Source organism: Pleurodeles waltl, chromosome 9 (assembly GCF_031143425.1).
Source record: "Pleurodeles waltl isolate 20211129_DDA chromosome 9, aPleWal1.hap1.20221129, whole genome shotgun sequence".
Classification (NCBI taxonomy): domain Eukaryota; kingdom Metazoa; phylum Chordata; class Amphibia; order Caudata; family Salamandridae; genus Pleurodeles; species Pleurodeles waltl.
The window spans coordinates 346,421,730-346,493,818 of NC_090448.1; the positions used below are offsets into that span (position 1 = coordinate 346,421,730).

The window sequence follows — 72,089 nt, forward strand, 5'->3', positions numbered from 1 at the left end:
TTATTTTCTCACTTTGCACTCATGTTTTGTTTTTCTAACTTCTAGTGCCCTGCAAACTGAAGGTGCATGACTGGCAAGAACGTGTCCAGCAGGACAGAAACAAATGAAAAGTTGCATTTTCTATTGTTTACTCCTATTTTGCCAAGACTTCTTTTCTCACTTTGCACTCATGTATTGTTTTTGCTTGTGGGCGCTGTTCTCAAAAGAAAACTAATATCTTGTTCTAAATATTGCAAAGCAACATTGTTTCTTTGTTATGTGTAATTTTCAAGATTATACGTTAACACATAATCCTGCAGTATGTCTCCAATTCTCCCCATTCCAATCCGCCATACTCCAATCCAAACCACTCACCCCAGTCCACTCAAGTCCACCACACTCCAATCCTCCCAAAACACCCCACTCCAAAACAATGTGCCTCACCCCAATCCAAAACAATCTGCCTCACTTCAACCTTCCTCACTCCAATCCAAAAAGCAATCAAACCCACTCAAATCTAAAACACTCTGCCCCTCCAATCTACCAAACTCCAATCCAAAACAATCACCCCCACTCCAACCCAAAACAATGTGCCTCATTCAGTCTGCCCACTTCAATAAAAACAATGTGCACCACTCCAATCCAAAACAATATTCTCCACTCCAAAACTATCTGCCTCACTCCAGTCTACTACACTCCAATACTACCAACCCACCCACCCACTCCAATCTGCTCCCTTCAATCCAAAACAATCTGCCTCACTTCAATAAAGCAATCCAAAACAATCTGTCCCACTCCAATACAAAAAAATCTCCTCCACTCCAGTCTACCCTACTACAATCCAAAAAATGTGCCCACTCCAATCCAAAACAACCTGCCCCACTCCAATCTACCCCACTCTACTCCAATCCAGTCCACCTCACCCCAATCTGCCCTACTTCAACCTGCCCCACTCTAATCTACCCCACTCCAGTCCAGAACAATGTACCCCACTCCAGTCTGCCCAACTCCAATACAAAACAATCTACCCTACTCCATTTCAAAACAGTTTGCCCCACTTCAATCCAAAACTATCTGCCCCACTCCAGTCTAAAACAATATGCCCCATATCCAGTCTGCCCCACTACAATCCAAAATATCTGCCCCACTGTTGGAAATGGGGTCTCTAGTTGGTAGTCGGTTTGCACCCTGTCCAAGTAGGGACCCTCACTCTAGTCAGGATAAAGGAGATACCCGCTCAGATAACCCCTGCTCACCACCTTGGTAACTTGGCACGAACAGTCAGGCTTATCTCAGAAGCAATGTGTAACGCATTTGCACATAACACACAGTAATAAGTGAAAACACTACAAAAGGACACCACATCAGTTTTAGAAAAATAGCCACTATTTATCTATATAAAACAAGACCGAATACGATAAAAATCCAACATACAGTAAGAAAAATGTGAATTCTGCAAGATTTACTCAAAACTACAGCTCCTTGAAGTCGATAGCTCCACCTGGGGCTATCACGCCGTCGTGATCAACAAAACCAACAGTTCAGGCCGGCCGCGGCATTGCGGACCAGCTTTGGGGTCAGGAAGACCTGCAAACAGTACCTTGGATTCGCAGGGCATCATGATCCTCGCGGTGAGCTCAGGAGAGGGGCGTCACTGACGTTGCGGTGTTGGTTCCGGAGTCGGTGTAGGAGTCTTCGGGCCCTTGAGGTCACAAGCGTTGCAGGTCGAACTCCAAGCTGATGAAGTCAGGTGCGCCAGCGTGGATGTCGTCGGGCTACGGTGCGAAGTGGGACGATGCGACGTGCGGTGCCCACAGGTCACGATGCAGACAGCGTCGTCGTCGTTGCTGAAGCGCTGTCGTCGGTAGGCCCAAGCCAGCGGTGTGGGATGGGACAGTGCTTCGTGTACCTCACGAGCGGTGTCCACAGGCAACGGTTCAGGCAGTGGCACCAGTGTCAGCAGGCGCAGTGTCGCCGGGGATGCCCAGGCTGCGGTGTGAGCAGGTGAGGCCAGAGTGCGGGGCCCACAGGTCGCGGTGCTAGCAGCGGCTCGGTTAAGTCGTCCAATGACAGCATCGGGGAGACCAGGGTCGCGGTGCGAAGCGGGGCAATGCGACTCCGTGTGGCTTTGGCAGGTCACGCTGCAGGCCAGCAGCGTCGTTGGCGGCATCGCTGTGGGTTCTCCTCTTGGACAGCACAAAACACACAGTTCCCAGTGCTGCAGGTCGAGGAAACTGAAGTCTTTGGTGTCCCTGAGACTTCCAACAGGAGACAAGCTCTACTCCAAGCCCTTGGAGAATTTTCTCAAGCAGGACACACAGCAAAGTTCACCCTTTGCACTCCTTTCAGGCAGAAGCAGCAACTGCAGGCCAGTCCAGCAAAGCAACACAGCCATGGGATAGTACTCCTCCTTCAGCTCCTCTCCTGGGCAGAAGTTCCTCTTGATTCCAGAAAGATTCTAAAAGTCTGGGGTTTTGGGTCTTCTTATACCCAGTTCTCCCTTTGAAGTTGGCTAACTTCAAAGCAAAGTCTCAATTGTATGCAAGATCCTTCCTTGTCCAGGCCAGACCCCAGACGCACACCAGGGGGTCTGAGACTGCATTGTGTGAGGGAAGGCACAGTCCTTTCAGGTGTGAACGACCACTCCTCCCTCCTCTCTAGCTCAGATGGCTCATCAGGATATGCAGGCTACATCCCCACCCCCTTTTGTGTCACTGTCTAGAGAGGTGCAAAACAGCCCAACTGTCTAACTGACTCAGACAATCCACAAACTGGCAGAGTGACAGAATGGTATAAGAAAATGCCTACTTTCTAAAAGTGTTTTTTTCAAACAGACAATTTAAAAACCAACTTCACTAAAAGACTTATTTTTAAATTGTGAGTTCAGAGACCCTAAACTCCATGTTTTTAACTACTCTCAAAGGGAATCTGTGCTTTAAGGATATTTAAAGGCAGCCCCCATGTTAACCTATGAGAGAGATAGGCCTTGCACAGTGAAAACCGAATTTGGCAGTATTTCTGTTAAGACATATAAAACACACTAGTATATGTTCTACCTTAAACATACACTGCACCCTGCCCATGCGGCTACCTAGGGCATAACTTGGGGACACCTTACATGTAGTAAAAGGGTAAAAAGGAAGGTTGAGACCTGGCAAGTGGGTACACTTGCCAAGTCAAATTGGCAGTTTAAAACTGCACACACAGACACTACAGTGGAAGGTCTGAGCCATGTTTACAGGGCTACTAATGTGGTTGGCACAACTAATGCTGCAGGCCCACTAGTAGCATTTGATTTATAGGCCCTGGGCACCTCTACTGCACTTTCCTAGGGTCTTACAAGTAAATCAAATATGCTAATCATGGATAAACCAATCAACAGTACAATTCCTATAGGGAGCACTTGCACTTTAGCACTGATTAGCAGTGGTAAAGTGCACAGAGACAATAAACCAGCAAAAACAGACCTAACAAAATAGGAGGAAGAAGGCAAAAGGTTTGGGGATAACCCTGCAAAAAGGGCCATTTCCAACACCCACTATAATCAAAAACAATCTGCACCACTCCAATCTATGGGTGATGGTGTTCTGTGGCTCAGATTGAGTGGGTGCTCCTGGCTTCTCTTAGCAATTTTTTTTTTTCCCTCATAAAGGGTTGTGGGTAATGTGGGTGTGTGTTTTATATTGGTGTGGTGTGTGTAGGGGCGTCAGGTGTATGTAGTTTGAATTGTCCAATGTGGTGGTGTCTTGCAAGTGTGTGTATTTTGAGCGCAGCGGTGTGTACCGCCAATGGCTTACCGCGGTTGAAAGACCGCTGCATTGATTTGTGGATTGGGATACTGTGGACAGATGTGTTGTTGTAACGGTTGGGGTTTTCCTATCTCCAGTTTATCACTGACCTTTGGTCTGGCAGACTTCTGAGGGTGCCTGTTTTGTGGCAGTATTCTATGTGGGGGTCATGATACCCGTGGCAGATTACTGCTGCGGTCACGGTATCTTAGCGGCCGTTAGCGCAGCAGTAGGCGGCGTTTACCGCCAGGGTTGCAATGAGGACCTATGTGCTTTTATTTTAGACCTCCAAGTTCTTAGAGTCTGGTATGGGCAAAGGCCACTCAATAAGAAAATTGAGCCCTATGATACACTAAAATGAAATCCTGCTTAAAAATCAGCAATTTCACAAAGTACACACACTTAGAACGTACTAGCAATATACTGAAATTACAGTGTTGCAAATGGTACCTTGAAACACCTCGTAGAATACCACCTTGTATTCAAATTTTGGTCAGCAATATACAATGCTATTCTTGATATCAGATACTCATTATCTTGTGATATTCAAGTCATTTGCCCTTAATACCGCTTTACCTTTTGGGAACAAGAACTTTGATTTTTATCCCATCAGCTATCAAATCCACGACACCTTATTGGGAAGATGCTACATTATCTGTTCACATATCGGACTATGATTACTTTGATTAGACAAGAAGATACATTTTCATTTTGCACTAATGTAATTAATATATTCTTTATTGTTAGGCCATTACATTTTTTTTCTATCAACATCACATAATTTACACGGGTTGTTGAAGTTCTAGTTAGTAACAAAACACTGAAGAAGAAAAAGTTAGCTATAATTTCTGCATAGGCCTACATTGATGAAGCAGTCCATTAGGGCCCGTGTGTGGATATAGGTATGCGCAAAGCGACTTTCAAGGTCATCCATGCTGGTTTGATATGGAGGGAAATTGCGGTACAGCGATTGGCCCTGGATCACAGTTTAAGCTCTAGTCCCGGTCTATAACTAATGAAATCCAAAGAATCCACTGCAGCACACATGCAAAAACCTACCTGGCTTCAAGTCCCCATGCCATGTGGATAAAGGAATGCTTGCGAGAGGGCTCAACTTTTTTGTTTAGTGTATGTTTTGTTTGGGGGGTGGTGGGGGGGGGGGGGGGGGGCTGAAACAGACAGTCATGTCAAGGGAGAACCCCGCCTCCGGGATCTTACAGCACTCGCTCTATCCGTGGGCATTTTCTTTTGTTTAGCATTGGCTGTAAACTAACTTGCTTCTGCCCGTTAATATAGTGAGAAGTCCTGTTATCTGGTTAATAACGGCCAGGCGCACAAAAGCTTAAGCTGATGCAACAGAGCGGATGAAAGGAATTTTTAAGAGCGCAAGTACATTCATAGCTGCTTTTGTGGACAAGAAAATTGTAATAATAGGGCCCGTTTATATTGACGTCTAGCGTTATGGGTGGGCAATTATTTGTGTAGGGGGGAATCACATTAGGCATAGAGAAAGATTAGTCAAAAACGAGGGTGCGTGATTGTGAACCTGTTGGGGGGCCTTTGCAAAACCTTGAAAGTCCCACCCCTCCCTATAGCTCACAATCAGGACTGCACATAAGTTTTAAACTGCTGTTCGTAGAGCAACACCAAGACTTCGCTTGCTGATCTCAGCTGGGAGGTGTTTGGCCAGCTCGAGCCAGTTTCTGCCTGTTCACTTAGTTCCAGCCCTTCACACAGATGGAGTCTGCGTCAGAATAAGTTGACGTGGTGGGGAATTCCCGGAGGAGCCTTGAATATGTGTTGAATGGCAGAGATTGAAAGGACCCTAGCAGACTCCTTCCATGATTTATCAAGCTTGAGAAACTACTTTCCCAGTATCACGCGCTTCTGTCGGCTCTTTCAGGAAGGAATGAACAGGTACCTTCTACGGTTCCGCTTTATCTTCTAATTCGATGTTATTTATGTTATGGGCCACGCAGTAAACCAGGGGAAAAGAAAATCGCAGTAGGCCGCACAACACCTTGAACTGAAGGCACTTTTTCACAGGAAGCCAGTGCATCGCCTTCGTCTGTTCACTGCTGGTTGTCTTTGTGAAAGACCTATGTGAGCCTGAAAACTGGGTTTTATAGCCTCTGCAGTACTGATAGGTGCGCGAGAAGTTCAAGGTACACAGTAACTCTGTAGCAAGTGAAACACCAGCTCCCTCAACAAAGCAGGAGCATATGGTGGATCAAAAAAGGAACAACTTTTAGAAGAAAAAAAAAAAAATGTGTGCTCTAGGAATCCTGCCAAATATACCCCCTGCACCTGGGCTTCAAAGAACAATTTATCAACGAGATCCTTCAGTTGTGCTTACTTTCAAAGTTTTTTTTTAAAGTCTGTCTTGAAGGAGATTCATTTGCATCTTGGTGTTGGTGTCTAATAAGGCCAAGTATTGTGAGCATTGCTAAACAGTTCTTGGAGAGGAATTCGTGAAGGGGGCGATCAGTTGGGGGTCAAAGTGTCCATGAGCAAGACAACAATGGCAGCTGGATAGTGGTTTTTAAAGACTTGTAGGGTTGGACCGTTGCATTCTCTTTTCCCGCTAGAATAACACGGTTAACATTATGGTTCTGTGGAAGGTTTGTATCCCAAAAATATCCCTAGCTGGTCAGCTGCCAGGATTACTCACTATGATGGGGGTATGATTGGTTCTACATTCCATCTATTATTTGTGTTTTTTTGCTTTCGTCGCCATGAGTGTGCGGGAATGCCCAGATGTGGGTCCCGGGCTCACTGGATTCAAGCTAGCCTGGCTGATTAAGGGTGATACCCTGAAACTGGTCCCAGGATGCTTGTTTCCTGTCCAGGGAGGACCTGGCCTGATAGTTCAGGCTGGACTGTTCCCATGGGGAACAGAGTCAAGGCTTATTTGCATATTGCTGGGTCCAAACTGGGGCGGCATGGTGAGCAAGAGACTTGTGACTGGGGTGAATGTTTGGTTTCGCATTTAGTCCATTCCTTACTGTGGCAGCATTACTTCCATTATCTTGCGTTGAAGCATTTTTTACATTGCAGTGGGCTTCTACCGAGGAGAGGTTCCCGAGAAAGGATACCCTCGCTAGAGTACAGGACGGCCACTGTGGGCAGAAACTGCAAGCTAGGAGTTCCTTACACAAGAACACAAATTGCCACCAGGCATTACATGAGCATCTGAGAAATAGTCTGGGTACCCAGCTTCTGGGTTTGGAAAAAATTGAGGTGGATATGCATTCCAAGTAGGATGAGAAAACACAGAAGAGTTTTACAGGCAAGCCTAATGGTTTAGAGCTTTCCCTAGTGTCACAGGTCCCTTTTAGTAAGAATGTGGTTTTGTGTCCGGTGGTGCAGCTGTGCGCAGTTCGTTTGATGATGTGGACTTGTGATTTTGCCAGGCAGTTTCTACTCAGTAAGACTTGCCTTTGAAACTAGTTTGTGTTTTGGTATTACGTTTCCTGTCTTGTAGGTGGGCACCTTAAGGCCAACTGTTTTTGCTGAGGGTTTAGGCAGTGGGTCAATAGTGATGTTGAGTGGTGGATTGGAAAGAAGACGCAGAAACTACAACGTGGAAAGATCAGTGGGGATAATGAGCTAGGGTGTTTGGAGGAAGTGCTAAGTTGACCAAGAAACGGATAATGTGGTGATTCAGTAGGTGGAAACTGTGGAGTCTAGGGATTGTCCCTTGAGGGGTGAGTCTTAGACTTAACAGGGTACACTTCCCACACTATCAAGCCTCAAAGGTCTTGAGTACACCACTGCGTGAGGTGGCAGCACGGTGTCTTACACAGAACCAAACCGCAGTAGGCTGGTGCTCTTACAGGTATTGTGTTATTGCGGCCAATGTTCTATATCAAGGAGCTCATTTGGTCCGGAAAGGCTCAACGAAACAATGTAGCAGTTAATACCTTGGGACCATTCTACCATTTCCTATGGGATGAGTCAGCAGCAGCACCTCCATTGGGGCAGAAGGGCCACCCCCCACCTTTTGACCCTCATGAAGAGGGCCTGTCAGGCTGAGCAAAGGTCAGCCTAAGACATTTTATCTTCAGGTCAGGCAGCCAGGAGCGAGACTTGAGTGATTTGCGCAGAGTCCTGGCTGCCTGAGCTGAACTTTGCTGGGCTCAAGAGGTGGCAACTCCTATGGGCGTGACCTCGTCAGCTTTAAGATGCCTCGAGGCCCTCCCCCCTCAGGGACGAGGAAAGCATCACCCACTGACTCAGACCTGGGTGCTTCAGGTTTAAGCCCTGAAGCGGCCAGCGCGAGTGTCGGTCTCATTGACCCCATCCCACTCTGACTTAGTTGGGACTGCTGCCTTCCCTCAATGGCTGAGGTAAGGTCCGCAGGTGAGGGAAAGACAGCCGTACCAACCCTGCTGGGACCTCTGAGGGAGAGCTGAAGGTAAGAGATTGCGTTTTTTTAAATGAATGTTTGGGGCATGCGTGCATGTTTGCAATATTTGATAATGAGTGCTGTGAATGGATGTGTGCGAGTGTGCATGTGTGTTCTGGCCCCCTCCTAAATTTACCAGCCACCACCGACCGATTAGCGATAGTCGTTGCAGTTAAATAAAGATCTCCTTGTGGATCTACATGTAGGACCCACAGGGGCAGTAAAGGGTTAGAATAGGGAAATAGATATTTCTATCTAGTCTCGAAGGTGGTCTTTCCTGTGGCCCTCCGATGATCCTGCTTTGGTCTGGTCTCAGTTCCCCCCAGCACCTCTTTGAATCAAACCGTCATGTAACGTCCCCTCCTGAGTCTAGACGTGTATAGCCTATAGCAGGCCCACTCCAGAAGAAGTTACAGTGCAGGCTACTTTGCTAGCCAACTCTACAGCTCAGGAGCACATGCTAAACTCAGTTTTAACATCTCCTGGCGGGTCGAATTTTTAGTCAGAAATTCGAAATAGTGGAATGAGCAAATATGTTCCAATTGAATCCAGGAGGCAGATGGTTTTCGCCATACACAAATGATCTTGGGACAATTGTCATTCAAATAAAGATTTTATTTCAACACAAAAACAATGCAGAAAACTGAATATATTAAGAAGGCACACCCCTCTATATGGAAAACACTGCAACATTCTTAAATAAAACAAAATAAAAACTTAAAATAAATTAAAACATGGCAAGTAAAAAAGAAAGCATTATTCATAACCAGCTATTTACTGGGAAATTATCAAAAGAACGAGTCAAAACTATTTTAACTAAAATATTTTACACCAAAACATCACTAATATTTTACATCACTACCTTTTTTGGTTCATTTACAAGAAAGGTCTTGCATAAAGAAGTATTTATATCCTGAGACAACACCTCGATAATAGAGGAAGTTCATTATTTGGGAGGAAAACATGGTTTAATTACAGGGAACGAGGAGTCAGTCTGACAATCCCATAATAAATTCATTTGGGTCACAAATTTATGGACAGAAGCAACGGTGGCAGGAGATTGTATAGCTGCACCCTCCCTGCCAATCTTCAGTCTAAATTGTGCAATGTAGGTTAAGAAGGAATAAAAAGTGGACCCCCAAACCAGAATAACTGATCTACTAGCAGGTACTATATTAAGCCTCATGAGATTCGTGCATAGCACAAAGAGGGACTGGAACCCCACCAGTCCTGCGTGGGTACAAAGGCCACATATAAACTAGTGCACATAACTCATGCCCTAGGTTAAAAAAAAAAAAAAAAAAAAGAGAAACTGTTAAGTGAATTGAGAAGCTCACACTCTGTAGCACTAAATCTACACAAGCTAGCTCAATGGCCCAGCAGATGTAGGTCATGGTGCCTACTTCCCCATTATGAGGTCTAACCTGGGTGCCCCCAAAAGATTTGCTTTTATGGTTCAGTGGCGAGGTTATCCATGGCACCAAGGACAGGGGCACACTACACTCTTGCCAAACACCGGCATAATAGATTGCAGCTTTTCCTTAGCCCCAGCCAATAAAGATTGAGCCGAGACTAAGCTGACGTACTTAAGGGCCAACCCGTGTACCAAACAAAGCAGACTTAATGAGTCATTCCAGGCACATGGGTACGATATTGAAGTTTTACAATCAGAGAACCGCAGCAAAAAGTCTGGCCTACTTTTGTGTTCAGCCATGGTTTGTCAAATATCTCCAGGCAACGGGGAGGGCAATAAATATACAAATAAATAATTATGCAAACAATTCAAGTGCCTGAGCGGAGATAACAGGAGGAAACTGGCTCTGAAGTTAAAGGAAAACCATGCTAAACTAGAATCATGTAAGTTATGCCACACTACTGATGCTGCCTTGTACTGTTCAAAACCAAAATAGTTTAGCGTGACAGACCAACCACCACAATAGGAAGTAGCATCAGTCATAGCAAAGGTGGTATTTTATTTTCGGTACCGTTAAGTTGGTAATTACCCACTGACTGCCAAGATCTACAGGTGCTGGTTAATTCAGCTCAACTACATAAGTGCAGTGCTACAACTGCTACGGGAGCTATACCTCCCCATGTACTATGAACTGTCCAACATAGTGAAGCTGTGGCCGTTCCAGAGTCCATGGGACTACATTCATTAATAGCTTACGACTAGAACAGTAGACAGACAAGACAGTATGTGGTGGATCATCCAGGAAAGAACTTGTAAAAAAAAAAAAAAAAAAAAAAAAAAAAAAAAGGGGAACACAAACTGCCAGCGGCCATCACTGAACTTCATCCCTGAACAGTAGTGATGGTAAAAACATTATGAAGCCACAAGTCTGAGCTCCACCTTGGATAGAATGTGGTGAAACATTGACCAACTGTGCACACAAGTTGCAACTGAAGACCTCTGTAACAGGAAGTACTTCTAGGGGTCGCTGAACTATATTACAACTATGGCCAAATGGCACTTTTGCATCTTAAACAATGCCAACATTGTTTGCTAAATCTAACAAATTGTAGCAAGTTTTGTTACTTCCATACTGAAGGCACCACCCCCGATGTTGACCATGAGTAAATACCTTCTTAGCTCGATTTGTTGGGACCCCACTGGTTGTCATTGTATGTGCAGGCATTCCTTACAGTGTCTTTTTGGCCCTTCCCATAATAATGTGCTCATGCTTTAAACATGTGTTAAAGGAATGGTCACTTTAGCTACCCCTGGTAAGATTATATTCATTGCAGAGTCGTGCTTGCATGGCAAATAAATGGACAAAAAAAAAGTTATAATACTCATTAAACAAGCACCTCATTAACACTTGGAAAACGTCAATGCATTAAGGCCATGGTGGATCAATGGGTGGGAAAGGGCGGTAAAGAGGGAAAATAGATAAGAGACATGACAAGACAGACATTATTCATCATCAAGCACCGTATGGCAAGTACATGTGAACCACCCCTAAAACTATGTTGGAGTGTGTAGTCCAGCCCAAGCCTATCATAACAAGGCTCTTTAAAAGTCTAAACCAACTTCACTTCCTTTCCAAGGGACGTTTCAGTTCAAGTGTGCAGAACCCCAGTTGATCAGTACAGACCCTAAAAACTTGTTGCTCTACCCCATTGCAAGAGTCTAGCACCTGGTCTTTACAGTGCAGGTTAGGCAAGTACAGGCAACAGGATTAGCTGGGTACAGTAACTTAATCCTTGTCAAGTCGAACTCAAGTCCAGGCCACTTTAGTCCTCTGGGAAGGAGATGCGACTGAAGATGGGGAGCCGGCGACCAGCCCCTTCACACCCTGGAGACTCTGAGCCACTGCTGCTGCTGCCCCCAGAGCTGCTGTACCCATCTTGCTCCTGGTCGGACAGCGAATCCCGGGATGGGGTTCGGCAGAGCTGCAGCGGGAGGCTGGGGAAGGAGAAGGCATTCCGGCCCTTGAGGGTTGCAAGGAGGCTTCCAGGAGCCACCACATCTGAACTCAGAGAGGTTGAGAAGAAGGATGAAGATGTGCCTCCATTGCTACAACCACCAGGCGTGCGGAGCTGGCAACCGATCTCCTTCCCAGAAAGGGCAGTAGAGGCATAGAATCGAGGTGGGCCACCAATGTGGGAGCCCAGGGGGTCTTCGCTGCTGGAGAAGCCACGTGGTTCTGGGAAGACTGGAGATTGCTGCTGGGGACTATGGGATGTAGACGGCGGAGGAGATGTGGAGTTAGCACGGGAGAAACTGAGGGGCTCTTTAAGGTCTAGCAGGTCTGAGAAGGCTGAGGCCGAAGGGCTTCCGGCAAAGCTCACACTCTGGCGCAAGAGAGGTGGACGGGCGCTGCTACTGAAGCGCTGCTCCTCAGCATTGTGAATAAAGTGACATCGGGCACCATAAGGGCAGAAGCCTATGGTGTGGAAGGTGCGGCACAGCTCAGTCTTGTACTTGGGGTGACGGCTGAGCCCACGAAGCTCCTCTGGACCATGAGCAAACTGGCACTTGGCACCATACTTGCAGGTAGCGTTCTCCCGGTAGGTGCGGCATTGCTCAGTCTTGTAACGAGACGAGAGGCCAGGTGTGGTGGTGGGCAGGCTCAGGCCAGGCGGGGGCATGCAAGGACTCTCGATCATGCTGACGGAGCGGTCCACACGGAATGGTATGCTGTGCAGCAGGCCTGTGCGGGGTAGTTCTGCCTCGCGGCTCCAGTGGTTTTGTAGTGGCCATAGAGAGGAGTCGCTCAGCCGGTCAATACTGCTGCTACTGCCACCAGTGCGTTCCATGCCAGAAAGGGCTGATGGGCAGGCGGAAAGCGCCCGCTGGAAAGTGCCAGGTGTGCCCCGAATGCTTCTGGCAAATGAGACTGGATCCTCCAGCATGCTTAACTTCAGGAAATCCTGCAGGGAGAAGACAAACTGATTAGATCAATGTATTAAGCCGAACTCAATATAAATTGGGAGATCTTAATGGCAGTCCTTAAAACATTCAGAAACACAATTAGCTGGCACATAGTTTTATAGCAAAAAAAAATTAAATATTTTAGAGTATTTGCTACTAGCTACTGTATGCAATAAACCCACTCTGTACTAACCACCAAGCCACGCCCAGCTCCCGCTGTGCACAACGAAAAATAAATTTAAACAAGCATTGACAAAGCCAATAGCCCTGGCAGTGGATGCTTTCATGGGCTTTGGCGATGCTTATTTGGATTATGAATGCACGGGAACAAGTGTTGTCGAAAGGCATAACATGTATATTTAAAGTAAAAGTAAACACTGCATTAATAACTGTTGGCATTGATGGGGGTGGATAGGCACATTGTGCAGAGAAATTCTGTCACTCACAGAGGCAAGCCTTTGGCTTAAGTGGACTGGCCCTTTGCCACATGCTGTGTGCGTGAATGACACTACACATCAGACAAATGGAAGAAGAGGGCTGCGAAAGCCCCTGCAAGCACATATGCATATAATAAATGTATTTAAAACAGAATGGTATTTGATCGAGGCTCTCATAACTAAGCTGGATAACTGAGAAGGACCCTTATAACTTGAGCTGGATGTAAAACAAACGTGAAAAGGTTTAGGACCCTGGGCCAGACATACTTTGGGGGCCCTGTTCGGAGCAGCTTTGGATTTATTATCCAATTTTACCTATTTAGTGCTCTTTTACTAGGTCACGGACGCTGCAAAGGGGGGGCCAGTATTAACCTCTCCATGTGTTTCTATGTAATACTTAGGGGTAGTCATGTGTGTTTTTAATATAACAGGTCCTATCCTCATCTAAAAGGAAATGTTTATGGACGTCGCATAGTGCAGAAAAGCAAACAGACCATTTCTCCGCAAAATGTCAGTCGAGGAAGTGACCTTTAAAATAATCTTGGTTATAAAATTTAAGGTCATCAGGGCAAGAATTGTGTGGGAAACAGAGCCGATCTATCGAGGCCCCGCTGAAAGGCTGGGGCCCTTGGCCAGAGCCCACTCTGCGCGTGCGGTACAATGTCTGTGGTTGAAGGAGACGATCTGACATTGCACTGAGCTACGCTGTAGGAAAAGTCCTCAACAACGCCTCACCTACAAGTACACACTGCACCCCAAGGGCTGGGGCAGAAGCTGTACGTTGGGCATCCTTTTATTACCCAAAATGTAAATTACTTATCCATTCTACGTCACTTCCGTTAAGCAGGTGCCAATTAAAACAACGTTTGGAAAGGCCGCGGGCAGTTATGTCATTGCCCTTATTTTATTCACACGCCTGCGCCTCTAAAAAAAGGGGGTACATCGGCCTCAGATTGCCATCACCAAGCAACACAACCGCCATCTCAAAACACATTCCTCCACTTCACACCATTGAGGCTTAACTTGCCTGCGCGACACCTGCGTGTTTCTATCTGTCGGGGGTGAAGGGGCGGTTAGCATTCACACTGCAGCTGCATGTGGTGTTTATCTGCTGCGTTTTGGACGTCTGAGCACTGCGCGCCTGGAGGAAGCCCGCTCGTGTTCTCTTCGATTCGAAGTTGGAGTGCCCACAGTTGCTTCCTGTGACGTTCCGGATGTGCTGCAGCTGGTGTGAAAGGGCTGCTTGCTCTTTGAAACTGTTGCCGTCTTCGGCGTGCAAGATTCGTGCTTCTACAGCTGCCGCCCTACGCTTGCTTTATTGGCCAAGGGTGCTTAAAAGCGGTCCTTTCAGGGGTATGCTGCTGGAAGCTTGTGCACGCCGGTAGGGGCGCAAGGAAGCTACGAAAGTTTGTTGACTACTATCACTGTGTAATAACAAGCATTGGCAAAGCTAATAGGATTCGCTTAAGGCTGAGGTGTGTTTTTTTTATTGTATTCAAGACGTGTTGAACTGCAGCGCGAACTACTGTGCAGCATAGCTTAAAGTTATCAAAAAAAAAATCTATGGCTAGCAAACCTTGGCTGCATCCTGGAGTTTTATGTCTTATTTAAGTTGTGCAGCACAGCAGTGCAACAGGTCTAAAAAACGTTAACAACGTTAAATTGCTCCCGTGAATGCTATTAGACGTTGTCAATGCTTTTTGTAGCAGACAGGAGGGTTAAGAGATTTCACAAGAGCTATGTGAAAGGCAAACCCAAAAAAAACGTAAAGCATAATTAATCCTCTGTCGACAGTCATTGCCTTTTAGACAACACTTTAAATACAAGTCCCATAATGCAGCATTGGGGTGGCCAGAACTGCCTGAAGGATTCACTTAAGACAATGGGAGTTACATGTATAAAGCGAATTGGAAAAAACAAGCTTTAGTTTGTGATTTTCTTTTTTCACACCTGGAACAATCAAATGTTATTCAGTGAAGGGGCGGAGATGGAGTTTCACATGTAGATGATGGTATCCATTGCCAACAAGTGATCTCCAGCAGGGCTCCTAAACAATACACCCTGCTAACACTTACTGCGCTCGAAAAGGAGAGCCCACATTGGGTGCTAGCCGTTGACATGGCAACATCTACAGTCTGAACCTTTTCTTTGATCACGCTGCCCAGAAGAAGAAATTAAAAGAACCCCTCACCGCTGCTGCCTGTTCCCACGCATAAAAGAGGCTTTACGGAGCTCTAGCCTCAGCGTCCTACAGAAGTTGACGAACTGCGCATTATGCGATTGCCTGCACAGGAAACTTTGTCCGGGACATTTTTTTTTTTACACTACTGGAAAACCCCGAATCTGCGGCTGGGGTGACTACGCGAGCAAGGGAACCCTGAAGCATGGCGTCACTTACAAGGGTCTGTATTAATGTACAGTATCTGCACCACTCCGTGCTAACCCACTGGACTGAGGTTTTGGAAAGGCCACAACAGGTGCCCAGCCACCATGCTCCTAACAAATGCGAGCCAAGGCCTTTAAGCACTAGATCCTGCCTTCGTCACCTTCCTGTTCATTGGTAGCTAAGTCCGATGCCCGACGCCTGCAAGGTAAACGCCCTAATAAATACTTCCCGCTTTTCCTGTTTTCTGCAGGCATGTCTTGTAGGGAGTTTTCTCCTGATCCTGTGCTGTACAGAGGCGCGTGACAGGGAGCGGGAGCGCTCCTAACCTGCTGTAAGACGGCAGGTCAAGACGCACATCTCTCCTGACTCTGCGCTGTGCCAGGCACTTATGGGGACACGTGTTCGTCGCCATGTCTGAACCTAGGGGTTAATGTTAAAATTCCCCTGAGGGAAGCAGTGACGTGCGGGAGGTAGATTAGCAACATAATAAATGCGGGTAGCCACCAGGAGATTAAATGAAAGGAGGATAACAAAAGTAAAATCACATACGACCGGTAAACATGCTTGCTCACAAAACAAGGTAGATAAAAAAATGCGTAAAAAAAAATAAAAAAGAGGAGTAATTGGGCCAAGCTCCACTGACGAGGAAAAAACACGAGGAACAGGAAATAGCAAGCGACAACCAAGCATAACGAAGAAAAAGTGGTAAACACAAACAAATGAAAAGTTAGGACAGGATGTAAGACCATTAAGAGTTATATCCATTACAAAAGTATTTCACAAGCGCCTGGCACTTGCAATTAACTCCGTTTTGACATCAGGGCCTCCTTTTGCTCCTAGAATTCTGCAATCAACTGAAGACCTGGCTTGAATTTATATGAGGCTGACTCACTCAATTTAGACTCATGGAAATACGCCGGCTCCGGGCTACCCTAGCCGGTGATAACTAGCGCTATACAAACGTATAACATATAGAAGACCTGACTTCCCACCTGGGCAAGTTCTCAAACGAAATTTGCTAACGTGTAACCGCGTGTACTAACAGGAAGGAAGTGGGCGTTTCAAGGGAGTGCCCTCCGTTGGTGCCGCAGCAGGTGCACTGTAACCCACCAGCAGGGCCCACTGACCCCTGGGTATTACTGTAAGTTTTATATAGAGGAACAACTACTTCAATACCATACTGTCCTGAAAAGGGCGCAGCGCTTCGCCGGATGTACAGACGGCCACGATCACACCCGGATAAGCAGAACGCCGGAGAATATTAATACTTCAAGACAACAGCCAGTAGTGCCTGGCCACGAGAGTCTTGGATCACCTATAAGAGGCACAAGATCGATTTCATGCGCCATCTCCCCCCCTCCCCCCTCTACACTTCAGTGGTGCGTACTGTTTAGGAGTTGGTTACATGGAAATCAGAGCGCCTCGCGAATCAGGAGGCTCCAAAAAACTGGTTTGGTACTAGATGGAAGCGCAGCGTGGCATGAGTCCAACAAAGAGAAAACACGAGGGCGGGAAATTCAAACCCCCTTTCAGGATAAGAGGTAGGGGAACCCTATTAAGCTGTGGGTCTGCTTCCTTTCGAGATAACAAGGGTGCGCCTCACTCATTGGTTACTAGTGCCGTGTGACGCTAATTGGATGACAACTTGAACTTGGTGCAACGGAAAGGAGAGTAGTCGCGATACTATAGCAAGTAAGAGGCCAACCCGACTGGAGTCAGTTTATTTCATTCGCGCACGTTTGGTGGGCAAAAATAAAAGCGCACCCCCGCACCTTAAAAGGCAGAGCTTGCTCTCCTTTCTACTTCAGCGCCTGCTGTTATTCCGGGTGAATGGCGGAATGCATAGCGCCAGCGCGCTTTGCGCACAATCGTTGTTTGGGAGGAGGGCGCAGGACAAAGTGTTAAGTATTAGACAAAACTGCAACAATATCAAGTCGAGAAACCCAAACGGAAGGTCATAAGCCAGTGCGCACCTAATAATGGCGCAGGAAGCTGGACCAAGCCTATTCCGAACTAGAATTAGAGAATTAAATCGGCCGCGCGCAGGAGATGAGACCTTGATCCTGCTCTTGTTCTTCTCGTCAATTTTTTAAACACGCAAACACTCCGCCCCACCAGAGAAACGAGCACTGCATCTAAGTACGAAAGGCACCTTTTAAGATCGCATACAATAGTCCCAGGTGTTCTTGGCAGGGACTCCCACCCATCAGAGGTTCTGGGGACATGGGCGGAGTAATGTAAAAACGTGCATTGCTAAACAGAAAACACACAAAATACAATACAACTTTATTACAAGCATCTTGAACTATTTCAGATTAATATTAAGAAATAACGTGATTCGTGTCTATTAAAAAATAAAATAAAAAAAAACACAAAAAAACCACACACACACGGAACACAAATTACACATTATATACGCAACTCTGGAGTACCAGCCGCTGACTGCTCTCTAAAGCTTAACGCAGGTCCCTGGTCCTATTCTGCTGAGAAAATCGTCTGCCTGCAGACAATCTGCACACCGGAGACCGGAAAGAGGATACGTCCGCTAAACTCATTGCAAGTTGTGAAACATTGTTCCCTCTGCAGGAGGACATTTGAAAACATGCAGAAGTAAAACAAAGTAGCTAGAAATATGGAAACAGTGACAAGGCGCGCATAGGTCGGCTTCACAAACACAGTTTAATACCACTAATAAGCTGCTTTAAGTTTCGCCCCCGGCATAACGCGTGCCTGGAGGGGCAGAGACGGTGCTCACCTTGCACAGGTCCATGTCCAGCTCCAGGAACGGGCTCAACATGTCGGAGGGCATGGTCCCGGGCTGCTTTATCCGCGCTGACCGTCCTGACCCCTGAAACAGCTCGGCAGTGAAACAACCAGACGGTAGCTTTACTTGTTGCTTTATGAGACTCCAGGGGTCGGGCTCCGCCCCTTCCTTGGTAGGAAGCAGCTGATGGCGGAGTCCCCGCCCCCGGCCTCTTCTCACCACCTCCAAAGCTGAAAGGCAGGGGCGGGGCATCTTCACGAGGTGTGGACTTTACGACCCTGCGGCCTCTGCACTGGAAGAATCTAAATCTGCGGAGTTCTCAGACTGCGGGATTAAGGTTTAGCAGCTGTTCTGACGCTAAAAGGCTGAGCAACTATGCCAGGTATTAGGTACCCACAGTTCTTCGGACTGAAGGGGAGAGTAGCAGCATTTCTCAGCACTGATGCAGTACTTTTAATAGATAATTCCAGTACTTGTCTGCAGTTAGCGGGTTCTCTGCACTCAGGAGTACCTGGAATTATTTTTGAAGCACTGTGATTTGGAAATCACCGAGTGCTTTGGTCGGTCAATTGGCACCAGTGTGGCACTAGGAGACGTGCCTGGGCGAGGTTTAGAGGCTTCTTCCGAGGATATTTCCTCTTACCTAGTTGGCATGTCCTTCAATAGCTCTTGCCTGTTTGGTGAGAACACAGACTCAGCTCAATTGCTTTAAAGACAGCAGGGCCACAGCACACTCCTTGTTATGTTATGCTATATTGATTTGTTTAGCAAACTAATCGCCCAAGAGGGTATCCAAGTACTTGAGCTCTCAGTTTAATCAGCAGATTTGCCCCCTCTGGTAGGTTTTTCAATAACGTTAGCACACACACATGCAACCAGCCCAGCAGAACCTAAAGCATTTTTGTGACCAAGGCCATGGGACCACAGTCTTATTGACAACACGGGCAGCATGCATCCCAGTCCCCCATGCCCCCAGGTGCTGCAGTGGCAAAACCTCTTTAGTTAGCCATTCTAGAAGCACACCCACCCTGTCAGAGGTGGGATTCGGCATTCGGCATCCTGATGCCGACTAGATAGGGCGCCAACTAATGCTGTTACCTTGGTAGATGCTTCCTCGCTGCTTTTTCATGGCAGTACTGGCCCCTGCCCACCCATTTTAGTGACAATCATTTCAACATTACTATTAACATCCAAGGACCATCATGAACATTTATATGCATGTTTACCAGTTTTTTAAATCACAACAGATTACAATTTACTATAGCATACGTTTCAAGTCCTTAAGTTGTCTGGAAATTCCTTCTGAAAGTTTGGCAACTTACAGGGTTCGCTTCTTCCTCCTACTGTCCTGATAATGATTAATTAATTATCCAGGGTCAAAACCCTTTCAACGCACATGGCAAATGGAACCTGCTTGGATTTACTCACCCACTGACCTATAAAAGTTGTGTATAGAGTGCCGCAGATTGTCAACATATGTGGTTCTATTGCAGTGTTGCTTTATGTAAACTGCATTCTATTCACCCATCAAGCACATATGAGCACTGAGCACCTTTGTGAAGCAGTAAATGTTTCACATTAGAAAAGTTTGCATTTTTCTTTCTGTCACTGATGCATAATTAACCTATTATATACCGCATGAAACCTTCATTCTATAATTGTTAATTGCCCTTGGTTCCAAATGTTTTTTTTAAAGGGAAGCCCCTGTCTCAGTGCAGCATCCATCAAAGGGAGGCTAGTGCAGGGGCTCACAGATATCACCATGTGTACTGCCTCTAGCATGGCAGGGTGGGGTTGTGGACCCTGGGTCAGCATGCACCATGCTTCTTGAAGTGGCTGGAACTCAAGAGGATTTTTCTGGTCGTACACCACCTGTCAGGATCAGTTATGTTATGTAATGTTATGTTAAGTCAGTTTGTTGAGTGCACTTGTCACCTGCAAGTGGGTTTCAAGTGCTTGATCAGATGCATAGGCTGAGCGCGAGTGGTTGTGAGTCAAGCGAAAGAGATCTTTAGCTTTAGTTGAATAGCAAAGTCTTCAGCTTCTTGTGGAAGTCTAGTAGTGAAGAAGAGGTCATTAGGGGTACGGGAGGAGGTTGTTCCAGGTCTTGGAGGCGATAAAGGAAAAAGAGCGACCTCCAGATCTGCTTCTGTGGATGCATGGGATAAGTGAGAGAAACAGACGTAAATTGCAGATGTCTGGTGGGCTGGTAGAAGTGTAGGCAGTGGTTGAGGTAAGCAGGTCCAATGTTAAGGACAGCCTTAAATGCAACTGTGAGCAGCTTGGATTGGCAGCGTTTCCGGGTGGGGGCCATTGGAGCTCTCTGAGGTGAGGCGAGATGTGGGTGCAGGACGGGAGGTGGAGGATGAGTCTTGTAGTGGCATTCTGAATCATTTGGAGTCTCTATGTGAGGTAGGGTGGGATTCCAGGATAGATGGTGTTGCCATAGTCCAGCCTTCTCGTGATGAGGTCTTGAGTGACTCTACGTCTATTGACTTGGGGTCGCCACTTGAAGATCTTGTGCAGCATTCAAAGAATGAAGAATTGAAAGGTGGTGACAGCGTTTACCTGGAGTGCCATGGTAAGTTTGTTATCCAGGATGAGTCCCACGTTTGTCACTTGTTCTGATGGGATTGGCATAAGTCCTAGTTCCACAGGCCACCAGGAGGTGTCACAGGGTGAGATTTTATTTCGGAAGATCAGTACTTTGGTTTTGTCTGTGACAATCCTTAGGCAGTTCAGACTCATACACTCTACCATGCTGGCCATACAGTTCACGAAGTAGTGCAGAATGCAGCACACATTGAACCTCCGCTGGGGAGGCAAAAATGATTTGGTGCATCCCCAGGTTTACAAGGTCTTGTAAATCTGGGGATGCATCAAAATCCATGGGAGTTGCATGGGAACACCCACTGCAATACTCATTTAACACTGCCCTAACTAAGAGTAAGGCAACACAGCAATTTGACCTGCCTTGCCTTACTCCATATTTAGGAGGCCACCCAAAGCCATGCAAAGTGGCTTTGCGTGGCCTCATAAATATGATTTAAAGGTTTGTGCCATCATTGCGTCACAAAAAGTGACGCAACAGTGGCACAAGGTGCTCGTAAACATACCCCATAGTGTTTCAATAGTTCATTTGTCATATACTCATGCAAACTATTTGGAAAGAAACCCAGTAGCTTTGAATGTGCAAAAAAAATCATAGGTTTTCATTCACACTGTACATAACAGATCACACATTCAGTTTTTCTCTAAATAATATCTGATGATATTATAAGGCCTATGTGCAAGCCTCTCAGTGAGACACTTGCTTGAGACATTCCAGAAGGAGCTTCTCCCTGACAAAAAATCTGTGCCAAGGGCACCTCTGCAACATTCTATCTGAAGTTTTGCAGCACCTTGATAAAATAGAGGCCAAGGGCCAGATGTACGAAGCTTAGTGTTTGTGATTTTGTGTGCTTTGCTATTTGGTATACGCAAACACTAAGTGTGTGTTACCCTTTCTGCAATTTTCATTGGGTCACAAATATATCTACCTCATTAATATTAATGAGGTAGGTCCCAGTTTGCAGCCCATTGTAAACCACAAAAATCACAGGAATGGTGGCCTGCGAGGGTCAGCAGACCACCATGTCTTCTATTGCTTTTAAATAAAGCAATCTTTTTTTTTTAAATGCAGCCCATTTTCTGTAAATAAAAACAAGATGTGTTTAAAAAACAAATGAAACTTCATGTTTTTCATGTTCTAAGAGTAGGCAGTGGTCGCTGGGATCCACTGCCTGCTCTAAAAAATAATTTATTTTTATAACTTCGAGTTGATGGTAAAATACAAATGTGTTGCAGCTGCATTTCGGTCGCAAAATATTTTGTACATACCAATGCAAATCAGTATTAGGATGGGACACCCTAAGCACGTCTCTTCCAAATACTGAAGTGAAATCCCAAATTGCGATTCAGTATCCAGTTACCACATTGCAATTTTGGCTTAGTACATTTGAAAATGCCTTTCTGCATTTGCAAATGGCCTGATTTTGTGAATCACCCTTTTGCAAACGCAAAAAAAGCTTTGTACCTCTGACCCCTGAGAGTGGTCCTACCTACATACAAGGAGCAGACTGTTAAAAATGAACAGAATGAGCAAGTATGTGCTTGCACCATTTTTAGCAACATTTTGGAGGCAGGGGACTATGTGAATATATTCAATCTCAGATTGCATCGGAGACTGCCATTAATATCAATCATGTTGCCAGTTTTCATGTTGTTTAAATGTATTGCCTTCATTTTACTTATTGCATCGTCTATATCTGCAATAATGCCTTTTCATATATTCTGCGTTAACACAAGGTATCAGTATATTATTTAAGTCGTTTAAAATTTTAGTGTGTGTGTACATCTTTCGGGAAAAGTTGTTCCAGTAATCCATACTAAATAAAATGTATCCGTTACTGTCCCTAGCACAATTTGATTGTCACCTAATAAGCATTATCTCCAGGTAAGCTGTGGAAGATGTGTGGTTGCACTTGGTCTGCTGCTCCCACACAAGCTAGTAAGTTTGTCGAAGCCTGTGCTTCTTGGAGACAACTTCAAGATGTAACGCTGGCCCAGATTTTGTCTGCCTTGGAGCCTGGAGACTGGATAGTCTGCCTTGGACCTGTAGGGTGCTTATTTCTGTATTCCTGTCCTATAGGCCCACAGGTGTTATCTGTGGTTCACAGAAGGTGTGAAGCATATACCATTTGCAGTGTTCCCATTTAGCCTTATTAGTGCACTTTGGGTGTTAATGAAAGTGATGGCAGTGGCCGCACCACACCTTCAGAGGTTGGGTGTGTCAGTCTTCCTCTGCCTCAGTGTGAAGGTAGACTCAACCCAGGTAGTCATCAGGGGCAGCTGGTGATATTTAAATGTGGTGGGGCATAAAGGTTTGGGATGAGTGCCCTGTGGAGAGCAAGCGTAGCGAGCGAGCCTGATTATCCAAAGAGGAGTTTGGGGGGTTCTCCCTCAGGAAAAGTTTGAATAAAGAGTGGGCAAATGGTGCATTTTCAAGTAAATTTGAGAAAGCGAGAAGGTTAATAAAGCCATAGTGAAAGTGGAGGTATGACATCAATAAAGAGATTTCATATGCTAATGACGTAGGTAGCTGCTTATTCAGCATAACCAGAGAACCTCATAGTAGGCTTTGCAATAAAAATGCAGTAAGTCTGCGAGTTAAACATTACTGAGGCCTGTGGAATGGGTAGTGGTTTTCAGAGTGTCTCAATCATGCCCGTTGTGCACATTCTATGTTGGATATGTTCACCCTATTCCCTCCAATTCTTGTCCATCTGTATAACTTATCTTCAGCAGCCTCCATCCACTGACTCCTGAAAGCACTTCCTCACATCTCCTCAACTTCTCAACCCCCAAACGCCAATGCATCGACTCACCTGTAATCACTGTATTTTCAATTGCTATTGTGTTCTCAATATTATGGCAACTGTGTACTTCCTCCACACACAATTGCAACGAATCACAATTGAAGCTGGAATAAGTGACCAATGCTCTGTTTGTAAAGCAAAGCCAATGATTGGATGACCAAGTATTCTGAACATCTTTTTGACCCACCGAGATGCACTGTGAGAAATTCGCACTACCTACAGCCTTTTCTCCATAGCTTTCAATGGTGGCCCATTAAAAATGCCTGAAGGCAACTCAGTTCAAAGTATGCATTGTAGAAGAGAGATATGCTACACAAAAAATACAGAACTGCAACATCCTGGAAATAGTGAGCACTGTTAAGCAATGCAACACGAAGTAAAACATATGAAATATTAACAGGAACTAAATAGCAGACATGTTTAATAACTTTTGATCCATTTGCAGATTATGGTGCAAATTTGCCAAATCCATAATTATGAAGAAAACTCTGCGGCCGCAAAACCATATAATTCAAGTGACCCTGCGTGTTCACCGCCATGGAAAGGTTGGCGGTAAGGGGAGTCGAAATCCCAAGGGCAGCACTGCTGGCAGCGCTGCCCAGGCGGATTACAACCGCCGGGACCACCATGGTGGTATTCCGCCGGTCCCGGCGGTATGACCGTGGCGCTTTAGCCACGGTCAAACTACGCAGTGTAATACCGCCAGCCCGTTGGTGGTACTACGGTCACATTTCCACTGGCGGTTGAAATGAGGGCCGAAATCTTGCCCAGATTGGAGGTGCCTCAGAGCCAGAGGCTGGAAAGAGAATATTAACCAGAGAAAATACAATGATGGGACTAAGGTAGGACCATAAACCAAGCGATTAAAAGACGCGCTCTCCAGCCTTCTTTCACACAGATGGAAATGAAACTTTAAAGTTCTCAGAACGCAAACATATATTTGGGAAAATAGAAGCTAATTAATGAGCTGAAATACCCACTGCTAAGGAGTAAAGCATGGCCTCTGACACATGTCATCCGAACACCACTTTACACGTCCTGCCCTTAATAAATGTGTGAGCTCCATTATGATGAATTAAAACTAAGAACTAATAAACTAATAAATGAGCTCAGTGGATGAAATCAGTCACAGTAATTGTCTCATAAGTCACAACCCCATCTCGAAATCTTGCAAACTATTTCTTAAAATATAAACATTTGGCCAAGAACTCCTGGGGGGCATTAATCCTGGCATACACAGATTTTTCCTTGTTGAAAGGAGATCAGTGGGTTTTGCTCCAGGAACTTATCTGAAAATGGCAGACTTTTTGAGAAACAACTTTAAAAGATAATATTGGACACCTGTGGCATGTGTAAGGAGAGGCCTTCAAACATGATCGAAATTTACATGTTTAGTCCGAAATATGTATTTCAGCACAGAAATGTGTTTTTGTTTTGTTAAACAAAAAACCCAGGGCTGCTTTTCAGTAACCAAGATAGTTGCCATCAGGGACGAGGAGCACCACATGTTCCCCCTTCAAGCTTCTCAAGTAGAGTGCAACAATAAATTTGACAGCTTGCTTACAGCTCCCAAGAGCAGGTGTATTAACCCACTGACCTGGCTCATTGACTTTCAAAACTAGGGTCTCTAGATTACACACGAATTGCTGCAGGCACCATGCCCTGGATTTAAGTATTAACCTAATCCTTAGACTAACTAAAACACTCACCATCAGTCTGTCTCAGAGAATAACACTTGCTACTCATGACTTTGCATCTGGCGTGCCACATGCATTGTGACCACCAGCTCTGCCCTCCAGTCCCTGCCCCACCCCCAACCCCTGAGCCAATCTAGATTCTACGCCCTTGCTGTAAGAAGCATGAGCATTGGCTCGGTCAGGGGTTGGCAGCGGTTCTTCTTTGTACACTTGGGGGATGTGACTTTATATTCTTGGATCTCTAGAGACCTTAGTTTCTACATTGATTGTACCCAAGACTATTGAGTGGATGATCATCTCTTTGTGGGTGTCTCTGAAGCAAAGAAAGAAAAGGCAGTGCAAAGAAGAACCATCTCCAGGTGAATAGTGCCCTGCATTAAAATCTGCTATGCTCTCTGTGAGAAGCTGCCATCTGAAGATTAAGACTCATTCTGCTTGAGCCAAGGCTGCTACTGTTGCTTTGTGATGTAGAGTGCCTGCCATCTGTCTGCTAGGCTGCTTCATGGGCATCAGTGCACATGTTCGCAAAGCACTATCGTCTTGACAGTCTGGTTCAGCGGGATGGACAATTTTGACTGTTCGGTCCTGCTGGACTCTTTGGTCTGAGCCATTCCACAGACCCATCGCCTGGGGATGTATTGCCTTGGTATCTATTCACAAGGTGACAAATCTGCAGTTAGAAATATTAATCAGAAGAACAAGCTACTTTCCTTAGGTAGTGTGCCTTCTGGTAGATCCTCTAATGAGGTTTCTCACTTCCCCATTCAGTGAAATTGACTCTTTTTCACAAAAAGTTCCAAACAAGTGATCTGCACTCTGGTCAAGACAATTTACTGATGTACTCTGAGGCTAGAAACAAGCCTTAGGAAGTGACTGATGTCAGTGGACCTGGGTAGAGCTTATATGCACCAGGATACCCTCCCAGGTGATAGTGCACTTAATGAATACAGAGAGCAGAATGTGCCCAGATGTCACAATTCATTGACGATAACTCCATACTTCAGACTACCAAACTGGATCCCCCCATGAAAAGGCAGAGAATCTGCCCTCACCGCCATCTGCAAGGACCTTAAAAACACAGTAGACTGCAATGGGGTTGCTGCACTACTTCTCTTGGAACTCTCAGCTGCCTTTGACACAATTGACCCTGACACCCTATTACAAAGACTCTACAAAGCCGACATAGAGGGAAAGGGGACTGCTCTCGATTGGATCACATCCTACTGTCAAAACAGAACAAATGTCATCCATATGCCGCCTTTCTCATCCAAACCGTACTTCACAAAAGCAGGGGTTCCTCAAGGCTCAATCCTCTCACCCATCCTTTTCAACATATACATGAAGTCATTACCACCACTTATCAATGAATTTCAGCTTACCTGCTACAGATATGCAGATGAGACACAAATACTCCTTAAACTGGAATGCCCAAAAGACATTGAAAACTCACAAATCTTCAGCTGGTTCAGAGCCATTAATCAGTGGATGACATGGGATCTTTTCAAACTGAATGCTCCCAAAACGGAAATACTCACATGTGGTGATTGTAAAAATTATGCCCCACTCTGCGCCTGGCCTGACGATCTGGGACCACCTCCTAAAGTATCTAAGGAAGTAAGAATCCTTGGACTTACTATGGCTCTCAAGCTAACAATGACTGTCCAAGTGGACAAATTAGCACTATCAAGCTTCATCACCTTGAAAACTTGGCGATGCATGTTTCCCATCTGGGATTAAGACACAAGGTCCAGACTACTAACTCTCCTATACTGTCTAAACTGGATTACGCCAATGACTTCTACCATGGATTGTCTCTTTCAACTATGAAACAACTACAATGGATTCCAAACTCTGCTGCCAGACTACTCCTACAGGTAAAGCCACAAGCCCACGTCTCCCCTGCCTTGAGGGCCCTACATTGGGTACTGGTTGCCAAAAGATCCACCTTGAAGCTCCTTTGTATCATCCACAAAGCAATACATGAAACAGGACTGCTTTTCATCTGGAATAAAATCACCAATTACATTCAACAAAGGAACTTCCACTCAAGATTGACACCTCGCCTCAAAACTCCACCATACAAGAAAAAGACAATATGTGGTACATCTTTCTCTGTTCAAGCGGCCAAACCATATAAAATCCACAGATAACTATCTTATCTTCAGCAGGCTACTCAAGAGTTGGCTCTTTCCTGCAGAACCACCATACTCAAACAGCAATGTACTGCATATCCCTGTGTATGTAAACATTTATAATTTGATTATATGTTTATATCTAGACATGTGTATTTATTTGAACAAATAATAAGTTTTTTCTCTTACACTATGTACATGTTCTTTAGGCCTGCTTAACAAATATATATATTACTTATGGTTATATATTTTTATATATATATATATATATATATATATATATATATATATATATAGATATATATATATATATATATATATATACACACACACACATTATTTGTTGCTTAACATGTTCGTAGGTGATTGCATAGTTTCTCTATAAGATGTTTTGATTAGACGCTTATGAGTCTACCTAATCCCTTTCTACAGACTCTTCCCTCCTCCATCTTTCCTTTACTCATCAAAAACCTCACCTTGCTACTATCATCTCCCAATTAACACTTTCTGAATTCTTCCCTCTTCTATCCCTCCACTATTCTATTCAGTCCAACTAACAGACTCACATGTCCACCACACAAATTAATTCATATTTTCCTACACTAAAACTAAAACTATACTTATATTTACCTATACTAATCCATCGCTAATCCTTTTGGGTTCCAGATTAGAGTGCTACTCACCAAAAAGTGCTTTGAAGCCTTGTCAGGAGTAGTAAGCCCTATATAAATACAATTACAATTACAAAATGGCAAAAAATTACACTTGTGCCTGGTAGATGCTGAGGACAGTACCCTAAGCTCACATAAGATCACTTGAGTTGAGTAGGGAAGAATGTTTTCACACACTCAACATGAGCATATTGCCAGATGCCACTCAGACCAAGTCACATCTTGAAACAGTTTTTCTTGCTCAATTTGGATGCTATTGCCATGCTTTCAAAGACTTTTGTATAAATAAAGTGCATGTGTGTAAGGAAATGCCTCCTTGGCATGGTTGCCCCCTGACCTTTTGCCTTTGCTGATGCTATGTTTACAATTGAAAGTGTGCTGAGGCCTGCTAACCAGGCCCCAGCACCAGTGTTCTTTCCCTAACCTGTACTTTTGTATCCACAATTGGCAGACCCTGGCATCCAGATAAGTCCCTTGTAACTGGTACTTCTAGTACCAAGGGCCCTGATGCCAAGGAAAGTCTCTAAGGGCTGCAGCATGTCTTATGCCACCCTGGAGACCTCTCACTCAGCACAGACACACTGCTTGCCAGCTTGTGTGTGCTAGTGAGAACAAAATGAGTAAGTCGACATGGCACTCCCCTCCGGGTGCCATGCCAGCCTCTCACTGCCTATGCAAGTATAGGTCAGTCACCCCTCTAGCAGGCCTTACAGCCCTAAGGCAGGGTGCACTATACCATAGGTGAGGGTACCAGTGCATGAGCATGGTACCCCTACAGTGTCTAAACAAAACCTTAGACATTGTAAGTGCAGGGTAGCCATAAGAGTATATGGTCTGGGAGCTTGTCAAACACGAACTCCACAGCACCATAATGGCTACACTGAAAACTGGGAAGTTTGGTATCAAACTTCTCAGCACAATAAATGCACACTGATGCCAGTGTACATTCTATTGTACAATACACCACAGAGGGCACCTTAGAGGTGCCCCCTGAAACTTAACCGACTGTCTGTGTAGGCTGACTAGTTCCAGCAGCCTGCCACACTAGAGACATGTTGCTGGCCCCATGGGGAGAGTGCCTTTGTCACTCTGAGGCCAGTAACAAAGCCTGCACTGGGTGGAGATGCTAACACCTCCCCCAGGCAGGAGCTGTAACACCTGGCGGTGAGCCTCAAAGGCTCACCCCTTTGTCACAGCCCAGCAGGGCACTCCAACTTAGTGGAGTTGCCCGCCCCCTCCGGCCACGGCCCCCACTTTTGGCGGCAAGGCTGGAGGGAACAAAGAAAGCAACAAGGAGGAGTCACTGGCCAGTCAGGACAGCCCCGAAGGTGTCCTGAGCTGAGGTGACTCTAACTTTTAGAAATCCTCCATCTTGCAGATGGAGGATTCCCCCAATAGGGTTAGGATTGTGACCCCCTCCCCTTGGGAGGAGGCACAAAGAGGGTGTACCCACCCTCAGGGCTAGTAGCCATTGGCTACTAACCCCCCAGACCTAAACACGCCCTTAAATTTAGTATTTAAGGGCTACCCTGAACCCTAGAAAATTAGATTCCTGCAACAAGAAGAAGAAGGACTGCCTAGCTGAAAACCCCTGCAGAGGAAGACCAGAAGACAACAACTGCCTTGGCTCCAGAAACTCACCGGCCTGTCTCCTGCCTTCCAAAGAACTCTGCTCCAGCGACGCCTTCCAAAGGGACCAGCGACCTCTGCATCCTCTGAGGACTGCCCTGCTTCGACGACGACAAGAAACTCCCGAGGACAGCGGACCTGCTCCAAAAAGACTGCAACTTTGTTTCAAGAAGCAGCTTTAAAGAACCCTGCAACTCCCCGCAAGAAGCGTGAGACTTGCAACACTGCACCCGGTGACCCCGACTCGGCTGGTGGAGAACCAACACCTCAGGGAGGACCCCCGGACTACTCTACGACTGTGAGTACCAAAACCTGTCCCCCCTGAGCCCCCACAGCGCCGCCTGCAGAGGGAATCCCGAGGCTTCCCCTGACCGCGACTCTCTAAAACCTAAGTCCCGACACCTGGAAAAGACCCTGCACCCGCAGCCCCCAGGACCTGAATGACCGGACTTTCACTGCAGAAGTGACCCCCAGGAGTCCCTCTCCCTTGCCCAAGTGGAGGTTTCCCCGAGGAAGCCCCCCCTTGCCTGCCTGCAGCGCTGAAGAGATCCCTTGATCTCTCATTGACTAACATTGCGAACCCGACGCTTGTTCTAACACTGCACCCGGCCGCCCCCGCGCCGCTGAGGGTGAAATTTCTGTGTGGGCTTGTGTCCCCCCCGGTGCCCTACAAAACCCCCCTGGTCTGCCCTCCGAAGACGCGGGTACTTACCTGCAAGCAGACCGGAACCGGGGCACCCCCTTCTCTCCATTCTAGCCTATGCGTTTTGGGCACCACTTTGAACTCTGCACCTGACCGGTCCTGAGCTGCTGGTGTGGTGACTTTGGGGTTGCTCTGAACCCCCAACGGTGGGCTACCTTGGACCAAGAACTGAACCCTGTAAGTGTCTTACTTACCTGGTAAAACTAACAAAAACTTACCTCCCCCAGGAACTGTGAAAATTGCACTGTGTCCACTTTTAAAGTAGCTATTTGTCAATAACTTGAAAAGTATACATGCAATTGAAATGATTCAAAGTTCCTAATGTACTTACCTGCAATACCTTTCAAACAAGATATTACATGTTAAATTTGAACCTGTGGTTCTTAAAATAAACTAAGAAAAGATATATTTCTATAACAAAACCTATTGGCTGGATTTGTCTCTGAGTGTGTGTACCTCATTTATTGTCTATGTGTATGTACAACAAATGCTTAACACTACTCCTTGGATAAGCCTACTGCTCGACCACACTACCACAAAATAGAGCATTAGTATTATCTATTTTTACCACTATTTTACCTCTAAGGGGAACCCTTGGACTCTGTGCATGCTATTCCTTACTTTGAAATAGCACATACAGAGCCAACTTCCTACAATGTCCATCTGGCGTTGTCTAGACTCCAGCAACATAATTTGTCCTATAAACCTACAATGTACGAGTTTGAGAAAGACGATGAATAGCTTGGATTTAGATTATAAATAGATTCTTTCTTCTGATCCGTAAAATGCCTTTGTATCTATCAAAAGAAAGTATAAGCTATGCTAAATTGGGCAACTCTTACAAATGTTAAAGCAACACAAAGTTTATTTTGATTTACAGATTTTATTGTCACTGTATTAAAATTCTACAGAGATAATTGTCAACATTCTTCATATCATTAAAAAAGGAAAATATGAAGTAGCACATTTGCTGAGGCGATCAAGCTAATGAGCTTTCAGTACCCTGAAAGAGATGTTTGTTCAAACTATAACCGTGTGTCATCCTGATTTTTTAAAGACATTTATTGTTTATTTTTAAAGATGTTTATTGTTCATTTCATTTTCAGAAACCTCTGAAAAAGCAGTTAGACACAGTAAGATAATGGACAAGAACATCCTGTACTTTATCTGTTGCATGTTGTGTCAGATTCAGATCAGAATTTCTTAGCGCTTGAATGACAGATCTTGGCTAAAGAGATGGTGTGAAATGAATAGAGATATTTTTGATGGGCTGTGAATTTCTAACTGATCATCTGAATTTGCAGAGTTTGAGAAATCTTCAGTTCAGAAACAGCCGCCAAGCAAGATAGACATTTTTCTTTGCAGGGTATGACTTTTTCATCAACTCCTGTTTCAAGAAATTGTTGCCAGATGCCTTATCTCATCATTATCTGTAGCTATTGCTCACATATGAGCAAGGTGTCCTTCCACATCAATGTGCTGTTAGAATAGTTTTACCCTTTCTAGATTAGGTCATATATGTTTAAGAACTGCAGCTGGATCTTTAATCAAAAAATTATTTTGGTTTGACTAAATGAGTTGTGTTTTTGTCAACAAGGTATTTTGGTTCCCACTAAAGAATCATATATATATATATATATACATATATATATATATATATTTCATTGTATTCTCAACCTTTTGGCTGTTTGCAACCTTTACCAGTGGCACTTGAAAATTGTCATATGATTTCCAAGAGATTCTATAACAGATCTCTCACCCTCAGAAGTGCACCGTGTGATAATGGTGATAGTAGACCCTTTTTCAAAGGTAGCTAATTTTTCTCTTCTGTTAAAAGTGACAACATACAAAGAAATAATCCTTACTTTCTGACTGGTATTTTTTGCTTTCATGGATTGCTTAATACCATCTTCTATCTTAGATGAACTCAGTATCTATCACATTTTGGAATGCCTTGTTTAAAGCATTGGGAGTTAAACATGCTTTATCTTCTGGTTATTATTCCCAGTCTAGTGGGCAAACCATGCAAACTAATCAGAGTTTGGAGCACTATTTATGATAACACTGTAATGCAACTCAAGACAATTGAGCTTCTTATTTTAAAATTATACAATTTTTATGCAATAAAGCAGTTGATACTGCTATCAAAGTTAACAATTATACCACCTCCACCTCTAATTCACCCTTTAGCTCCTGCAGCTACTGAGAAATATTGGCAATTTTCTCCCAGTTGATGGACTACTGGTTACATTTTGACTATGACTTTTTGGTCTATTTGTGATAACTCATCAAATCAATCTTGTGGGCTTATTGTTGAAATTGATTTGAACCTGATAGATTCAATCTATTTTTCATTGATCTCAAATGAAGCCAGATCTTTATCAGCGACTTCCAGCTGAACCTCCCCCACTTATGGTACAAGGACAATCAGAATATGAGGTTCAATAAATTTGTGAATCCTAAGCATTTTAAAGTTGGCGTTAATATGTGGTCCAATAGATGTTGAGCACTCTTTGGAAGATACCCTTCTGTTCATGACCCTGTACTAGTTTTCAATTTTTTCAAGGTCAACCTGATAAACCCACAGCTTCGGGGGAGGGGGGGGGGTAATTCTATGACATTTTCATTGGTATCAGTACAGAGGTCAGTAGAACGAGTTTAACTAGGATGACTGGGTCCAGAGGGGGAAGACGTTTTTCTCAGGCTTTCCATCAGCATGTTGTGAGATTTCTTACACAGACCAATGCTGAGAATCCTAGATGCCTGTCTGGTTTCTGTGTCTTTTCCCTCAGAGTGACCTAGAGGGGTTTCCACAAGTCACATGAACTACATAACGCTAAGGAAGCAAGTGGGACTTCAGAATTCTTGCCTGCAGGATACTCAACTTAGGCCTCTTCTTCATAGTCTAAAAAAACCGCCATGGAAAAGGGCTATAGTAAACCTTATAATTAGCCCTTTCCAAGATGGTGGTAAGAGGATGTCTGAGTCTCCCAATCCAAGATGGTGCAGAGGCTCTTCTGCCTATGTCAGTTCTCTTTTGAACAATATATATAACGGAGACCATTAGAGAGGAATGCGTATCACAACTTATTTTATTTCCAGAATTTTGTCAAGATCTGCATCCTTTGTTACTATTTTTGTCTCTGTTTTTTTTTTTCTCCCTTCAGATTGGATTGTTTTCCTTCTGGGATCTTCTCTTGGTGTAGCCGGGCTTTTTTCTTTCCGGATGTGAGGAGGATTTTGATGCCATGCTGATTTCTCCAGTGCTACCTTCACAATAAATTAGGAACTACAATATTGACAAACAGTTGTTTATCCCTTTGTGGGGATTTTCCTTCTAACTGTTACCCTTTATAGGGGACAATTGACACCTTTCGCATATATTAATCTAGAAAAAATGTTGAACTCTGAATTGATCGAGTTTTTAACAAAAGCGGATGCTCTTGATATCTCCCAATACGGGTTCAGAAAAGGGCATAGTACTGAAACTGCCCTAATCTCATCCTCTGATACTATTCGAAGGATGGTTGATGAAGGCAAGGGGGCCGTTTTGGTTCTTTTAGATTTATCCGCTGCCTTCGACACTATCTCTCCCACACTATTAATGTCCCGTTTGCATCATGTGGGTTTGAGGGACAAGGCGCTTAAACTTTTGAAGTCTTTTCTTACAAATAGATGGACCACAACTAGCTATGGTGATTTCAAATCTAGACCTTATCTTCTGCCATGTGGGATTCCGCAGGGATCTTCCCTCAGCCCCACATTGTTTAATGTGTATGTAGCGCCTTTGGCTAGTCTAATTCGTACTTTTGGTTTCATTCCATCTTCCTATGCTGATGACTCAGCCATGGGAGGAGGTTGCAGATCGGTTTAGTAATTGTATGGTGGAAGTGAGTAAATGGATGAAGACCAATTGGGTAAAAATGAATGCCACCAAAACTGAAGTTTTATGTTTTGGACCTGGAAAGAATTTATGGAACTCACGGTGGTGGCCCTCTGAATGTGGTAACTGCCCTGTGCCCACTACTGTTACTAGAAACCTAGGCATCTTGTTCGACAAACATCTGTCTTTTAAAAAACAAGTTATTCATGTGGTAAACATCAGTTTATGGTCAATTAAAATGCTCAGAAAAATCTTCCCCTATCTGTTACATGAATGGAGAGTATCTGCTATCCTGGCATTGGTAATGTCCAAGATAGACTACTGTAATGCACTGTTCCTTAATCTGGATAAGGGGCTGATAAAAAGACTCCATTCGTTCAGAATTCCACTGTCAGGGCGGTTCTTAATCTCCCACGATGTATATCAGTTAGAGAGAGTCTTAGGAAATTACATTGGTTACCAGTGGCGCAGCGTATCCAGTTTAAGTCGCTCTGTCTTACTTTTAAGGCAGTTCATGGAATAGGACCACGGTACCTGACTTCCAGACTCCTCCTGCATGTACCTAAAAGAAGCTTGAGGTCTTCCCAAGCTCACTTGATTCAGGTCCCTCGCACACATAAAGCCAAATGGGGAGACAAAGCTTTTACAGTAGCTGCAGCCAGAGGATGAAACTCTCTCCCACAGAATATTAGGCAAGAATCAGGCTATATGAAATTTAGGAAAATGGTGAAAACTTGGCTCTTTTCTCGTTAATTTTTTGGTACATCAAGATCAGGGTCTTTGATTTAGTTTGTTTCAGTTTCTTCTATTGGATGTTTTTCTATCTTCATTATTTCTGTTATTTTTCTTATCCTCTGTCTATTTTTTACTACGTGCTTTCTTCCCAGCGCTTCGATGCTCTCTGAGTAGGAACGCGCTTTATAAATCTCGAATTACATTACATTACATTACTTTTTGACAGAACTAGAGATTTAGCATTATCTCTGTGCAGGTGATACCCATATATACCTTAATGTAACCTCCAGTTCTACCACACAATCCCTCACATTTAGCCAACATACAAAAGTGACTGAATAGTAGAAATTATAACCTGAATGAGCTGAAAACAGAATGTCTTCTCTCAACAGACTATCATCAGTATGTCTGCAGATTGGATAAATGTGATCCAGACAGCTGATGTTTAGCTTCAAACTATTGAACCTGACAAATTCTTGCAACTTGTATTGGGCATGTCTACTTTAAAGGTCTGGTGACATGGAGCATTTATCCAATTCAAATGACTTTTTAACTGGAAGCCATTTCTAGAATTTGCTTACCTAAGAGCTACAATACAATCCCCTGACCTCCCCTGCCTCAACTGCAACAATGCCGTTCTCACTGGAATTCCAGAGAAACACTTGCTCCCTAGCTTGGCTTGTTTCAAATTTCTGTAAATGTGGCCATGCCGCACCAGTTAGCTTACACTTGCAAATACTCCTGACTGAGATGCAATGCATCTGTAAATTGTCTTCTTAACACACAAGTAGGTTCCTACCCAAAGACTCCTAAATATCTTTAACAGAATCCGTTTATCTTCAGAGGTCATTCTCATGGTTATAAGCAAAGTAAACTAGCGTCTATGAATCCAAGAAAATTTTCTAAATTTCTTGATCATTCTCAAGTCAAGCAACTAAGTTAGGGAACATTTTGTCTATATCTATTAAAATGCTAAACATCCTTAAAGAAATGTAAGCTATTACTGAAAATGCATCTGATTGAGTACTAGCCTGCTGTATGATATTGCACCACTTTATTGTAAATGACTATGTAACACTACATGACCCATACAAATTATGGATCCTCAAGCTTGCATGGCTGCTGATTTAGAAAAACAAGTTTGTAATTATCATTATAAAAGGTTATTACATGAGATAACATTTAAAGATGTAAACTACTGAAATTGCAATCGATTGTTTCTCTTTTTATTTGTACAAAAAAATAATTCAAATCATTATTTTGTGTTCAATTATGATTGTAAACAATAAAGAGGGGTGCACTGACACTTTAAATGGCCTGTGTACACCAATGCAAAACGTAAATACATCAAAAAATTCAGACAGTTTCCAATCTGGATGGTTGGCAAACCTCTGTCTCTGTTTAAAAAATGAGTACGAAGATGTTCCTAGACTCGCTAAGGTGCTTCAGTCGTACAGTTATGTGAGCAATATGTGAGAAATCACACCTGAACCCAGTGCAGATATTAGTTTCATTTTTTCAAGAATTTGGTCTTCGATGTAGACTCTAATTTTGCTAATAAGAGAATGCCTTTGGTACTGTCGGATATTTTCAATTTTTTGCAAAGCCAGGTAGAAAGCTTGAGGGAATGGCTCAGGGTGCAGAGTCTGGTAGTGTATACATCTACAGTACTACCCTGGTTTGGCTCCATTCTTAAACCATTTGTACCCTTCCAGAAACAATAATACAGCAATAATACTAATCTCCCAGCGGGTAGGACCTTTCCTACTTTGTGGCTGCACCTCCAAAGTGGGTTGTCCCGGCCCATCCAAGCAATGGTCCTGACGATGAATGCTAGTTATCTGGGGTGGTGGCCATCCTTAGGAGCAGCTCATTTTAAAACAAATGGTCCTGGTGGGAGATTCTGCAGGCTTCCATCTGCGGGGAGCTGCCTTCCATTTACGAGCACTTTTGGCCTTTGTCACAAGAGTCAGTAGTCAGAATACAGCTCTGCTTTTGCTTTTACCATTATTCAGCACCAGCAAAACGAAAATAATAGATATTGCCATTTCTGAACAACATCAGCCAAAAATTAAAAAAGAACAACATCATGACTTGTACGTCTGCGTGAGTCATCACACATGAGCAGATGTGCATCATGATGCTTTGGTGGTCCAAACTTGAGGATGTATTTATATGAATATGTCATCAATTAAGAACATGTTTGTGCCACAACATTGTAGCAGACAGGAAAGAAACAGAAAAAGAAACAACCGTTAGCAAAGCCAATTAGTCTTGGCAGTCCCAGAGGTATTGGCATTGGCTTTGTCAATGTCAGTGTCTTTTAGCCATGTTTAGCCATAGTCCCTCTAACAGTTAACCTTTGAATTATCTTTCAAGCTGCACAAAAACTGGGAGGATGTGAAACAGCAAGTACTTAAGTGAATTAAAAAATAGTAGATAGATGGATAATAGATAGTCAATAGATAGATGGATAATAAACAGACAAAAAATAGATGGATAATAGATAAATAGTTAAATAATAGTAGATAGATGGATAATAGATGGATGGAAGATAGATAGATAGATAGAATCTAGAAAGATGGATGGATATATAGATAGATGAATAGATAGACAGATAACAAAATAAAGGCACATGGTATTGCCAGCAGCAAGCTAATTCAGCACATTTCTAATGAGGCGGATTTACAATGTTGTGTTTTCAATTGTGAACTGTATATGAAAGGCTTATAAGAACAGGTTCTAAGACTGTTAACTAAATAAAACATTCACAAGCAGTATGAGAAGGAAAACACGCAGTCAGTCCAATATGGTATCCACTGTTCGGGGAGGGTCTTTGATTGTTGATAATTGGTGGTGGTCACTACATTCTATGTCTCAACGAGGCTCTTTGCTTCTCTGGCTGCATGCATAGGCTTCCAGCAAATTGCATTTAGCGGGCTTATGCATGCACTGTTATTGAACTACAAACTTTGATTAGAAGCAGCGATCTACTCTCAATCGGGCACTCCAACTCCTCATCAGGGATAGTAAGCACCATGTAAATGTTATTACAGTATATTACAATACAACAGGCAAAGTGGTGTTAGCTAAGATGCCAGGAATGCTGAAACCAATGTCATGCATGAATAGGAACACAAGTTTCTAGTACAGACAGCCTCCTTTCCGAAGTGAGAATGCCTCGAGGCACTGGAGGCCTTCAAAAAGTAGCGGATGTCAGGGTTTCCAGCCAAGCACGGGTGAAGGAGGAAAGTGACTAATTAAAAGTAAAAGTACCACCAGTACTGAATAGAAACGGGAGAGCGAGTGCACTGGAAACACCAGCATTTGCATGAAGTGCTTCAAGGCAAAGGAAAAAGTAATTACCAAAATGGGAGAAGTGGATGTTTACATGTACTTGGTCCATGTTCTGGGGGAAGGCCAAACACAGGAGAGGAATGACACATTCATGCTGTAGACAAATGGGAACAAAGGATTTTAGAGTGACAGTGGAGTGAGCACATGAAAAGCCTATAGGCGGGCTCAAGTGTCACTACATGTCTCTTCGAGACAGTGCATGCGCTGTGTAGCCGAGACCTAAAAAAGAATGCTGCATTGATGGGCAGAGTAGTAATGATGGAGAGGGCTGTGGGAGTCAGAGGAAGCAACTAAACACCAACGAGAGGTGGGAGCATCAAGGCAAGGTGGGAGAGCAATGGATGGACAGGGAAGGGGAAAAACATGCAGGGTGTGGGAATAGGAATGTGAGGGAGGAAGCAGCGAACAGGAGAAAGAGCAAGTAAAAACATTGACTCCCTTCAGACTGCTGGAAGCAAAATTCAAAAGCTGTTCCCTGAGGTGGAGCTGTGGAACAATACAAGTCATCTAATTAAAAGGGATTTTAAAGAAACTATGCTTCAGGGGAGGGACAAACACAAGAAGAACAAGCATTGGCAAAGCCACTAGGTATCGCCTATGGCAATGTATTTTAGCTGTGTTGTACACCACTGCGGCTGTTGTTCACCATGGCTAAAGGTTATTGGAATGGGGTGCAGTGGGGTAGATTGGAGTGTGCTCAATTGGGGTGGATTGGAGTGGGGTAGATGGGGTTGAGTGGAGTGGAGTGGTGTAGAGTGGAGTGGTGTAGATTGAGTAGAGTGGAGTGGGCAGATTGGGGTAGAGTGAAGTGGGATATATTTGGGTGGAGCTGAGTAGACTGGAGTTGGGTAGATCAGAGTGGAGTGGTGTAGACTAGTGTGGGCTAGTTTGGAGTGGTGTAGATTGGGATAGTTTGGACTCAGATAGATTGGAGTGGGGTGAGGTAGACCGGAGTAGGATAGATTGCACTAGAATGGAGTAGATTGTGGTCGACTGGAGTGTAGGGGTAGCTTGGCACTGGGTACACTGGGGTAGAACTTGGCATGGGGTACACTGGCGTAGATTAGAGTGGATTGGGGTATATTGGGTTGGAGTGGAGTAGATTGGGGTGGTTGGAGATTTTTGTGGATTGGGTGGAGTGGAATAGATAGGAGTGGGGTAGATTGGGGCAGTTTGGAGTGGGGTATATTGGGCTGGAGTGGAGTGGGGTAAGTTGGAGTGGAGTGGGGTAGATTGGAGGGGGTGGATGTGGTGGGGTATAGTGGAATGTGGTAGAGTGGGGTTGGGGTGGTAGATTGGGGTAGGGTGGAGTGTAGTACATTGGGGTGGGGTATATTTGGGTAAAGTGGAGTGGAGTAGGGTAGAATGAAGTGGAGTGGGGTAAATTGGTGGGATAGATTGTAGTGTGTTAGAGTGGGATGGGGCAGATTGGAGTTGGTTGTGTGGGGTAGATTGGGGTAGGCTGAAGTGGGGTGTTGTGGGGTACACTGGAGTGCAGTAGATTTGGATAGAATGGAGTGGAGAAGGGTAGATTGGAGTACAGTGGAGTCAGTTAGATCGGAGAGGAGTGGGATAGATTGGGGTAAATTGAAGTAGAATGGAGTGGATTGGGGTAGAGTTGGATCAAACTGCAGTGGAGTAGACTTTGGTAGATTGGAATAGGGTAGATTGGAGTCGTGGGGTGAAGTGGGTAGACTGGAGTGCAGTGGAGTGGGGTAGATTGGAGTGGAGTAGAATGGAATCGACTGGAGTGGAGATTGGAGTGGAGTTGGTTAGAATACAGCCAAGTGGGGAAGATTATGGTGGAGTGGAGTAGGGAAGATTGGAGCGGAGTGATGTAGATTAGAGTGGAGTGGTGTGGGGTAGGTTGGAGTGAACTACAGTAGATGGGAGTGGACTGGGGTTGACGGTAGTGGGGTAGATTAGGGTGGATCAGGGTGGATTGGGTAGACTGGAGTGGAGTGGGGTAGAATGGAGTGTGGTACATTGTGAAGCAGTTGGGCGGGTCAGGTAGATTGGAGTGTGGTGGATTTGGGTAGCTTGGAGTAGAGTGGGGTAGATTGGTGTGAAGGGGTACAGTGGAGTGGAGTGGGGTAGATTAGGGTAGAACGGATGGAAGTGGGGTAGATTTTAGAGGAGTGAAGTGGGGTAGATTGTAGGGGAGAGGGGTAGATTGTAGTAGAATTCAGCGAGGTTGATTATAGTGGAGTGGTGTGGGGAAGGTTGGGGTTGAGTGGAGTAGATTGGAGTGGAGAGGGGTGAGGTAGATTTTGGGTAGATTGTAGTGAGTTAATTTTGGTAGATTGGAGTGGGGTAGCTTTGGGTGGCTTGGAGTGGTAGAGTGGAGTATAGTGGAGTGGATTTGAGAGGGGTAGATTGGAGTGGAGTGGTTCGGGGTAGGTTGGCGTGGGGTAGACTGGAGTGGATTTGTGTGAAGTGGGGTAGATTGGAGTGGAGCGTGGTAGATTGGGGTGCCTTGGGGTGGATGGGGTAGATTGGAGTGTGGTGAATTTGAGTAGACGAGAGTGGTAGAGTGGGGTAGATTGGAGTGAAGTTGGGTAGACTGGGGTAGATTGTATTGGAGTGGGGTAGATTCAAATGGAGTGGAGTTGATTGTAGTAGAGTGATGTGTTGTAGATTGAAGTGGAGTGTGGTAGATTGAAGTGGAGTGAGGTTCAGTGTTGTGGAGTATAGAGCTGTAGAGTGGTGAGGTGTAGAGTGGAGTGTTGTAAAGTAACATGTTGTAGAGTGCCTTAGAGAGGAGGGGCATAGAGTGGAGGGACGAAGAGTGGAGTGGCATGTCCTAGAGTGGAGTGACAAGGAGTGTCATAGAATGGAGTGGCTTGTTGTGGAGTGTCATAGAACGCAGTGGCCTAGAGTGGAGGGGCAGAGAGTGGAGTACAGTGTTGTTGAGTGGTGTGGCGCAGTGTGGAATATGCTTGGTGTGGTAGCGCAATGTCATTACAGACAGCACATTTTCAATTGAAAGGCCCATTACATTTGCACAGACAGACAGTTTTATTATGCACAAACGTAAATGTGTGGAAATGTCATTGCCTGGTGTATTGATGTGTTTTGATCATTTTCAAATATTTGTTTCCACCACAATTTAGAATTACAAAAAATGTGTTTCATTTGCACTTCCTCAATTCTGATATATTCTGAAATATCGGTATAGTTCATTTACAGATACTTACATTCTGTTGTGTGCTAGAAAAAAAACATTTTCTTTCAGAGCAAGGCTGTCACATAAATTCTCACACTTTAAAGTCATATAAAGAAATGTGAATACCAAGCTCCTTCTGAAGACAGAACCTGACATTTGACCTCTGTTTTCAAGTGCACAGCCAATGTGACAAGATAAGAACTAGATTTAAAGGCCTGTTTACCTAAAGTGAGTTTGTGGAAGAATACAGTAAGCAGGCTTTGGCCTACAGGAGGGACAAATCCAAGCTAGACAGCCTAAAACAAATAAGGCCAGCCATAGAAGGCAAGCAAATGTGAGTTACAACTCGCAAATCCAATGGTCAGCAATCGGTGGAATGCATTCCAAGGGAAGCTTTTACAATGCTCACAAGAAGTCATTAGCAAACCAGATGGCTGTGCTGTCCAGTAGGCCTCAACCTAAAAAGGAAAGCCATAGAATAAGATGCAAGCAAATGGATTGGCAAGAACGACAATCAATGGTAAGCAATGGGATAGACAAAAGTCCCCCTTTATGGACCTGATTTATAGTTTGGCAGCAGGGTATTCTATTACAAAAGTGGCAGAGTACCCTGTCCCCCAAATTGATGGTCCACTCACTCTATGTAGAGTCTGACAGACCATCATGTTTCCCAATGGTGGTGCCCATGCTGGCTCGACCAGTGAAAATCCTACATTGAGAGCCTCAAGGGTTTGGGTTGTTAGTGTATGTACATCAGATCATCCACCCTATTTAGAGCGGACGGTCTGATCTATATATTTTTCTCTTCTGAACCTACGGGAAAAGCCTGCCAGTCCTGAACAGAAAAAAATAAAAATGATCACAATGCCCAGGGACAAAACTCTAACGCTCTTAAGTATTTTGTTTTTGAAAAACTAGTTTCTGCTTTGGGAGTTTGTTTTGACAAACAACATTTTTTTCTGAGCAGCTGCATGAAACATTGCAGCTGCTCGGCAAATGTTCTGTGATATCAGAGGAGTCACTGTGGAGGGACACATGCCAAAGTCAAAATTCTAAATCAGGCTCTGATTCTTAGTACTGTACACAATAGGTATTCAGCAACAGACAGCTAACCTTTTGTCTGTAGGTAAGACATAAAAAGGGGAAGTGAGAGAAATTTTGAGTAAGAGCAGTATCCCACTACAGAAGATTGTGGAGTGGAATTAATTGTTCTCTCTGTGTCCCCCCTACTCCCCAACAGGCCAGTGGTTGACTCTGTGTATGGGAACAGGCAATCAGGTTGCCAAGTGGTTGCCAAGTCTTTTGCACCTTGCAAAGGAGGTATGAAGTGTTCCAGCCTGGGCCGCATAACCCATACCCTGTGCTAATGGGATGAAAATATCCTTCTGTGCCTTTCAGCTGCTTACCCACCAGCCATGCTGTCTCAATGTGTGTATGTATCTTAGGCTTGGTACATGTTATGTATCTCTACGACCACCTTTGTTAAGTGTGTGCTGCTCCAAACCTATTACATTGTTTATGTAATATGGTATATCAATGCATAGGATGAGGGAAGCGGAGGCAGTGGCCTGTCCTAATCCAGTACAATTGAGTTGGTAACTGAGACAACTATGATTTCGTTAGAAATATACTCACACTACTGGGGAAGCTTTGGAAACTATGGGTCTGATTCACAAATTGCACTTTGTAGTATGTTTTTTTAGTACCATAAAGCACACTGTAAAGTGCCACTCACAAACTACGTGTGCAGTTTACACGTCTGCAGTTGCCTACGCATATGTGTGCGGAGCGCTCCACCTCGACAGTGGAGTCTCCACAGGTGTATGTATATGTTTTAGTAGTAAATATGGGTGGGACTTGAAGGAGTGTGTGGGGAAAAGGGACAGATTTACCCCAAAAGGGAATGGGATTAGGGAGGAGTAAGAGGGGTTTAGGGCGGGGTGCGTAGAGGTTGGGAGAAGGACTTCACACACCCACACAAGAGTAAGCCAACTGCTGTATACTCTGCTGGTCGAGACATGGAGACATGTAACATAGTTTTGTAGCAAATTTACACTTGGAGTTTGTGAATACCAAAAGAGGTAATTTACTCCAAAGTGTAAATTACTCAAAGAGTGTACATTTTCTTTGTGAATCAGGCCCAGAGTGTTTTTTATCACCAACAATCCTCTCCATTGCCCATTTTCTACGATATAAATAAATAAAGTCCACATGTGAACACACTCACACACCCTCAGAAAGATACAACGCAAGTGCTCTTCGTAACTCCACTAGAGATGCTCTACGTGGGAACTGTCCTTGTGCGAGCCTCTGAGAATTGTTCCTCTGTTACTTCTCTCTGCTTAAGGGAGGTTAAGGCCAGCCCAAAGTCTATTACTGGGTACAGTCCAGATCTGTAGCCCAGATTTCTTCTGAGGAAATTACACGTCATTGTTTCTCTGAGGTTTTGGCATTACAATTAAGTGCATTTAAAAAAACGGAAATTGTCTGCAGGTGTTCTCTCTCTGGCAGCATTTTCAGTCAAAAAGAAAGTTTGAAGAAACAGCAAGACTAAAGGAAGGTGTCGAGGCGAAAGCAATAGTGACTATTAACGCTAGCAACACTGCAAGCACTGACTAAGTAACACGTTTTAAAATAATCTACGCTGAGGTGCAAAGTGGGCCGAGCAGTGGGCACCGGCATAGTGAGTCTTAGCAGAGAAGTAACCTAGACAAGGCCACACAACCACCATGGAGGCTTTCTCTTATTCTCTATGACTGAATGCATCATGCAGAGGTTCAGTGTGCCGACCCGTGCAAGGGTGCCCTGGGAAAGGTGTGCGAGCGTGCACACAGCCTGGTGTCGGGACACGAAAACGCTGCTGAGATGTGGCTGCTCAAAGGCGGAGGCGTGAGGGAAACCGAGTCCTTGACACGAGGACTCACAACAAAGAGTAGCTAGAGAGAGGCGAGTACACCTAGGACGCAGACCCTGTGCGTTTATTTAGTTCTTTGAAGTTCTATATAGGGTAGACAATCTCATGCCGACCACACAGTGATTTACATAGATGTAAAAATGTAACATGTATAACTAAAAGAGAATAAAATCACAGTGGAATGACATTAACTTTACTTTTGTCAAGCAACACATTCTCAAACCTAATGTAAACCTTCATATTTAATTAAAGATTAACATGTTTTTAAATTACGTTTTGGTTATTTTGGTGAACATAGTTAAATCAGCTCATTTCTCTAACTTTGAATGTTGAAAATAAATACAGCATTTGTTGTACCTTTTTTTAACTACTTTTGGCAATAAATATTTATAGAATGTTTCAACTTCCACATAATGTTTCCACAGACGTCGTTGATTCCCTCGCAGATTTTACCGCATAAACATTAAAATGTTTCGGCCGATTTGTACATATTTTTCTGCAGATTTGGACTGACTAAACAGGTCTTCAGCTTGGTACTGATTCTCAGGGAAGTAATTTAGGGCCAGATGAGCAAAGGTTTTGACCCATTCTATGTCTATAGGAAAATGTGTTTGTACATGTGGCCCATACTCTCTCCCTCGGAAGTGTTCCCGTGGAACTGCAGTAAACCTGATAAAACACAAAAGCAGTTCAATGGGGTGGAAGACGCCAGATACGTTTTGCCCTGGGTACGTAAAATGATATATGACGCTTTGCTACATTGCCTTTTCAGAGACTTTCCCTGTGAAATGCTGAATTGTCATGGGGGTATTGTTTCACAAGGTGACGTCCCAGTGTCTGACAGGCCGGCCTGGGCGAGTGTCAGACTCTGGGGGTGTTGAGCTAAGCTGTTCCTCATCTCGGGTGTCTTATAGCACCGACAGCAGCCTTCCTTTGATCTGCTGACAGATGTTCCCTCTCTGTGGGAATCTTGCCTTCTACGCCTCCCACCTCTTTGTACATGAAACAGCCCCCGTCTTCTTCCTCGTGTTATTGTTGTAAAGTTTACCAGCACCCTTGCTGTCTGCTCGCCCTGCCCCCCGTCGCCCCGCGTGAAGCCTGGCGTACCCCTGCTGAGAATCTGTGTGCCTTCAGGGGTCTGGACAGAGGAGCAACACAACACCCGAGCCCCTCACTCTGACCACGGACAGGAACTGACCACACAGATAACAGCTCATCTCACACACCGATCACAAACATGGCGCAGGGTCGCAGCGCAGACTTCTGTAGCCTCCGCTGGCGGAACTCAGCCTTTCTTGGCCTCCAAACCCTTCAGAGGGGCCCCATTCCCCTCAAGGACAATGAATATTGGCAAGATATGGGAGTCTACGGGAGTTCCGGGCCCATCATTTTACGTTACGCCACTGACATGGCGGCGAATGATTATACACGACAAGGGGCTGCACTTATTTTTAGCACGTCAGTGACCCTCAACACGGCGACGACTTAAACGTATTGCATCTCGGTAACTCCACGTGTCTTGGGGCCAGATGTAGGAAAGGTTTAGTGACTCGCAAACGGCGAAAAACGCCGTTTGCGAGTCGCTAAAGCCCATCTGGTATGTAGAAATGCATTTTGCGAGTCGGAACCGACTCGCAAAATGCATTTCCGATTCGCAAATAGGAAGGGGTGTCATCTTCCTATTTGCGAGTTGCAATGGTATGCAAATCCATTTCGCAGTTACCATCCACTTGAAGTGGATGGTAACCCAGTCGCAAACGGGAAGGGGTCCCCATGGGACCCCTTCCCCTTTGTGTCTGGACCCAAAAATAATTTTTCAGAGCAGGCAGTGGTCCAATGGACCACTACCTGCCCTGAAATATACCGAAACAAAAGGTTTCGGTTTATTTTTCAAAGTGCAGCTCGTTCTCCTTTAAGGAAAAAGGGTTGCACTTTGAAAAAAAAAAACTGCTTTATTTAAAAGCAGTCACGGACATGGAGGTCTGCTGTTCCCAGCAGGCCTCCATCCCCGTGAGTGCCCTGAATCGCTATGGGGTCGCAAACTGCGACCCACCTCATTAATATTAATGAGGTGGGTCTTTGCGACCCCATAGCGACTCGCAGAAGGTGTCTGAGACACCTTTCTGCATCCCAAATTGCGACTTGCAATTTGCGAGTCGCAGGAACTCGCAAATTGCAAGTCGCAATTTGGGACTTTGCTACATCTGGCCCCAGATTCCGAAGCGCTAAGTCTCACTGCATTAATTTCACAGGAACCAGAAATACCAAAAAACGCAATATTAGCGCATGTGGCGACACCAATGTCGACGGGGCTTGTTTTTGCTCAGAATCATGTCTTCTATGTGGTTGCATCAGTCTGCGTCAATACAGGATTTTAAGAGTTTTTTGTGCTTGGATCATAAAAAGGCCTTAATTCAGTTTACGTATCATACTGCCAACATATAAGCCGAGACTCACCCACATCCCCTCAATCCGTACATTAATGACAACCTGTATCACACCCATAAGCTCACCTCCTATACCCCGCATTTGGGCTTTCATCAAGCCTCCAACAGCTATTCTTACCCAATAATAACACCACACACCATTGTTCCAATCTGGCCTACAACTGGTCATACTCAGAGCACTCCAAAGAGCGTTTTATCCATAATGTGCACAGTATGTCCCCAAAGCCATATAGTCTGCTGGCAGATCAACAGAACTGCCACACACCACACCAAAATACACCGTAGAAACACTCAGCTAAAACGAGCACCAGCTTAACATCAGCACATGCACAACGCTTCACAGAATGACACACCTTGGTTTATGATGAGCATAAATAGAAAAAGACTACACTCCAGCGAAGCAGTGCAATCACTGCTATCTCCCACCATGGAAAGTAAAGGCCTTCTCCACACCAGCCCAAGCACATTGAACACCACAAAGATCTCCCTAGATCCAATTCATTTTACTTTAACTCACACAGAAATTCCAATTTTAACATTGTAGAAACTCTCTGCCAACCAGAGACAACCAAACACCAACAACACCCAATATACAATTTCCTCCAGATTAATTGATGACCTTTCCAGATAAAGAAGACATAACAATGCGTTAGCAATGGTGGATCATGCACTTCATCCATGAACATCAATGTTACATGTTGTAGACAATATACTCCTTGGTCATACCCACTGTTGTGGGCCAAAGCCTTCCAAACTGGTGAACAAATCAATTCATTCATGCTTTAATTCCAAATAGCATAATGTATTGTTATTTTTAATTATGAGATGATTTTCTAAGCTTTATTCTGTAATCATATGCGTTTTCTCTCTTTTTATACTTATGTGAAGGATGCCCAATGATTGTTCTTCTTCAGGGTCAATGTATCTAATCCTTAGACAAAGTAAAATCTCTTAATGTTTTCTCCGTGTATATATCCACTGACTGTTGAAAGGGGCATAATATACCTTTGCATTTCTATACATCTATGAATGGCATGCAATGTATGTACTGAATTTGGCATCAAAATGGCCCAAGAATAAGGGCCTACTCTTGAGGCCGGAAAAGGGACTGATATACCACTTCGCAACCTGTAAAATGACAATTACTAAGGGGAACAAGGGCTGGGCACAGAGTTGCTTGAATTTATTTAGAAAACAGCAACAAATGATGACCACTGCATCGTGGGGACTTTCGTCAGTCAGGTTTGACTGCAGCTTTCAATTAATAGCCTCAACGAAGGATGCTGAGTGCTAGATCCGGCTGTTAAAGTTGAAAAAACATGGCAGAAGATACACTGTAAAAGACAAAATGAGTGGGTGAATCTGAGATGCAACAAACACTCCCAGTGTATCAGGTCCACTGCTATTTTGTTTTACAGAAACTAGGGCCAGATGTATCAAAATTTATTGCATTCGCAAACGGTGTGAATCACAAAATTTGGCCATTTGCGAATGCAAAAACGTGGTCTGCGATGCATGAAAGGCATTCGCAGACCAAAAATAAGAAATCGCAAAAATTTAGATTTTTTGCTTTGTGACCTGGTTTTGCGAGTCACATTTTGTGATTCGGTATTCCGAGTAGGAAATTGCGAGGCGCAAAATGCAACTCGCAAAACCAAGTTGCAATTCAATGCATCAAAAAATCGCAAATTGCGATTTTTCGCAGAATGGCATTTTGCACATGCAAAATACCACTAAGTGAAAATAGGTGGTAACCAGGTGCAACCTATATAAATAGGCCCAGAATGCCTCAGGCTCTTTTCCACAATGGCTGCACTCTACGTCATGCGAGGAGGATGAGGATCTTGGCAGGTTTGAGGAGAGGGAGGAGGAGACAGGAGCGCATTTTCAGAGTGCGCATTACACTTTTTGACCAGACAGAGGAGGAAATATCTGAGAGGTATAGGTTGAGCTCTGCCATGATACTCGACCTGATAGCTGAGCTACAACCCATACTGCAGCGCAGAACACATAGGACTCATAGCATACCCACCCATGTGCAGGTATTATGTATGCTCCCTCCACCTACTTGCCTCAGGGAGCTATCAAAGGGTCATAGCAGCAGCTGGAGGGGTCTCATCGAGTACCCTCTCTAGATTTTTCAATGCATTTATCAACGCCATGCTGAGCAGAATACACCAGTACATCCGATTCCCCCACACCCCACAGGAAATACAGCAGACAAAAATAGATTTCTACCAGATAGCACAGTTCCCCCACGTCCTGGGTGCCATAGATGGGACACATGTTGCAATCTGTCCACCATCAGCCACAGAGTATGTGTACCACAACTGTAAATACCAACATTCCATGAATATACAGGTGAAATGCAATGCCTCATACATCATAACTGATCTTGTGGCCAGGTACTCAGGGAGCACCCATGATTCATACATCTTTCACCACAGCGGCATTCACACAAGACTGCTAGCTGGGGAGTTTGGTGAAGTATATCTACTAGGTATTGTCCCTCTGTACACTGGTGCATTGATGGCAGTGTGACATCAGATGGCTCAGTTACTCATTATACCCTCTGTCCCTTCCAGGAGACAGTGCCTACGCAATGCGCACCTACATGATGACGCCCTACCTAAATCTAAATACACCTGCTGAACGGAGATACAATGCAGCACACAGGGCGACCCGCAACGTGGTGGAGCACACCTTTGGCCTGCTGAAGAGTTGCTTCTGGTGCCTCCACAAAAGTGGAGGGGTACTACAGTACAGCCCAGAGACAACATGTAGAATAGTGGCTACTTGTGCAATCTTGCACAATATAGCTACCACCAGGGGCATACCTGTGGAAATATCTGATTCTGAATCAGATGAGGATGATGATCCCATACCACCCCTACAGCCAGCAGACAGGACCAGTGCAGCAGAGGGATGGCAAAGGCGTGCTGACATCACAGACAACCATTTCAGATGTAAGTATGAAAACACGAATCCACTCACAAATGTACCTGTAGTGAGTACATTTATTACCTTAATGTCAGGTAATATAAGTTCCACAAGTACCAACAAAAGTAATTGTGAAAAAAAACAAAAGCAGTTAACAGTAAAGCACTATTCCTTCATAGTGTCCTCATGCCAGAAATATATACATTCCCCTGTGGCCACTATACACACTTCTTTCGGCCACGCACGCCACTCGAGTGCGCAGTTGCCTCACTGGCACCTCGAGTGTCTGCCTCTGTGGCAGTGCTGTGCCTGGCACTGCGACGTCTGGTGTCCATTGCGGGCACAGCTAGGCTGCTGAGGCTCAATGTGTCCTCAGTGTCCCCCAGTCCAAGTTCACTAGGTGTGGCTGACCGGTTACCCATTATATTGTCTATCACATTAGTGATCTGTACAAGTCCTTGCGCCACATCCCTGCTGCTGTGTGCTGCCTCAACCTGTGCGGCCACAGCACAACGTGATGTTAGGGATGTAGAATTTGCCAGCCTAGTCACAGAGCGACAAAAACCTCCAAACATGCTCATGAAGAGTCGCTCCTGCCTGCTGTGGCTTACCCTGTCGTGGCGCAGCTCCTGACACAGTTCCCTCACAGCAGTAGTCAGCTCCCTCGTATCCTGCGATGCTTGGACCTGTCCCTCATGCGTCTGTTCGATGTTGGCATTGAGGCACTCCAGCTGGCGATGCGGGCCCCCCATGTTTGCATTATGTTGCTGCATCTGCCTTTGTAATGCAGTGAATTTTTTATTTTGCAGGCGCTGCTGCTTTAACATAGCCGATTCCAGGCCACCAAATAACGATGTTCCCTCACCTGCTTCAAAAGCCTGTGTGCCTGCATATGTAGGCATCTTGTGGGGTGCTGTGCTCTGCTATGAACGGTGCTCCTGCATCCGAGTGCATCTGCTGCTGCTCATCAGAGTCCTGACTCAGTTCTGGCAATGGCAGTGCCCTAGGCCTGCGTCGGAGTGGCGCAATGTTCTGTGACTCACTCATATTGGAGTCTGAAGCAGGATGGGTGTCTGTCTCCCCTGCACTGGCACATGCTGTGGCTGCTGGGCCTGGGCCACCTGCAACGACAATATGCAGCATGTCAGTTATGTATGTTACAATAAAGGTCACACAATGGTAATAAAGGTACAGTTACTTCTCATCACTATGTTGTGGGTGTTGTGTTCTTCTGTGTGCCACTCTGCCTATTACATTGTATGTGCTACTTTCAGCTCTGGGTTGTGGACTACCACTCCCATAAGGCATTGTTGTGCTGCTTCTAAGATGTGGAATGGACTACTTCTCACAATGTTTTACATTACTTGCTAATTCCTAAGGGGTTTTTGTGCATACACATTTGGGGTTACATTTCAATATTGCACTTACCTTTACTTGGTGTGCCGGATGTGTCATTGTCAGTGACCCCACTGACTGCTTCCGGGAGGAGTGCGGACTCCACTAGGTCTTCTATCGGGGTGAAGGGTGTCTCTGTGGGTGGTCCGCCTCCTTTCTCCTGGCCTCCTGCAGTCGTCTTGCCACCCTCTCCTTTGCACGGGACCGCAGATTGTACCACCTCTTCTTGATTTCTTCAACAGAGCGCTGCGCCACTCCAACAGCGCAGATCTTTGTCTGGATATCTGCCCAGAGTCTGCGTTTTTCACTCTCAGGCACATGGAGTGTGCTTTTGCCAAACAAACGGTCATGGCTCCTGACCACCTCCTCTGTAAGCACCTCCAGCTCTTTCTCACTAAACTTCAGCTTGCGCTTCCTTTCTCCCTTCTCCTTTCCCTGGGCAGAGGTGTCCATGTTTGTTCTGCTGTGCTGCTTTCTTCAGAGACTTGCTCAGTGTGGCTGGGCTAACTCTCTCTGAATTCTGGTTTGGGTGTGGCACCTGCAAACTGCCAGGGATGACTCACTTCCTGCTTGTGATGTCATCAGGCACCTCCAGGTGTGCGTTCACGCAATTTGCGATTTTTGGTTACCGAATCGCAATTTGCAAAAATGCAAATTGCGATTCGGTATTTGGGCCTCGCAAACCACAAATAGCAATTTTTAAGAAATCGCTAATTCCGATTCGCAATTATGATACATGGCCTACTGCGACTCAGAAATAGTGATTTCTTAAAAATCGCTATTTGCGATTCGCAAGGCCATTTCATGATACATCTGGCCCCAAATTCCCTGCTTTTGGAACGTTTTCTGAGAAGCTAAAACAATACCAAGAGTGCTGCAGTAATATGGTGGTCTTAGCAGGCCTGCATGTCATTTTCACCAAAAGTGTTTCCGCCATGTCAATGAAAGCATGTTTTTTAATTTTCTAAAAAGGTCCCTACCAGTAGGGAATCAGGAGCCGCAAACTTGGCAGGTGGTCTGCCATGGCAATGTTGGAAACAGTGTGCTGTCCACCCTAATGGTTTGGCGGCCCATCCTCAAATTTAAGCTAAAATGCCCCCCACTTTGCATGACTCCTACCTTTTTGTTAACAGTGTCTTCCTCACATCGCAGAGGAAGGCAGGAAGAATATTTAACTCTGCAGTTCATTAAATAAGCTTGCACACCACTTCTTGGGTTGCAAGTGACATTGTCGATCCCTAGAAATATCGATCTACACATATTATAAGCATGATAGCAAATCCTGTAATATCAAGGTAAGAATAGATTTTTATTAGTAATCTACTGTGACAATATTTCAGAGTCGGTACTATGGTCATGATATATGTGTAGGTCGCGATTGACAGCAATAATGCTGCAGAACATTACTTATAATAAAAGGTGAACATCTTTAATTCTGCAGGACAGCTGTGTTTCTGAACATCATATTCAGTTCACCCTTCCTAAAGGAGATATAGAATCAGCTCTTTCAAATCAAATCATTAACATTTATAAAGCGCGCTACTCACCCGTGCGGGTCTCAAGGCGCTAGGGGGGAGGGGGGGGGTTACTGCTGCTCGAAAAGCCAGGTCTTGAGGAGTCTCCGGAATGCAGAGTGGTCCTGGGTGGTCCTGAGGCTGGTGGGGAGGGTGTTCCAGGTCTTGGCTGCCAGGTAGGAGAAGGACCTCCCACCCGCCGTGGAGCGGCGGATGCGAGGGACGGCAGCGAGCGTGAGGCCAGAGGAACGGAGGAGACGGGTGGGGGCGTAGAAGCTGAGGCGACGGTTGAGGTATTTCGGTCCCTTGTTGTGGAGGGCTTTGTGTGCGTGGGTGAGAAGTCGGAAGGTGATCCTTTTGCTGACTGGGAGCCAATGCAGGTGTCTCAGGTGTGCGGAGATGTGGCTGCTGCGGGGTACGTCGAGGATGAGGCGGGCCGAGGCGTTTTGAACACGTTGCAGGCGTTTTTGGAGTTTAGCGGTGGTCCCAGCATAGAGGGTGTTGACGTAGTCCAGGCGGCTCGTGACGAGGGCGTGGGTCACGGTTTTTCTGGTGTCGGCGGGGATCCAGCGGAAGATCTTGCGGAGCATGCGGAGGGTGAGGAAGCAGGCGGAGGACACGGCGTTGACTTGTTTGGTCATGGTGAGAAGAGGGTCCAAGATGAAGCCGAGGTTGCGGGCGTGGTCTGAGGGGGTCGGTGCGGTGCCAAGGGCCGTGGGCCACCAGGAGTCGTCCCAGGCGGACGGGGTGTTGCCGAGGATGAGGACTTCCGTTTTGTCCGAGTTCAGCTTTAGGCGGCTGAGCCTCATCCAATCTGCGACGTCCTTCATGCCGTCTTGTAGGTTGGTCTTAGCGCTGGCGGGGTCCTTGGTGAGGGAGAGTATAAGTTGGGTGTCGTCAGCGTAGGAGGTGATGATGATGTTGTGCTTGCATACGATGTCGGCGAGGGGGCTCATGTAGACATTGAAGAGTGTCGGGCTGAGCGAGGAGCCTTGAGGTATGCCGCAGATGATCTCGGTGGGGTCTGAGCGAAAAGGTGGCAGGTAAACTCTTTGAGAGCGGTTTGAGAGGAAGGAGGCGATCCAGTCCAAGGCCTGGCCTTGGATCCCGGTGGAGCGGAGGCAGGTTATTAGGGTGCGGTGACAGACGGTGTCGAAGGCAGCCAAGAGGTCGAGGAGGATCAGGGCGACTGTTTCACCGTTGTCCATCAGGGTTCTGATGTCGTCTGTGACTGAGATGAGGGCGGTTTCAGTGCTGTGGTTGGTTCGGAATCCGGTTTGTGAAGCGTCGAGAAGGTTGTTGTCTTCCAGGAAGTTGGTAAGCTGTTTGTTAACGGTCTTCTCTATTACCTTGGCAGGGAAGGGGAGGAGCGAGATGGGGCGGAAGTTTTTCAGGTCGCTTGGGTCAGCCGTAGGTTTCTTTAGTAGGGCGTTGACTTCGGCGTGTTTCCAGCTTTCGGGGAAGGTGGCAGATGAAAATGAAGAGTTGATGATGGCCTGGAGGTGCGGGCGATGATGTTGTCGGCTTTATTGAAGATGAAGTGAGGGCAGGGGTCCGATGGGGTGCCGGAGTGGATAGAGTTCATGGTGGTTTTGGTTTCTTCAGTGTTGATGTGGGTCCAGGCGTTGAGGGTGATGGCCGGGGGTGTGTGTTCGGTGATGCTTGGTTGGGTCTGGTGTCCGAAGCTGTCGTGGAGGTCGGTGATCTTGCGATGGAAGAAGGTGGCGAGGGAGTTGCACAGGTCTTGTGAGGGGGTGACGGCGTTGGCGTTGGGGGTGGAGAACTCTTTAACAATGCTGAAAAGTTCTCTGCTGTTGTGGCTGTTTTTGTCCAGTCTGTCGGTGAAGAAATTCCTTTTGGCTGCGCGGATCAGGTGGTGGTGTTCGCGGGTCGCGTTCTTGAGGGCGGTCATGTTGTCTGCGGTGTGGTCCTTGCGCCAGGTTCTCTCGATGGCGCGACAGGTTTTCTTCTACTGTATTCCTTAAGGGTGTCAGAGAACCAGAGAGGTTTTTTGGTGTTGGCCTGTCGATGCGTGCGTCTGAGGGGTGCAAGGTTGTCTGCGCAGTTGGTGATCCAGTTCATGAGGCTGAGGGCTGCGTCGTTGGGGTCATCGGTGGTGAGGGTGGGTTGGTTGATGGTGAGCGCGGAGAAGAGCTGCTCTTCGGGAATTTTGTTCCACTGTCAACGAGGGATGGGTTGAGTGCGGAGGTGGCGGGTCTCGCATCGGAATGTGAAATGGACACAGCTGTGGTCGGTCCAGTGTAGAGCGGAGGCGTGGCTGAAGGAGACGTGTTTGCTGGCGGAGAAGATGGGGTCAAGCGTGTGTCCGGCGATTTCAACAGTAAGTGGTCCTGCAGAACAAAACTGTACATTTAATGTAGGGCTATAAAAATGCCCACTGACAAACTAGAAAGGCTAGGAAACCAGGCTTGCAAACTACTTCCAAAACTTATATGGAAGCCCATGTGAAACCTGTCCAGAAAGAAAATCTTTGGGTCCGAGTGGATGGATCAAAATTAAAACTCTGTCCATCATCCACAAGGCTTACTGAAACAAAATTACAAGGTACTTACGATGTTGTCTCACTGCATAAAAAACAGAATCCATAGGTTGGGCAACTCAATAGTGATTCCTCAACATACTCTTAGATGCCAGAAGAATAGAAACAAATCACTGGGTGATCAGAGCTCAAGACTTTGGAAGACTTTGAACCCACAGCTTTAGATGTGAGCCAAAGCCACATCCACTCCAGGAAACCACTGAAAACAGAACACTTTAAATTGGCTGTCTGTGAAGACAGCCAACTGCAACAGAAGTGACTTCTGAGCAATGCTATTTACCTTGTATTAAACTGGACTCATAACTACCCTAATTTCAACAGGTAGTTTTCAGACCCCAAATATCTCGCACCAGGGCAGTAGAGTGCGTAATTTGGCCACATATGGCATTTTTGTTTTGTGTAATTTTGATTACTAGTAGTAAACATAATCTTTAGCAACCCTCTCTCTGGCCTTCCAGTGATTCCCTTCCTCCTCCCACTAAGGGGGTCATTCTGACCTCGGCGGTAAAAGGCGCTTACCGCCGGTCAGAAGACCGCCATAACACCGCCGCGGCCGTGGAAAGCCGCCACGGTCATTCTGACCCACAACGGCCAAACCTCCAAAAATCCGACCTCCACTGCAGGCCGCCACATCAGCGGGCAGCGATAAACTGGAGATGACCAAACCTCCACCGTCACGCCAACAGAAATACGCCCATGCCATTTCGACCCACGAATCAACGCGGCGGGCTTTCCAACGCGGTATTCCATTGGCGGTACACACCGCCGCGGTCAAAATACACACACAGCACCAAAACACAGGCACATTGGACAATTACAAATACACACACCTGATACACATACACAACCCACTCCCACACAATCAATCAACTATAAAACACACCCCCACATCACCCACAAACCCCTACGACCACAATTACTGAGAGAAGGAGAGAGAGACACAGCAGACAATCCATAGCAATACACACTGAGGCACACTACACCATCACACACACCACATAGTAGCACAAAGCACCACACACCAACATACTCATCATCACATACACCACCCCACACCTCACCCACACCACCCCATGGCACCCCAAAGGCACCCACGCTTTTCGGACCAAGAACTCTGGGTGATGGTGGAGGAAATCCTAAGAGTGGAACCCCAGCTCTTCGGCTCACAGGTGCAGCACACCAGTATAGCTAGGAAGGCGGAGCTATGGCAGCGGATCGTGGACAGGGTCAACGCGGTGGGACAGCATCCCAGGAATAGGGAGGACATCCGCAAACGATGGAACGACCTACGGGGGAAGGTCCGATCGATGGTCTCCAGGCACAACATCGCGGTCCAGAAGACTGGCAGCGGACCCCCACCCACCCCTCCCGAATTTACATCATGGGAGCAAGAGGTCTTCAACATCCTGCATCCTCAGGGCCTCGCAGGAGTAGCCGGAGGAATGGACTCTGGTAAGTCCAATCTCAACTACTATATCCCCCCCCACCCCACCAGCATGCCAACCCACAACCCCACCCTCACCCCCAAACCCCCAGCACACATCCTCCCTGACAATGTCTCACCAGCACAACCCACCCATCCCAACACCAACTCCTGCATGCCAACACAATTCATGGACACCCATCACCCAAGCATGACCACTGCACTTACCCCCCCCCCCCACTAACTACCCTCACAACACCTCCCTCAAGGGAATGCCTGCACTGGGGGACGAGGGCACCCATAACACGCACGCCATTGCACACACAGAAACAATAACCAAACTCTCTTACCCCATGCAGGACCCGAACGCCAACACACCAGCCAGGAGGGTCCAGAAATGTCCATCCCACCCCCGGAACAGGCCCACAGTGAGGACAGCAGCTCTGTCGACACTGAACCTGATGACCAGCCCGGACCATCGGGGACCTCTGGGCAGTTGGTTCCCCTCAGGCAGCCACAGGCCACACCAGACCCGACCCCCTCTGCCAACACCAGCACAGCTCCCACCCAGTGGGCCCATGCCTCTGTCTCTAGGACACGTCAATCAGCGGTGTGTCTGCCACTACAGGGCACCCAGGCTAACCCAACACCCCAACAACAACAGGGACCTGGGGGCAGTGGGAGCGGGCACACCGTCCAGGAGACAGAGGCCGGGGGAAACCGGGCAGCTCGGAGGGCTGCTGTGCGACAGGGGGGGGAGGAGAGGCCCAGGGAACCCACTCTCCAAGAGGCCCTCACCACCATCATGGGGGCCTACCACCACTCCCAAGAGACGATGGCGACGGTACTGGCCAGGTTCACGGAGATCCAGGCACAGCAGGAGGAACGCAACATGGGGTTCAGGGAGGAGCTGAGAATCATCGGGACCGCAATGGGGACCATCGTCCTGGCCCTCAACAGGATAGAAGACGCGTTGCGGGACCATGTGGCACCACACAGGGCCCCTGTCACTAGCCCGGACCAGGAACAGCCTACCACCTCCGCCGGCGCAAGTGGACAGGAGGCCCCAACACCACGACAGGCCACCAGAACCCCACCTCCTGCTGAAGAACAACCACCCCGTAAGAGGAGCCTGAGATCCAAAAAAAAGACAGAGTAGGATGTCAAGACCCCCGCCAGTAGGACATACCCCCTGAACTCTTCCCACTGTCCCACATTGCCACCCTGTCCAACCATGAACTGCCTCTGCTCCATCCTTCCACAGGCAAAAGGACAATGCACCTGTGAGACTGAGAACTGGACTCTGCCATGGACATTACTCCACCCCCACCCATCACCCTTATAATCACATGTACCAATATCTAGCACTGTAAATAAATCACATATTGCACACAAATCAGTTTGGAGTCATGCTGTATTATTAGCAAATGTATTACATATTACTGTTCAATATCTGTTCTGTCAATTAGTGATGACAACATACCAATGTCAATACGCTGTAGTTCATGGGCAAACCAAGCAGAAGTCAGGCACTGAGTCATACAGCACTGAGAAGGGAAGGGAAAAACAAAAATTACCCAAAAAGATCTGGTGGGAACTACAGAAAGTACAGATGCAGGAGGCTATAAGCAATTGTGAAATGGCGTGGGTGATTCTTACCTGGGTGTTACTGGAAATACTGTTGTATCACTCTGTCCCTATTGTCTGTGTCGTCCTCTGAGTCTTCCTCCTCTTCACTCTCCACAGGCTCCACGGCTTCTACAACACCACCATCTGGACCATCCTCCTGCAGGAAAGGCACCTGGTGTCGCAAAGCCAGGTTGTGAAGCATACAGCACGCCACGATGATATGGCACACCTTCTTTGGCGAGTACATTAGGGATCCACCGGTCATATGCAGGCACCTAAACCTGGCCTTCAGGAGGCCAAAGGTTCGCTCAATCACCCTCCTAGTACGCCCATGGGCCTCATTGTAGCGTTCCTCTGCCCTTGTACGGGGATTCCTCACTGGGGTCAGTAGCCACGGCAGGTTGGGGTAACCAGAGTCACCTATTAGCCACACACACGTTGTCTCTGTAGCTGCTCCATCACATAGGGGATGCTGCTATTTCGCATCACATACGCGTCATGCACTGACCCTGGGAACTTGGCATTTACATGGCAGATGTACTGGTCAGCCAAACAGACCACCTGGACATTAATCGAATGATAACTTTTTCTGTTTCGGTACACCTGCCCATCGTCTTTTGGGGGTACCAAAGCCACATGGGTCCCATCAATGGCACCAATGATGTTGGGGATATGTCCAAGGGCATAGAAATCACCCTTCACTGTAGGCAAGTCACCCTCCTCTGGGAAAATGATGTAGCTCCGCATGAGTTTCATCAGGGCAGACAACACTCTGCTCAAAATCTTAGAAAACATAGGCTGAGACATTCCAGATGACATGGCCACTGTGGTCTGGAATGACCCACTTGCCAAAAAATGGAGGACTGACAAAACCTGCACCAGAGGGGGAATCCCTGTGGGTTGGCGGATGGGGGACATCAGGTCTGGCTCCAGCTGGGCACACAGTTCATGGATAGTGGCACGGTCAAGTCTGTATCGAAGTATTATATGGCGTTCTTCCATTGTCGACAGGTCCACCAGCGGTCGGTACACGCGAGGATTCCTCCTTCTCATCCCAAGTCTCAGCGGACGGTGCCTAGGAAGGACAACATGGAGCACAGAGTCAGCCAAACCACAGGTACGTACAGACAGCTTGCACAGTTAAAGAATGTCAATGGGTTGAAAGGCGTGTATGTGTGGCAATGCAAGGCCTAGGCCTGTGTGTCGCAGTCAAAATTAAGCAATGTAGGCCCTTGAAATGGCGGCTGCCTGACCTGTGAAGTGGGACAATGGGATGTGAGGTCAATGCGCTGGCGGGGCACACCGTGGCGGTAGGCGGTCGAAGACCGCGGCGCAAAGCTGCATTGGTTAACATTGAAGCCTATGGGTTTCAGGAGCCAATGACGAAGTGCGCTGGCGGTCGCGGTACGCACCGCCGCGGTACGCACCGCCGCGGGCGTGACCGCCATTTTCTATCTGCTTAATCACTCGAGACCTGATCATCCACAGGAGAGGACCTATACTGCAAGTGCTGCTGTGACCTCGGTCTGGAAAATACAATGGCTGCTGCGACTGGGGAAAGGGCCCCTGCCTTCACGTCTGAAGAATTGGAGAAGCTCGTGGATGGGGTCCTCCCCCAGTATGCGCTACTCTACGGTCCTCCAGACCAACAAGTGAGTACACCGGGTGCACATGGAATGGGCTATGCTTGTGTGGATTGGGGTGGATGTAAGTTGGTGGGGTGGGGGGGCGAATGAGGAGTGCAACGCCCGACAGATGAGAGCATGTGCCATATGGCAAAGTTGGAGGGGGGGGCCAATCACATCTAACATGCAGGTCATTGATGATTTCCTCCTTTCCACCCTGTACATATCAAATAGGTCAGCGCCCATCAGAAGATCGAGATTTGGCGTGCCATCGCCAAGGAAGTCCGGAACTTGGGGGTCCACAACAGACGGGGCACCCACTGCCGCAAGAGGTGGGAGGACATCCGCTGCGGAACAAGGAAGACCGCAGAAACACTGCTGGGGATGGCCTCCCAACCTAGGAGGGGTGCCAGTCGCACCATGACCCCCCTGATGTCCCGGATCCTGGCGGTGGCCTACCCTGAATTGGATGGGCGCTTTAAGACATCACAGCAGACACAAGGGGGTGAGTATCAGCACATTCTCCTATCTTTCTGCGCAGTGGAGGCGTATGGGTGGGGGAGGAGGGCTGTGGGTGACATTAGGCCAGGGCGCTTTCTGTAGTGTAGTCCTCTCCCTTAGGCATTGCCCTGTGCCCCCGGCCCCCACCTCGGTAGGGTGACAAGTACAGCCATTGAAGGTCCAGCATCTCCCATGTGCGCGTTTGACGTCTCTTGGCCTGTGGTCTTAGTCAGTAGTACTGAGTAGTGTACTCCGAATGCGCGGCTTAGTGCATTAGGCACCTGTGTCTGTCCTCTCCGCCAACGGTGTTGACATTGCATGCACTCAACCTGGTCTTCTTTTTTCTCCCCCCACCCTTTCTCTTCATCTTCTTGTGCATGTGTGCATTAGCATCATCAGGCGGAGGAGATTTGGCATCGGAGCACGAGGGAGCTGCAGGACACAAGGCCCCGGTGGGCCCAGGAACAGACACCGAGGGCACCAGTGATCCGGAGGGCGAGGGGAGCACCACGACGGGGACCGCTGGTGAGAGCAGCGAAAGCGACACGTCCTCGGATGGGAGCTCCCTAGGGGTGGCGGCAACATCCGTGCCCCCCGCCTCTACAGGTACAGCCGCCACCCAGCGCACCAGCCCCGCCCTCCCAGCAGCCCCTCAGTCTTCGCTCCGTGCCCGTTCGCCCAGGAAGGCGCGCGTCTCCTTCGCCCCAGGCACCTCAGCCCCTGCCCCTGTTGCCCCTGCTGCCCTCAGTGCGGAGCTCATTGACCTGGTAAGGACGCTCATTGTTGGGCAGACGACCCTTTTGAATGCCATCCAGGGTGTGCAAAGGGAGGTGCAACAGAGCAATGCGTACCTGGAGGGCATTCATTCGGGTCAGGCTGCCCATCAACGAGCGTTCACTGCTCTGGCCTCAGCACTGACGGCAGCCATTGTCCCTGTTTCCAGCCTCCCTCTTCATACTGCCTCCAGCCTTTCTCTGTCTCCTGTCCCTCAGCCTATCCCATCCACACCATCAGACCAGCCTGCACACACCTCAACACCCAAGAGCAGCTCATCCAAACACAAGCACCACAGATCCCACAAACACTCACCCAAGCAACACCCAGATGCAGACATGCCAACAGCCACTGCCACCCCTGTGTCCCCCTCCTCCTCGTCTCCCTCCTCCCTCCCTGTGACGTCTACACTCACACCTGCATGCACCCCAACATCAGCCAGTGCTTCCATCACCACCTCACCCTCCAGTACAGTCCACACTCGTGCAGTCACCACCCCCACTGCCATTTACACGTCCCCTGTGTCCTCTCCCACTGTGTCTGTCACCCCCTCTTCCAAGACACACAAACGCAGGCAGCCACCCACCCAACAGCCATCCACCTCACGACAGCCTACAGCACCAGCACCTTCACCCAATGACAGCACACCTGACTCTCCTACAACCACCTCCTCTACCTCCACTTCCATCTCAACTTCTCCTACCCTTTACCTTGGCCCTAAGAAACTTTTCATGGCTAACCTTGACCTCTTTCCCCCCGATGAGCTCCCCCAACCATCTTCAAAGAGTCCCAAGAGCACCGCAGCCACCACCAGCCCAGCTTCGGGTCTCACTGTTGTGCATGGGTTCTGGAGCCCACCCTTTGCCAGCAGTGACACATCGATCAGCAGCAAGGACACGTCCAGCCCCCCCCCCCCCGGCAAGAGGACCTGCAAAAACAAGGGCCGCCGTGCGAGGACCGACAGGGCTGCCCCCAAGGAGCAATGTGCGGCCACTTCACCACCCACACCATCTAGGGGAGGCAAGGGCCCGAGAGCCCCATCAAAGGAGCGGAAGGGCAGCAGGAGCGCGGAGAAGGTGGACCCCACATGCCACATCCCAGCTGGGAAGGAGGACACTAAGGAGGCCAGGAGTCCGTCCCCGAAGGGTCCAGAAACGTCACGGTCCGAGGGCGACTGAGCAGGGAGTCCAGGCCAGGTCTGGCTCCCTTGACCTGCTGGATGAGCACCGCTGAACAGGGCCCGCCGTGGAGAAGAGCACCGCTGAACAGGGCCCGCGGTGAAGAAGAGCACCGCTGAACAGGGCCCGCCGTGGAGAAGAGCACCGCTGAACAGGGCCCGCGGTGGAGAAGAGCACCGCTGAACAGGGCCCGCCGTGGAGAAGAGCACCGCTGAACAGGGCCCGCCGAGGAGAAGAGCACCGCTGAACAGGGCCCGCGGTGAAGAAGAGCACCGCTGAACAGGGCCCGCCGTGGAGAAGAGCACCGCTGAACAGGGCCCGCGGTGGAGAAGAGCACCGCTGAACAGGGCCCGCGGTGGAGAAGAGCACCGCTGAACAGGGCCCGCGGTGAAGAAGAGCACCGCTGAACAGGGCCCGCCGTGGAGAAGAGCACCGCTGAACAGGGCCCGCCGTGGAGAAGAGCACCGCTGAACAGGGCCCGCCGTGGAGAAGAGCACCGCTGAACAGGGCCCGCCGTGGAGAAGAGCACCGCTGAACAGGGCCCGCCGTGGACCGCCGTGGAGAAGAGCACCGCTGAACAGGGCCCGCCGTGGAGAAGAGCACCGCTGAACAGGGCCCGCCGTGGAGAAGAGCACCGCTGAACAGGGCCCGCGGTGAAGAAGAGCACCGCTGAACAGGGCCCGCCGTGGAGAAGAGCACCGCTGAACAGGGCCCGCCGTGGAGAAGAGCACCGCTGAACAGGGCCCGCCGTGGAGAAGAGCACCGCTGAACAGGGCCCGCGGTGAAGAAGAGCACCGCTGAACAGGGCCCGCCGTGGAGAAGAGCACCGCTGAACAGGGCCCGCCGTGGAGAAGAGCACCGCTGAACAGGGTCCGCCGTGGAGAAGAGCACCGCTGAACAGGGCCCGCCGTGGAGAAGAGCACCGCTGAACAGGGCCCGCGGTGAAGAAGAGCACCGCTGAACAGGGCCCGCCGTGGAGAAGAGCACCGCTGAACAGGGCCCGCCGTGGAGAAGAGCACCGCTGAACAGGGCCCGCCGTGGAGAAGAGCACCGCTGAACAGGGCCCGCGGTGAAGAAGAGCACCGCTGAACAGGGCCCGCAGTGAAGAAGAGCACCGCTGAACAGGGCCCGCCGTGGAGAAGAGCACCGCTGAACAGGGCCTGCCGTGGAGAAGAGCACCGCTGAACAGGGCCCTTCTTCTCAAGCACCGCTCCGCTGGGCCCTTCCTCTCAAGCACCGCTCCGCTGGGCCCTTCTTCTCAAGCACCGCTCCGCTGGGCACCGCCGTCTCAAGGACCGCTCCGCTGGGCCCTTCCTCTCAAGCACCGCTCCACTGGGCACCGCCGTCTCAAGCACCGCTCCGCTGGGCCCTTCTTCTCAAGCACCGCTCCGCTGGGCACCGCCGTCTCAAGGACCGCTCCGCTGGGCCCTTCCTCTCAAGCACCGCTCCGCTGGGCACCGCCGTCTCAAGCACCGCTCCGCTGGGCCCTTCTTCTCAAGCACCGCTCCGCTGGGCCCTTCCTCTCAAGCACCGCTCCGCTGGGCCCTTCTTCTCAAGCACCGCTCCGCTGGGCACCGCCGTCTCAAGGACCGCTCCGCTGGGCCCTTCCTCTCAAGCACCGCTCCGCTGGGCACCGCCGTCTCAAGCACCGCTCCGCTGGGCCCTTCTTCTCAAGCACCGCTCCGTTGGGACCTTCCTCTCAAGCACACTCTGCTGGTCCCTTCTTCTCAAGCACCGCTCCGCTGGGCCCTTCATCTCAAGCACCGCTCCGCTGGGCACCGCCGTCTCAATCACTGTTTATGGTTCACTGTGCCCACCATGCCTCCTCCTTGACCAGTGGAGACTGTCATCCACCTGATGGACTGTGGCTTTGCACTACCCAGGATGGTCCAGTGGGCAGCCCACCCACTGTAGAGACATTGAGAGACTGTGGCTTTGCACTCCCCAGGATGGTCCAGTGGGCAGCCCACCCACTGTAGAGACATTGAGAGACTGTGGCTTTGCACTCCCCAGGATGGTCCAGTGGGCAGCCCACCCACTGTAGAGACATTGAGAGACTGTGGCTTTGCACTCCCCAGGATGGTCCAGTGGGCAGCCCACCCACTGTAGAGACATTGAGAGACTGTGGCTTTGCACTCCCCAGGATGGTACAGTGGGCAGCCCACCCACTGTAGAGACATTGAGAGACTGTGGCTTTGCATCCCCAGGATGGTACAGTGGGCAGCCCACCCACTGTAGAGACATTGAGAGACTGTGGCTTTGCACTCCCCAGGATGGTCCAGTGGGCAGCCCACCCACTGTAGAGACATTGAGAGACTGTGGCTTTGCACTCCCCAGGATGGTCCAGTGGGCAGCCCACCCACTGTAGAGACATTGAGAGACTGTGGCTTTGCACTCCCCAGGATGGTACAGTGGGCATGGTGGCTCCTCGTGGATCTGGCGTCGTGGACTCATGTGGCTGTGGTGCCCCCCCCTTCCCTTCCCCCTGAGGTGCCTGTAGTTTTTACATCTGATGCCCCTGCAGTGTTCTCTCCAAAGGACTCAGGTCTCCTGTGTGGGCTTTGCCCTTGTTTCTCAAAACTTTGGCCCACGGACATGATGAATTCGTAGGATGTGCAGGACTTGTTACTTCAGTTATACACTGATGTGTATGTCATTTGTTTTCTTGTGAATATCTTTCATGGTTGTACGATATTTTTCAGGACCTTTTTGGTACATAAATATTTATTCCAAATTTGATTATGTCCTAGCATTTTTCTGGGGTGTTTGGGTGGTGTCACTGTGACTTGTTGCTCTGCATTGGTGTGTACATAGTTGGGGGGGGGGGGGTTGCATATGTGTGTGCCCGTAACCTTTCGTCCTCCCCCCTCCCGTGTGTCGTAGGTGCAGTACTCACCGTTGTCGTCTGCGCCGGACTTCGTACTCGTGGTAGATGAGAAGGTAGACGAGAGCAGGTAGGATGTTTAATTCGGGTTCCATGCTGTCCTCCTTCCTCCTGGAGTGCGTAGTGGTGAGCGTTTTCCCGTTCGTAGTCTGTTTCCGCCGTGTTTTTATCGGCGGTGCTCCCGCCCCGGAAAAGGTGGCGGATTGGTGAGTTGTGATAGGGTGGGCGGTACATTGTCTGCCGCCTGGCTGTTGGCGGTGACCGCCGCGCTGTTTGTTTGTACCGCCGTGGCGGGCGGAGTGTTAAAGTGGCTGTCTGTGTTGGCGGTTCCCGCCAGGGTCAGAATTCCATATTTTTTATCGCCAGCCTGTTGGCGGGTTGGCCGCCGCTTTAACACCGACCGCCAGGGTTAGAATCACCCCCTAAGTGTGTAAAGATCCTGGGAGCCAAAAATTGATACTTCTTACAGATGGAAATTAAGTGTCCTCTGTCATTTACTCTGGCATTTTTCGTATGAGACACCTTCCTACCTGTGGTTCTTGTACTCTCTTTGGAAAGCAGTCACGCCTGAATTTCTTCCATCATTGGCTCCAGATGGACTACAGCAGTAGTCTTATTGAGGTATAAAAATGTTACTCATCAAACTACAATTTATTCAAAATCAAGTAGCTCAACTGGTAATTGGTGTCTCTCATCCCAGGACCAACGTAAATTTCATTCATTGGCTTCCAGTCTATCAACTCACCACCTTTAAAGTGCTCTGCATGGTTCATTGTTCTCTGAATCTCAAGACCACTCAGTTCATCTCTAATAGATTAACTAAATATACTCCAGTAGCAAGGCTCTACTCACCTTTTGCAGTTTATCTTCTCAATCCTCGACTCCAAAGAGCTTATTTTGGAGGTAGAGCTTTTCCAGTTTGGACTGCCTTAAACCAGAATGTGTTGCATAGCAACCTTCAAAACCTGTCTCATCGTCTGTTCAGGAAAGCTCTATAAACCTTGGTATTCTCATAACCTACAAGTTTCTTTTACCCTTCTCACGTCTTAAAATAGCCAACATTCCTCCAGGCAAGATGCTGGCACACTTGAACAAAGACAAAAATTAAAATTTTGGAAAACTGAAAAATAAATAAAATAAATGAATAAAGGTTATCTAGCTGGACATTGGAGGCACACTTGGGCCCACATTAAAAAAATTACGGAGTGCAGTGCTGCGCCAAAATTGGCAGTGCCGACCTCTGTCATTTTCATAATGCAGGAATGCGCCGTATTTAATTGAATATGGCACACCCCTGTGTTGTCCCCTGCGCTGGTGGTAAATTGAGCTGCCTAGCGCCAATGTAGACATCCTTGCACAATTGTGTAAGGATTTCTGCATTGAGGGGTTTGATTGTTTATGTGCGGGAAGGTGTCCCTTCCTGCACATAAACAATCACTAATGGCGCTTTGGCACTTCTGTGTGTCTGCAGAATGCAGCACACACAGAAGTGCCAAAGCATCATTTTGAAATTATTGTTTATGTGCAGAAAGGAACACCTTCCTGCACATAACCAATCATGTCTGGCATTTTGCTCTTTCTATGCGTGCTGTATCTGCGGCAGCGTGAAAATGCAATCAGTGTTGCTATGGCACACCCACAGCAACACCCATTGCACGCCCCTTCTATGCAAAGCGATGCATGTGAAGGGGCCGTATTTGCAAGGTGGTGTAAAGCCACAAAAAGTGGCTTAACGCCACCTTGTAAATACGGCACAGGGCATTGTGCCACCGGAGCGTCACGAAAAGTAGCACTTCGGTGGTGCTAAGGGCTCTTAAATATGCCCCTTAGAATGTTTGTTTAACAATTTGCTAGAGATAGGTCGTGTTCAGTAGGACAGCATAAGTTATTACGTGTGTCTTCCTAAATTTTGTTTTAAACTTTGTTTAAAACAAACCTGGAAGCCATAAAAATTTAACATTAAACAAAGTCAGCTCCATAGCAGAGGGAAGCCATTCGGAAGTAGTCTTCCATCTGAGCTGCCATAAACAGAAAGTTTGTTTAGCTACCTACCTCCCACAGATTCCCTAGCTTGTGAGCCCACCTCCTTCCCTGGAATTGTCCCTTTGTCTGCCCCCATGCACTGTCCCCACAACTCCTGACTTCCCTATAAATCCTAGCAACAAACCTGTCCTCGACCATCACATACTTTCCTCTGCTGTCCAGCATTCAGGATGTTCTGGTTGTCATGGACGTGACCTCCTGCAGCCTGGAAACAGGCAAGTTGTATGGTGCACCTGGCAAACTAGACATCTGCAAGCCAGTGGCAGCTGCCACTAAACGGGGGCGGCAGGGTGGGACAGGGCTCAACAGGACATGAGGGTTTTAGATAAAATACATTTTTAAAAAACACACCTTCGGGGGAAGATGCGTTCATCTTCCCTCCATCCTCTTCGTGTCCCCGGGTGCATACAGGCTCCCAGAAAATCCCCACGCTGCTGTCATCAGCATGACAGCAGCGTGGTGATTGTTCTGAGCGGCCTGCTTCCCCGCTCAGGCTCAGAGTGTGAGCCCGGGCATTTTCTCCAAATGGCTCTTCAATACAGCTGGGTAGAGAACATGCAAAGTGCGCATGTCTGGGCCAAACAGAAATGCGCACATTGTGGTGCATAGCCCTCCCCTGGCCACTCCCTCCAGCCTAGCCCGCGCCCGCTCCTTAATACAAGGAAAAATAAAATGATAATAACATAGCATTCGTGATTATCATTTTATTTTTCCTTTTTGGAAAATCCAGCGGGGTGACGCTCTTCCAACTTAACAGAGGAGCTGCCCCTGTATCTGTCCTTCACCTAGATGTAACTGATTACTTCTCTTAACTTCACTGCTAAAGGTTTTGCCTTCATGCCAATATATATTGTATAAATGCGTATCCACTCACTTTATGAAAATAAAACACACATGAAGCTGTAAATTATGGGCTCCCTGTCAAACCTACATATTCCAGAATTTTAGCGTGATATTTTAATGATCACTCTCTAATCATTCACCCTTAAATTTCCTAAAAAAGTAAATTTAAAAGGCAGTTAAATTTGACTAATACGTTGATAGTAGCTGTGCCACCAAATCTCACACAAAAAGAAATTATTGTAATATTTTATGTTATTTTATTTGATTTTATGTTACATTATGTTATGCTCTGTTATGTTGTTATGTTATGTTATGCTAGGCTATGTTATAAAGATTTATTGAGTTCACTTCCAACAAAAGGGTCTCTTAGTGCATTTCAAATGCTGAGGTACGCCCTCTCTATCATTGTTCACAACAGTCATAATCACTTACCCATGATTCTCACCTACGTTAGCTGGTGTTAGAATGTGAAATTCGATGATGAAGTTACATTTTTGATATTGTCAGTTTGTAAGACTTAAAAAAAAAAGTTGATGAGACGTGACATTTCCATTGTTGGTATTTGAATTGTTGATATTGATAAAGGTCTAACTTGCCTTATGAATAATAACCATTATTACCTTTACAACTATATTGCTTTACAGATGTTTTCCTATAAGCAGAGAACTCCATAGCAGAGACAGAGATTTTGAATTTTCAGAATGTGAAGGCATAGGGAAATGGCATTCGCCTGGCCTAGATCACGCACATCTGACAAATAATAACCCTGCAAATACACAAGTACAGCCAACACAACCTATGCTTTGCCCTCCTCTTCTTGAAGTAGGTTACTTCACTTCCTGTCAGAGACCCTGAGACTTGCTACATCACCATGATGCAGCCAACCCCACTCACACAGTAACAAGTACTTCATTTAGGAGACAGACCTTGTAGTTACCGTTGTAGTTGAGCATTTCAAGGAACTACAGAGTCCACCTTTATACTCTCTGAGTGGAATAGAGAAGATGGCTATGTGGCAAGAACTGGCAGGCTTCGTCAAAGATTTGGGGGTGGAGGTGCTTATTGCGGGGAACCTAAAAAAGCGTCCGGACGAGTGGTGGCAGGTGATGGAGAATTTCTCCAGGAAGCAGGCGGCAAAGGCTAAGGTAGGCGGCAGATCTGGACCTCGTCTCCGTCTAACCCCCCTGGATGAATATATTCTCTTCACCATGCACCCTGATCTGCCTGTCTATTCTGAGGCCTCTCACCTTTAGGCCAGGAACATACTATGGCCCTTTAACTACCCACTACATTATTAATTCCTACTCATGTCACAGTCCAGTTCTCCCCTAAGACAGACAACAATAGCTCATATCTCATCCATACTCAGCTTTAACCCTCCTTTTATAGTGCACATTTGTTACATTATTTTTGTTTCACTTTTATCTTTCTTTTGTACAGTCCCTATATCAAGTCAACTAGGAACATCATTTGAAGCAACAGTAGCTCTCATGTGGCAGGGCCAAAGCCAGTCTACATGTTTAAACACATTCCTATCACCTACGCAGATATGCCACACCGATATCAATGATTCAAACACATTCTGAGGATTTGTATGTTTTTGTTTGTCATTTCGCAACACTAACATTAATATTTCATGTTCTATAAATGTAGAGGCAAAATGTAATTTTCACATTCTTATATTTAAATTTCATAGACCTCTAATGTTCTCATACATATCACCTTTTATATATTTTTGTTGTGGTTTTATATAGAGCAAACCTGTGGGTATGAGAGTGCTGCCTACAAGCACCAGAATAGGCTATATTTTGTAGGCTCAAGTAGATTAAGGGCCTCATTCTGACCCTGGCGGTCCAACAGGCTGGCGGTGCTTCAGGGGCAATTCTGACCGTGGCGATAAAGCCGCGGTCAGAAAAGGGAAACCGGCGGTTTCCTGCCGGTTTTCCCCTGCCCCAGGGAATCCTCCACGGCGGCGCTGCAAGCAGCGCTGCCATGGGGATTCCGACCCCCTTCCCGCCAGCCTGTTCCTGGCGGTTTACACCGCCAGGAAGAGGCTGGCGGGAACGGGTGTCGTGGGGCCCCTGGGGGCCCCTGCAGTGCCCATGCCACTGGTGTGGGCACTGCAGGGGCCCCCTAACAGGGCCCCATTAAGATTTTCAGTGTCTGCAAAGCAGACACTGAAATTCGCGACGGGTGCCACTGCACCCGTCGCACACCAGCAACTCCGCCGGCTCCATTCGGAGCCGGCTTCATCGTTGCTGGGGCTTTCCTGCTGGGCGGGCGGGCGGCCTTTTGGCGGTCGCCCGGCTGCCCAGCGGGAAAGTCAAAATGACCGGTCTTTTGGCGGTCTCCGCCAGGCGGACATCGCCCGCCGCCCGCCGGGGTCGGAATGACCCCCTAAGTGATGTGCCCAGAGCCACGGGATGTTGGGCAGAGGTAGAGATTCAAACCCGGTTACACAATTTCAAGGTCAGCAGCTCTAGCCACAAGGCCGCATCTTTTAGGCTGAAGGTGCTGTGTTGTCTCCCAATACGTCTACTGCCACCACTTCCTCTTCTATGCCAACCGGTGTGCCTCATGGCGACTGGGCACAGACAACAGAGAGATGGCAGAGCTTTGTAAGTCTTCAGTCAGATCAATTGCATTCTGTATAACCATATTTCTCTCTGTATAAATGTATGGGTATGTAATGTGTTATTCCATTACAGAATATAATTCCCATGCTCTGCATAGAATAAATAAACTTTGAATGGCCAAATCTATATGTCTAATCTCATTGTCCTTTTCCCACTATGTTCATCCTTAGGTTGTGTTGTTTTCTTAGTATGTGTATGTAAGGAAATGCCTCCTTGGCATGGGTACCCCATGATTTTTTGCCTTTGCTGATGCTATGTTTTGAATTGAAAGTGTGCTGAGGCCTGCTAACCAGGCCCCAGCACCAGTGTTCTTTCCCTAACCTGTACTTTTGTTTTCACAATTGGCACACCCTGGCATCCAGGTAAGTCCCTTGTAACTGGTACCCCTGGTACCAAGGGCCCTGATGCCAGGGAAGGTCTCTAAGGGCTGCAGCATATCTTATGCCACCCTGGGGACCCCTCTCTCAGCACAGACACACTGCTTGCCAGCTTGTGTGTGCTGGTAAGGACAAAACGAGTAAGTCGACATGGCACTCCCCTCAGGGTGCCATGCCAACCTCACACTGCCTATGCAGTATAGATAAGTCACCCCTCTAGCAGGCCTTACAGCCCTAAGGCAGGGTGCACTATACCATAGGTGAGGGCACCAGTGCATGAGCACTGTGCCCCTACAGTGTCTAAGCAAAACCTTGGACATTGTAAGTGCAGGGTAGCCATAAGAGTATATGGTCTGGGAGTCTGTCAAACACGGACTCCACAGCACCATAATGGCTACACTGAAAACTGGGAAGTTTGGTATCAAACTTCTCAGCACAATAAATGCACACTGATGCCAGTGTACATTTTATTGTAAAATACACCCCAGAGGGCACCTTAGAGGTGCCCCCTGAAACCTTAACCAACTACCCGTGTAGGCTGACTGGTTTTAGCAGCCTGCCACACTCGAGACATGTTGCTGGCCACATGGGAAGAGTGCCTTTGTCACTCTGTAGCTAGTAACAAAGCCTGCACTGGGTGGAGATGCTATCACCTCCCCCAGGCAGGAGATGTAACATCTGGCGGTGAGCCTCAAAGGCTCACCCCCTTTGTTCCAGCACCACAGGGCACTCCAGCTAGTGGAGTGGCCCGCCCCCTCCGGCCACGGCCCCACTTTTGGCGGCAAGGCCGGAGGAAATAATGAGAATAACAAGGAGGAGTCACTGGCCAGTCAGGACAGCCCCTAAGGTGTCCTGAGCTGAGGTGACTCTAACTTT

At 47.1% G+C, this 72,089-nt stretch overlaps 1 protein-coding gene across 1 annotated transcript; it reads right to left on the minus strand.

The window, feature by feature from the left end:
- Positions 1-8,762: 8,762 nt before the first annotated feature.
- Positions 8,763-18,286, minus strand: LOC138259298 (mRNA decay activator protein ZFP36L1-like). Its single transcript, XM_069206919.1, has 2 exons — positions 18,132-18,286; positions 8,763-12,552 (listed from the first exon to the last, which is right to left on the minus strand). Exons 1-2 carry the CDS (start codon positions 18,183-18,185, stop codon positions 11,413-11,415), a joined length of 1,194 nt encoding a protein of 397 aa, XP_069063020.1. The 5' UTR covers positions 18,186-18,286; the 3' UTR covers positions 8,763-11,412.
- Between the last annotated feature and the right edge of the window lie 53,803 nt (positions 18,287-72,089).

What these genes read in the sequence shown, in the direction of transcription:
- LOC138259298 (XM_069206919.1), bottom strand. Translation starts at nt 18,185, where the DNA reads ATGCCCTCCGACATGTTGAGCCCGTTCCTGGAGCTGGACATGGACCTG. An exon ending in TGGACATGGACCTGTGCAAG is followed by an intron (nt 12,553 to 18,131) that starts GTGAGCACCGTC and finishes TTCTCCCTGCAG; the next exon opens with GATTTCCTGAAGTTAAGCAT.